General features: G+C 40.7%; 1 protein-coding gene across 1 annotated transcript; it reads right to left on the bottom strand.

The window, feature by feature from the left end:
* Positions 1-18,906: 18,906 nt before the first annotated feature.
* Positions 18,907-44,817, bottom strand: nr2f5 (nuclear receptor subfamily 2, group F, member 5). The gene is made up of 4 exons (XM_087848498.1): positions 43,664-44,817; positions 27,851-28,131; positions 24,879-25,125; positions 18,907-20,367 (listed from the first exon to the last, which is right to left on the bottom strand). The coding sequence occupies exons 1-4, from the start codon at positions 44,028-44,030 to the stop codon at positions 20,048-20,050; spliced, it is 1,215 nt and encodes a 404-aa protein (XP_087704624.1). The 5' UTR covers positions 44,031-44,817; the 3' UTR covers positions 18,907-20,047.
* Positions 44,818-62,717: the final 17,900 nt, after the last annotated feature.

The following is a 62,717-nucleotide window of genomic DNA, read 5'->3' as shown; positions in this document are numbered from 1 at the left end:
CACACTGAAGTCACATGCAAACAAAGCATGTCTATCAATTATTTAAGTTTGATAAAATTATGCAGTTAAATCAAGTATTTGCTGTAAAATGTTCTTCAGAGGGTCGTCTAGTGATTAACATTAAAGGAAAATATATTGCATCCCTACAAAGTCACATTCAACTATTCATAAAACACTTTTTATATATACACATGCACTGACACACGGAGTAAACTTTAGGAATTTCAGTATTTTGCCCGAAGACACATCGACACCAGGACTGAATGAGCTAGAAATAGAACTACCAACCTTCTGACTTGAGGATGACCGCTCTCCCAAGCCATAACTACTCCTACATTCTTGAAATAAAGGAGAATAGAATAAAGTACAAATTGCCAAAATCAGGGCATAGTGTTATGACTTTAGACCCCTAGAACGGCTCAACCTGAAGAAAATGCACTCTACATTTATCATGATTCAGTCTACATCTTCAAATGCTAAAAAAAAAAAAAGGATACAGCGGCATAAAATCCATAAAATTGCCCACTAGTTTCTGTATTGTGCATTTTAAAGTCTTAACATTAGTGTTCTGACTGAAGCTGTATTTGGTTTTTGGAGCTAGATGCGTCAGTCGATTATCAACGATTGGATTAGCAACCTGCACCTAGAGACTGTGCAGGTGCATGGTTATGTAGGTTAAGTATGCCTTCTAATCAGTGCTAGGTAACAGGCTAATCAAATACTTGGGAGGAAGTTAAAGTACCCAGAGAGAACCCACGCCTACTCCACACAGAAAGGCCCTGCCGAGATGATGAAGTCGAACTCAGGACCTTCTTGCTGTGAGGTAACAGTGGTGGTCACCATGCCACTGTGCTGGCCTTAGTCTTACTATTTGTCAAATAATTATATAAAAACACCAAAGAGAGATTGGAGCAGTCCAGTTCAATGACTTCAGCCAGCATCTTGAGTCTGATGTCATTAGTAGTTATCAGTGTTGGGAAGGTTACTTTTAAAATGTATTCCATTACAGATTACAGAATACATGCCCCAAAATGTATTCTGTAACGTATTCTGTTACGTTACTCAATGAGAGTAACGTATTCTGAATACTTTGGATTACTTAATATATTATCATGCTGTTTACAACTACATGAATGTACTATTGCTGTGATTTATTACTTTTACTGAAGGTCCGCGGCTCCGAACCGTAGTAAAGGGACCTCTGGCTAATACGGTGGGTTCTGTGTCGGCTCGTAGCTGAAAACTAGCTTTACTTTGTTGTCTGGGTCAACTTTGCTAGCGAGAGACAGAGAGAGGCGTTGAAAGGCTGCTCCAACGGAACTTATTGTTTTTGGAGGAAAACACGAACACGGTGTACAGTCGAGTCTTAATAGCTTACTTACAACTGGGCTCGTCAGGCTCTCTTCTTGGCTGCAGTGGTTATTATTATATTTACATGCTTCCAGCTCCCGTTTTTGCTCGATGACAGCTCGTACTTTTCCTTTTTCTCCCTCCCTCGCTCACAGACACTTAACGTGTATGGCAGTCCATTCTCCCTGCAGCACGGACTACACTGCCTGTGATGCTACATTCTTTAGAGCTATACCTGTAGCATTCTGCCTATTAGCTTAGCACAACGACAACAACAGGCGCTCTCTCACCCAGGAAACACGCAGAGAGAGAGAGCGGCACCCTGTAACCATGGCAACCGTAACGCTGCCGCCTGGAACAACAGAACGTAGCTGTCAAACAAAACCCAAACAGTCCTGACCCGCCACAATATGAAACAGGGAAGTACCGCCGTGTAATCCATTTATTTCAACAAAGTAACTGTATTCTAAATACCACCTTTTTAAACGGTAACTGTAACGGAATACAGTTACTCATATTTAGCATTTTAAATACGTAACGGCGGTACATGTATTTACTCCCCAACACTGGTAGTTATTAGCATTTTATTAGTATTAGTTGATTAGTAGTAGTTTTTGGGTTCAAATTTCTTTTATTTCTCAAACTTAAACAAAAACTGTGGTATCACTGAGGGTTAAAATGGCTCCAATTCTTTCATCTCTATTAAAATGTGCAGTGTGGCTGCTCTCCCAGCTGTTACAATAAAGTTTAACATCCAGGCATCCATGTAATAGAGAATTTACGAGATTTAACTGACATAAATGAAGACAGAAAAATAAGCAGCGGCAATGTTTGTAGGGTTATTGAAGTTGAACTAGATGCTGAAAATGGACCAAACTTCAGACACTAGAACATCTGAAGTGATTCATCCTTAACATAAGGTTAGTCATTAATATGCTGCTGTGTGGTTTGAATGACTGATCCTACCTGAGCTTAATGGACGCATTGAAATCACACTTAGCTTTTTTGAACTTTTCAAATATTTGGTGGCAACCTGTGAGTGTACAAGCTGCAGTTGCATCATGTGGTTTTAAAAACTGAGCTTAAAGACGTGCTGCACATGAAGTGCTAATAAAAAGCCAGGGAGGGCGACAGTGACCCCTGATTATTTTAGGGACAGCAGCTTTAATGAATGGAGTAACAGCTTGGAGCTGGAACTGGATTAGAAAAGGTACGACCTAGCGGACAGCCAGCGCATACAAGGATAACGGTTACAGTTACCCGTCTCAGCACTGGTGTAAAAAATAAAATGATATAAAAATGTAACTACTGTGCAGTTGTTATGAAGGATGAAACATCCATAAAACTGAAACCATTTTTATACAAGGCTGATTTTAATGCTTTAACTGTCAGGGTCCTGGGTCTCCTGACCCAGCATGTTTAGTTCTTTGTGATTTTTGTATTATTGTACTTGTGTGAGTCATTCTATGGTTTCTAGTTTCGATCCCTTGCCCTTCATGTTTCTCTGTGTCCCCGCTGTTCTGTGTAAGTCTGTGTCTGCATGTTTGAGTTTCCCTCTGTGTCTTTCGGTTCATAGAGTCCTCTGCCTTATGGTTTATGTCTCTGTGTTTCTTAGTTGCTGTCTCCGCCGTGTCAAGTTTGCGTCTCTGTGTGATACTTCCTGTTTTACTTTGAAGGTCCGTGTCTTATGTGAATGCGTCCTGCTTTGCTTGTCTCGTCAGTCCTGATTTCTCCCAGCTGTGCCCTCCTTCTGTGTCTCGTTCCCCTCGTTACTTCCCAGTGTATTTAAACCCTGTGTTTCTCTGAGTCAGTGTCGTGTCGTCCCTCAAGCTGTGTGTTTCCTCGTGTGCCTCTCTGCAAAGTGTGAGTTTATATTTTCCCAGTTTAGTTTGGTATGCTTTTCCCCTGAAAATAAAGATAATAAAATAAAGCAAATAAAGCTGAGTTTTTTGAGTTCATCCCTCGAGTCTGAGTGCCTGCATCTTGGGTCCGACTCCTGCCTGCCACACAGCGATTCATGACAATGGTCGTGTCCAAATTCATGGGCTGCATCCTCCTGAGGACCCAGCCTTCGCGGTCTACGTGGGCCGGGTCCTCAGAAGGCCAGGTAGGCCGGAAGTAAACGTCCGTGAAATTGGACGGTCTAGCCTTCTGATTAGCGTCACCGCTGTCTCGGTGGAGTTTAATAAACTCAGCCGTCTGCTCCTTGCTATCTAAAATATAACAGGACACTGGCGTAAATCCTCGACTGTCTCATACTTCTGTTTAATCAGTTTTCTGTTTGACGTTTAGTCAGCTGTGTAAAAACCAAGGAGGAACTCACCCGGGGGATTAATAAAGTTTTATTTTATCTAATCTAATCAAATAACTTTAATCTCAGCCAAACCGATTTACTCACGAACAAACAAAACACTAACAAAAGCCCAACAACAACATTTTTAGGTTGTCTAAGTGACTTATATATTACGTTTAACCCGAGTAGCGAAAGTCCGCGGTGATCTGAAAATGATGTGCCGGGAGTTGTGCCGTTCTCGGCCGCATCAGTGACCCTCGAGCTCCCGGCGAGCTATCGAGCTGGTGGGTAGCGGACGTCTCCGAAAACGTCGAAGCACTTTTGCAAATATGCGATATCTTGATAAACCGAGCAGTTATTTGATGTTTACACAACTACTTTCTCGCCTGAAAATATGTTAAAAGTTTATTTTGTGACCCAGAAAGATTAGTATGAGTAATTTTAAAACTTAGTAGCGGCCGCCATTGTTGGAAACTGGAGTTTGGCTGGGTCGCACTATGAATTCTGGGATATGGTGGGCCACGAAGGACACACCCGACCCATCCTTCAAATTTGGGGAAAAGGAGGACGCATTTGTCGGCTGCATTCGGAGGAGTCTACGAATTTGGACAGCCTTCGGCGCGTCGCTGTGACGTAATCGGTCTACAAATGCGGCTTCAGGAGGAAGCAGCCCATGAATTTGGACACGACCATTAAATCTAAATTTCCTGCACAGCTAGTCTGGAGCACCCACTATTTTACTGTACATGTACAATGACAATATGAAGCTATTCTATCGTATGTTGGTCTCTGTGACACTTAACTCAGTTTTACACCCAGGCTCAACTGCCCATTAGTACCTTTGCACTGGTTTCTTTTTAAACACTCCATGTGCATAGTAACATGTGTGCTTTAGAAGCACACCACAAGAGAAAAAAGGTAAATTAATCACATAATGCAACACCTTAATTGAATCCCCCTTATGAAAAAACATCTGTAATCCCACAGGGCCTGTCCACGATGTGAACGTTTGCTGGAAGAATAAAATCAAATGAAGTAAAAGTCAAAGTTTGTCAGCAACCCCGACATAGCTTTCTTGGGTTTGTCAGGCTGACGAAGAGGACGCAGTGATTGGCATGGCCCCCTGTCCTGCTTGCAGCTAAACAGCTATGTCCATATTCAGCAATGATATTGGCCTCTAACCCTCGGTCCAGATGCCATTACCATTTAAGAGTCACACCGAGCGTCCGGGCTGGTGCACAACACTATCAATATTAATGTTCTGTGACTGAGGCGGCTTTGGAAGAACTTTCTCCCACATCAATATTGATGGTGTTGCCATACATTGGAGTCGGGGCCCTTTTTAAGGATTTATAAGACGAATGCTGAGTGGGGGGGCTGCTGTCTGCGTGAGAAGGGGAGCGAAGCCGTTTTTGGTCGGCACCTCAATGATGTACATTTTCCTGCCGTTCAGAGCAATTTCCGTGGGAGAGGGGTGACTCCAACCCACGCTTGATGAGATCTGAGTGGAGGGGGTTGTGCTGAGACAGATCCAATTCCCTCGCAATGCTTTGCCGGAGATGATGGTTGTGGGGGGAAAAAAATGAAAGTTTCATTTCAGGGGATCTGGGAATGCTAAATTGGGGTCTGTTGATTCTGGAAATGGGGGTATTGCTTTTGGGACATCTTCGCAAACAGTCCACTGTTGGGCCACACACGTAGACACAGATCCAATTTATTACAATATTAGTTTTGGAGATGCATCGCTCTACACGGTATATCAAGTGTCCGGAGGGTGTGCTCAGTAAAGAGTTTCAGGCCCTTTTCATGCATGCAGATATAAATCACAGAAAGACAGAACAAGTGAGGAAATTAATTAAAGTAAAAATGAACTTTGACTTTGTCTTGTTCTCATAAACCGTTTGCACAGCGTACGCTGGTGGTTGAGATTTTCAGCTGCATTTGTCGAGCTCCGTGAAAATACAGGTTACAAAAGTCAAAGCTTTTTTGTAGCGACATAGCAGCCGAACACGTAAAAATGAACATGTAAATCATGATTAGATACAAGACAGCCCTACTGTATTACCGCCTTATTAGGTCAAGTTATGTATAAAACACTGTTAGCTTTAATTTTGGTTTTTCTTTAACTTTTTTTTTTTTTTTACAATTTTAGTCCAGTATATTTAATTATCATGTAGCTTAAAGTACCTCCTCATGGAAATGTCCAGCTCTTTAGATGCTAACTGCTTTGATCGTCACTTATCCCTCGTGTTGTCATTTAGGTGTTTAGAGCTTTTAGCTACAGATGACTGATGCGACTGAACAAAATGCTATAGTTGGGGAGACATAAAAGCAGACAATAAGAAAGTCATTAAAGGCCTTTTTCTTTTTCCTCTTTCAGCTGGTCCCTTTAGGGAGTCTCTATCACAGCAGCCTTCTGCTTTTGCTGCTTCCCTACATCAATGAAACTTTTCTCTTTTTTCCTCCTGCCTGACAGCTCCAAGTTCCACATCCTTCATCCAATATATCCACTGTCTCTCCTCCGCACAAATCCAAACCATCCCAGCTTCATCTTTCTAACGTTCTCTCCAAAATACTCAACAACTCTTTCGCACATCGTCATGGTACGGCTCATTAACTTTATCCCTGTATAGTTACTACAGCTCTGCACGTCACACTCATTCTTGAAAATCCAGTACGCGTGTTCTCTATTCACGATCCATGATTGTGTTAACCAACCTGGTTAAAACATCCACTGCTCTCACCTAGGCATCCCCATACCTGCACAGTAGGGGTGCAACGATACTCGTATCGATATTGAACCGTTCGATACAGTGCTTTCGGTTCGGTACGCATATGTATTGAACAATACAAAATTTTTAATTTATTTTATCAACTTTCCTTCTGACGATGCTGTCTGTGTTGAGCGCTCAGTGGATCTGCGCTCGACAGTGCAGCCTAGGCGGAGTAGTCGAACGCAGATTCACTGAGCGCAGGGCAAGCTAGCGAGACAGAAGTTAAGCTCGTTGCAACATGGCACATTGAACCTCCCCCACCCTCATTCAGATCTGGCGTTTGGAACTATTTTGGTTTTCATGTGACCTATGACCCTGAAGGTAAGCGCGTCATGGACAAAAGTAAAACAGTATGTCGGATGTGCCAGCAATGCTCAATTACATGGGTGGGAACTAGTGCGTTAGCGCAGTTAGCTCGTTAACGTGTTGGCCGTCCAGCCCCACGCACGGGGCGATCCGCGGTAGCTCGTTAACAGAGATTTGCCGTGTTGTGGCGTTAACGTCATTTCAGATTAACGCTGACAGCACTAGTGGGAACACAACGAATATGACTGCACATTTACTCCGACATCATCCTAGTGCAAAGACAAGTGGAAGCAGACAAAAACAACAAGCATGCATGCTACAAACTTTAGCCGAGTCATTTAGACAGCCGTTAGCACATGATTCTCCTTATGGGGACCTGATATGTTTAATATGCTGCTGAGAATATAGCCCAGAAGAAGAGTATAGTATAGCTTTTATTTTGGAAAGAGACATTTCTCTGTAATAAACTCTCTTTTCCAAAGATGAGGGATTCCTCAATCAGATATTAATTTTTTTTTATTACTTTGTTGTTTCAGCAACATTAAATTTAAAAACTGTACTTTTGAGTTAAAATATATATTTATAATTTTAATAAATGACAAATTAAAAAGGCATGAACATTTTTTTTGTATCGAAAAAATATCGAACCGTGACACCAAAGTATCGAACCGAACCGTGAATTTTGTGTATCGTTGCACCCCTACTGCACAGGTATGTCATAGCTGCTTCAGAGCCGTCCTCGCTTCCTCCTTACTTATCGTCTGCATTTCCTTATTCAGTAAGTGTCCTCCACACGTCCTCCTCGTGCTGTCATTTCTTTTTCATTGATGAGCTCCTCGAGGTATTCCTTCCCCATTCTCAGCACACTCTCCTCACTTGCTCGTACATTTCCATATCTATCCTTAATCACTCTAACATCCTTTCCAACTCCATCTCTCCGTCTGTCTAGCCAATTGATACATAGTAGCCAGTGTCACATATACCACCTTTCTCTTTTTTGCTATATGCCTGGTGTCCCAGTAATCCTGTCTACTTTCTTCTTCTCCCTGAATATACCACTTTTTAAATTTCTTACTTCGAATACCTTCTTGTACTTCTTGTACAAGTCACCTTGTCTTCTTTCCTTTGTCCAGAGGATGCACCAAATACCTTGTGGGCAGGTTCCCTCACCAACACAGGTGTACTCAGTCGTCTGGTAACACTTGCCTAACACCTAAAGCCTGTCTCAATTCCTTCCTGAAATTTGAACAACATTCATCTCTCTTCAACTTCCACCATTTTATCCTTGCTTATTGCTTCATTCGCTTCCTCGTCTTTATTTCAAAAGCCATCCCACAGCCTACCGTGTGATGGTGCATAGCTACACTCTCCCCTGACACCACCTTGCAATCTTTTTCAGATTGCACCTTCTGCATAGTAGGTAGTCCCAGCTGTGATTACCTTTCTTCACTCTTACACGTTACTCTATGTTCCTTCCTCTTCTTGAAATATGTGTTTACCACAGCCATTTCCATTCTTTTAGCAAACTCCACCACTGACTGTTCGTCCACGTTTCCCTCCTTAACACCATACCTGCCCCACGTTCCATTATATTAGTCATCTCTCTCACTATGGCAGTCCTGGTTCCTACATTTTAATTCCCTCCTCTAATCAACGCATTTCTTCCTTTTCTGCTTTCTCACTGCCTCCTCATATCCCTCCCCCTTTTTGGCCAACAGTAGCACAGTTCCCACCAGCATCCTGTTGGCGAACAACACCTGAGGCTGTTGTTGTTAACCTGCAACCCTGACCGATGGTATGAACTTTTGTGGTAATTCATATATTTGCTTTGGCAAACATTTTATGCCAGATACCTTCCCAGATGCTATCTTCCCTTAACCACACCAGAACTACAAGGTACACAAGGATTACTTTCAATGACCACAACTAGGGATGCACCGATACCGATACTGGTAAAATGTGTGTGTACTCATACTCGTAAAAGTTGACCGATACCATGAACCGATACTAACTTATTTCATTAATCAGAGGGTGGATTGTCATTTTTGTTGTAGTTTTTTAGATTGGCCACTAGGGGGACATCCCACGCTAAACAGGCACAGGGTTAGGCGAGTGAGACTGGCGGCTCCAGATAAAAAAAGAGAAACTGGAGGCTGCTGTAGCTAGGCTAAACAACATGTCAGCAGTGTGGAACAGCCAACTTTAACTCAGGTTTTGGAAAAGCGATGAAAAATGTCACGAGAAAATCCACGGGCAGTTAAAATAACAGAGGCTCGACTCATTTTATCGCTCTGGATGACCAGCCAATGCCGGTCGTGGAAAACGTAGGATTCTTCTCAGCATACTCGAGCTGCGATATGAAATTCCCAGCCGCCCACACATCAGGGAGATAATGGTGCCAAAACTTTCTAAAGAGGTAAAGACAAGCAGTGTGTGCGCGATGTCAGTCCTTGGTTTAACGGCACAGTGGACTGATGATCCACGGGCAGATGAGGAGTTCGTTCGTCAATGCCGAATACTTTTGTTATTTTGTTTGTTTGTTTACAATATGGACACTCTGCAACAATTTAAGTTTATTTTATTCTCAAACCTAATTTGTATTTATTTTATTCCAAACAGAAGTGTTTATTTATTATTCCGAAAGCTCGAGACAGTGCCAATAGTTCAGTGATATTTTGTTAAATTACAATGTGGAGACTCTGCAATAATTTAACAGAAGTGCTTATTTTTCACTTGAAATTTTTTTGTGGTCATTTTTATTAAGATTTTATTTTTTATCGGCAGAGAATATAATAAAACCTGTCTTCCAATTCATTGCATTTGTGTGTGTGTGGTAGAAGTATCGGTTTTTGTACTCTGTATCGGCAAGTACTCAGATCCAAGTATCGGTATCGTATCGGTTTGAAAAAATTGGTATCGTTGCATCCCTAACCACAACAATCTGCTAGTAATCAAACAATCACAACAAGTTATTTAGTGCAGCACCCTATTTGCACCCGATTTCACTCACGAATATACAGAAACCTTTGCAACATCTCACCAAAGGTTGTCCGGAGTGTCCCTGACTGGTCTCTAGGCCTGCGCAACTGAGAGTTTACTGATGAATTTGTGGGATCAGTTACCAGTTTAAAGTATTACTGAATATAACACGATTGAGCTAACACAGTGGTTCTTAACCTGGGTTCGATCGAACCCTAGGGGTTCGGTGAGTCGGTCTCAGGGGTTCGGCAGAGCCTCCACCGTGACATGCACGGCTCATTTTGCGCACCAATAAAAAATATATCTATGTCTTGAATTTGAAAAAAATCACATTTTATTTTTCACTAAAGAGGGGTTCAGTGAATGCGGATATGAAACTGATGGGGTTCAGTACCTCCAACAAGGTTAAGAACCACTGAGCACATCCATATGAGTGTGTAGCGTCCTCTGGTTTCTCAGGAAGTGTCACTTCTCTTTCAACATGCCAGGTTTCCAATATTAGCATTCTTTACAAAGGGACCTCAGCATACATTAGTTGGATTCAATGGGTCTATATTCAATTTTCTACACAGTTTAAGATCCAATGGGCAAAGTCTAGTTTTTCTTTTGTCTGATTGCTCGTTTTCTTCTGTTCTTTTCAGCTTTTCTATTTTTTTTTTCTTTTAAAATCACCCTGAATGGCTTTGTTTGTCTGGTAAGAGTTGTAAATAAATCAAGTCGAAGATCATTTCTGCCTCCAAGTGTGTGTCCTCCACCACTCAGCCAGTCCTTACACTGATTTATACTGTCTGGGCAGTCATAAAAACCCATAGCTATTGTAGCAATGAGTAGCAGAAGAAAACAACAAACTTTTAGCATTTTAATTGTAGGCGTCTTAACATAACTAAAACACATTAGAAATGGTTTCAGACAAACAAATGATTGCTCCACTGACTAATCAATAAAGCCCCAGACTGCAGTGCCTCACACCACCAGTCCACCACATTACTCAATCTAAAAATGTGCAAAATAAAAGAGTCAACATTTTAAGGTCGACTATGGTGGCGGGTCTAACTGAGGAACAGCAGTCGCACCGCATCCATCAGGTTATTGATCCCTCAAAGAATAGACTCTCTCCGTGTCAAATGTTCACCTTCCCTCCAGACAACAGAGAATGAACATGTTGCAGCACAAAAAGCCTCACCACGCCGACAAGAGAGGGGTCACAGATACGAGTCGACCACTCCCACCGCCCCCCACACTCTTAACTTAATACCCGCTTTATTTTGCCAGTAAGTGGCACCTCTTTGGGGAGACAAAGAGTGACCTCAATTCAATCTGACATCCCACCTATCGATCTGCACCGCCGTATTCTCCAGAGATGGACGTCTGGCTTGCCCTTGTGCTGCTAACATTCACATTTAGCAACAAGACGAAATGTGCCTTTTTATTAAACAAAATCCCTCCAGATGTCTCACCTCATCTACCAAAGACTAAATTACACACACACACACACTGCCCTATATTCATCGGCCTTTCTCCTCCCACGTAGGGCACCGTTCATCTTCAGTGGGGCCCTTTTGTTAAATTGAAAGTGTGTCATAACAAATGGCGAAGGTGTCTGGCTTAAATGTATGTGACTGGGGCCGATGTCATCTCTGTCAAAGGAGCATCCCTAGTATTTTTAACAAGGTGGAACCGTGACATGGACACAGGACAATTACTGTCAGAGCGCGCAGGGTGATGAATCTGCTGCCTTATTGTGTTTGTCATGTCGACCTCTGGCTGGGACCTGATTGGTGTGGCCACTTACCTACAGACAAGTCAGATGGATACATTGTTTCTGTGTATGTGTGAATGTAAATATAGTGTGGCGCTGACACTGAATTGACTCTCACTTGGTTTTAGGTGAAGTTAAAAGGTTATACAATTAAATAATTGGTTGATATAATAAAGATGTTTTGAAAAGAGAAACCACAGAAAATAAGTGAAACAAATACCAGATTAACGCTGAATAGTCCCCCTAAAAAACTGTTTAAATTAGTCAATTAGTGACTAGCCGTGTCTCAAAATGCATTGTTGCATCCATAGACATGTGTGTGTTATAGACTGCACATGAAAGATGGATGTAAACACGATGAGATGACCCACTGGTTTATGTTTATCTTGCAAATTTAAACCAGTCACATTAAAAATAATGTTTTTACAGGAGTCTTTAGAGCCAGCTTCAGCAGCAATAAGTTGAACTATTTATTTTCTGTATGCACTGCTCCAATGATGTGCCATCACAACATTTCAATCACTTTGGTCTGGACCTTGATTGCATCATAACAACACCTTGATTCTGTTGCTTCTAATATTTGGGTCAACTTTAACTGTTGGACCTATGGCCTAACATTTGAATCCAGAAAACTTTGGTATACAGATGAATTCGTGGTTGACTCAATGGCTGTAAGGTGCCCAGGACTTGTGGCTGCAAAACAAGCCAAAATCACCACCATTCCACCTCCGTGCTTGAAGGTTGTGTGAGGTGTTTGTGCTAGAGGTGCTGATGTGTTGTGATTGATTTTCGCCAACAATGGCACTGTGCATTATGACCAAACATCACCACTTTTGATCCATCTGTCCAAAAGGCATTACTCCACAGGTCTTGTGGTTAATCTGCAAATCTACACCATGCTGCCATGTTCAAGAGAAGAGGCGTTCTCCTGGTCAGCCTTCTTACTTACAAGGAGAATGCTTCTTGTTCCGTCCTTTCCTGATTGTGCAGTCATGAACTTTGACACTTAAGTCTGAGATATAGCTCTTAGGTTTTGGTGGTATTGTGTTAACACCCATGTAAATGCTCCAGACGAGTGCACTCACAAAATTCTATTCTTATAACTTGCTGATGATCAGTTGATCAAATGCTTTGATTGTCAGTGCCTGGCTGCTACTTACCCTCACGTACTTAGTTTTTCACAGGGCTGCAGAAGAGTTCTGTGAAAAACTTTTCACAACAGTCATTTTAAGGTGCTTTAATTCTACACTCAGAAGCTTCATCAATTTTTAATGTCGTTTTTTTTCGTGCTGCCAACCAAGGCTACTGTACATAAAGTGCACTATAAGTACCTGCATGTGCACTCATAGTCAGTGTTGGGGAGTAACGGAATACATGTACCGCCGTTACGTATTTAAAATACAAAATATGAGTAACTGTATTCCGTTACAGTTACCGTTCAAAAAGGTGGTATTTAGAATACAGTTACTTTGTTGAAATAAATGGATTACACGGCGGTACTTCCCTGTTTCATATTGTGGCGGGTCAGGACTGTTTGGGTTTTGTTTGACAGCTACGTTCTGTTGTTCCAGGCGGCAGCGTTACGGTTGCCATGGTTACAGGGTGACGTTCTCTCTCTGCGTGTTTCCTGGGTGAGAGAGCGCCTGTTGTTGTTGTTGTGCTAAGCTAATAGGCAGAATGCTACCGGTATAGCTCTAAAGAATGTAGCATCATGGGCAGTAGTCCGTGCTGCAGGAAGAATGGACTGCCATACCCGTTATGTGTCTGTGAGCGAGGGAGGGAGAAAAAGGAAAAGTACGAGCTGTCATCGAGCAAAAACGGGAGCTGGAAGCATGTAAATATAATAATAACCACTGCAACCAAGAAGAGAGCCTGACGAGCCCAGTTGTAAGTAAGCTATTAAGACTCGACTGTACGCTGTGTTCGTGTTTTCCTCCAAAAACAATAAGTTCCGTTGGAGCAGCCTTTCAACGCCTCTCTCTGTCTCTGCTAGCAAAGTTGACCCAGACAACAAAGTAAAGCTAGTTTTCAGCTACGAGCCGACACAGAACCCGCCGTATTAGCCAGAGGTCCCTTTACTACGGTTCGGAGCCGCGGACCTTCAGTAACAGTAATAAATCACAGCAATAGTACATTCATGTAGTTGTAAACAGCATGATAATATATTAAGTAATCCAAAGTATTCAGAATATGTTACTCTCATTGAGTAACGTAACGGAATACGTTACAGAATACATTTTGGGGCATGTATTCTGTAATCTGTAATGGAATACATTTTAAAAGTAACCTTCCCAACACTGTTCATAGTATAACGTTGTTACCCTCACTGAGTCTGGGCTTTGCAGTGCAAAAGAAGGGACCACTAACCAATTTTAACCTAGTAGAAGTAGGGTATGTCATCAGCACCAGTGATGATGTTAGCTAGAGTTTGGTACTACAAAGGCAAGTTGATAGAAGTTGCAAATGTTCAGCAGCTGCAATCTAACACTGCAACTGTCATATGTGGTAGGATTCAAACTGAGCAACGCTTTCTTTCCAAAAATTCACACATTAGTCACTACTACACGTAGTGCACTACATGAATGTACTGTGCTAAAAGGGACACAAACTGTTTATAGAATATTTTCAGCTGTTCTGTTCAAAGGAAAAACTAAGTCTTTACTTATTTGCCTATAAAGTAGACCAACTGTGGTATTCAGAAATTTCTAATATCCCAAGTAATTTAACTTCAGAGTAAAAAAAAGGACTGTAATTGCTGCAGCTGGCTCTGGAGGTTGTGATATTTACTGGCTCTGATTTGTATCTTGAAGCAACGTATTTTGCTTTTATGGTTTATGCTGGCCTAGTGTTTGCCATAAATGGCAGGTGTGCAAAATTGAAGTGCAAAAGTAATTCAGCTCCTGCCATTCAAAGGAGCTCTGTCAGTTTGATTTACCTGTGCACATAAACATTCACACATACACACACACCTTTTGGCCACATGTGTTTTTTATATTCATATGGTGAGGGAACGAAAAAAAACGTGCAGCTCCAAAATGGAGGTTGAAGGGTCATGGTGTTTGGCCAGGAGTGACAGCTCTGAAATGAAGGCATAAGTCAATCGGCTACTCTCCATACACACACACACAAACGCACACACACGGGTTGGGGCGGGAGGTGAGATGGCGGCGGGTGGTTAGGGTAGAGGGCGGAGATTGAAGGATTGAAGAGGGAGGTGGAGGAGGGGAGGTTGGGTGTAAAGGGCACGAGGTTACCATGTGGGGGAGTGTGTTTTGTGTGAGCCCTTGTGTTTTTGCGGTGGGAAGACGAGAACTTGACATGTTAAAGTTACAAGCCGTTTTTGCTCTGTTTTTCTTTTCTCTCCTCTTTGTCTGATGTGAACACTGAGAGCTGACCAGCAGCTCAAACCTGAGCACATGTGCAGCCACACACGTGCATACACCTGGTGACACACCTTGAACCCAAAGGTCAAAGACCATGTGTGCTCTGGGTCACAGTTTTTGTTTGCTTTCTGTCATGCATCAACCAGGCCTCTATCAACATTTGAGCTGCTTCCTAACGCGAGCACACAAAATCCCCTATTTATTTTAAAATCACTGATTGATCCACAGTATCGATTGGTGTCTCTTTCCCTCCTTGAATCAAAGTATTTTATGTATAATTGACCAGTTAATGGATTTACCCTAAATTCTTTGAGGTGACAGATAATGTTTTATTTGTGTGTGTTCTGATCTTTTGCTATGGTAGGATATAATCCAAAGTCAGCATATGGATGTATTAGAATCAAAAGATTACCATTTGTGTCTGGATTGTACAAGACAACGGCCAAGCATTATAAATAAAATAAAGAACAGAGCTTTTAAAGCATCAGTTCATCTGTTTATGAAAAAAATGAAACCACCTGGAAATTCCAAAACCTGAAGTTGACTCAAATTTCTGCTAGCAGATGGCTTAAAAAGAGGTTCTTTTCATGGACTCCCATGTTGAAAAGCTCATTCTGTCACATCAGAAATAAATTTGCTTTCTAGTGTACATTTCATAACAACTGGTGAATTAAATCTTTGCGTGCTTAAAATGCTTAAAATTGCTTTACCAAAGGTTTGACTGATTTGACTGACAGGTGATTGAAGCTGGTAGCTCTCTGATGGCTTTACCTGTGCTAATTGGTCCTGGACTTCTTAGCTGAGTTTTTAACAAATAATGACTCGCTGCACACTTACCTGTACAGCAACACATCTAATAACCTCGCTCTTCTGCTTTGGTGAAATTCTAGGATTTTATTATTTTGTTCTTAGCACTAATTAGCAGGTAATTATGTCAGGCTTACTAGCATAATTGATTATTTGGTATTCATCTACTTGTTGCTTTTAGCTCCAAAAAATCAGTTAAGTGAGATCAAACATTAACATGGTCAGTTTAGATCATAGGTGTCAAACTCTGGCCCGCAGCCTAATTACATTTGGCCCGCGAAGCCATACCAAATTACTATTAGAGCTGGCCTACTGGTATTATACAGCTAATATATATATTGTTTAATATTAAGCTTGGCTTGTTCCATATTCAGTTTTTCAGCAAAACGTGTTTGAGTCCATAAGAAAATATTAATTCTTATATCTAGAGGAATAAATATATTTCAATAAATATTAACGTTAGCCCGCGATTTTGTTCCAGTTTTGAATTTTGGCCCACTGTGTATTTGAGTTTGACACCCTGATTTAGATACATGAGATGCATAAAACTGACAATTTCCCATCTTTGATATAAAGACAGTCTCTGTCAGCTCAGTTATATGAGGCAGATATATGATGGTCTTACAGCTTTGTAAAACAGGTGAAACTTATTTGATTACATGCAAATAAAAGGCTTTCCCATGTTGCATTGTCTATGCATAGACAATGTGAACATTTAATTCTTTGTTTTTTTTCATAGGAGTGGTAATGTCCTGCTGCTTTGATGAGATATGGATAGATAAAAGCTCTTTTCAGCCTCTATTTGGCAGGGGCATTGGAGAGCAGAGATGGATGCACAAGGCAGAATGACCTGCAGCTTTACAGCTCATGGGTCATCTGCTCAACCAAGTGACTTATTCTACCCTGAAACAATGAAGATGTAAGGTTTGGGCAAGAAATATCCAATCACTAATAAGCTAAGATTGATTTTTTGCAGGTCTCTACCTAAGAGCCACAGTGCCAAGATAATTATGATATATTCTAAAGCTTTTGTCTACTCGCATTAGGATTTCTTTTCATGTGACAACTAGAAAATTACATTGTCTACAAACAAAATGTTCTGAATTATGACAGATTAAATCTGCCTCTGAGTCCATTTTTGCATAGAAATGATATCTGAAGGGTCACCAAAGGACCCAAAGGAATTTAAAAAAATGTTTAAAATATTTTAATATTTACTTCTTTGTAAGATTTCCTGTTAAATTGCATTAGTAGGAGCTAGTGTTCCTCAAACTTAAAGAGCTCAGGGGACAAAAAAAGCTTAATGCAGAATGGCTTGCATTTTTTCTTATGCATTTACTTTAAGATGATAGTAAAAGACATTAGAAGAGTTAGTGTGAACAAAACAATTTTATTTTAATTAACGGATAATCCATATTTCCAAACAAAAGTAGAGGGGATAAAAACAATTCATAGAAACTTTCTGTCAATTTATTCACCAACAAACAGCTTTCTACAGCCCAAGGTGGCTTTTTCAGTATCAACACTGGTGGTTGACAGTAGGGTGCCGTGCTGGACATGCAAGACAAGTTGTCAAACAATAAAAACCAACTTAAAATAGTCCTAAGCTAAGTCACAGTCATAAGTCCATTGGGGATAATATTGTAACATAGACTGAGGTTTTCAGAGGTTAGTGATACATTACTTTATGGTATCGGTACGATAAGCTCGAATGACATGAATTGAGGGGGTTTCCCTACACAACAATATCACCAGGATATCGAAAGAGCTTGCATGAGGTCTAAAAACAGAAAGTGCGAAAGATGTCAAAATGGTTCAGTTGTGCCTTCTCAGAGTAATCTTTGTTCATCTTATATTGGGCCTCAGTGCAGCCGCTCAGGTAATCCTTAGTCTTTTGATTGGCTGATCCTCATAAACAAAGGTTTGAACAACAGGTGTGTAGGACTTGTGTTCTCATAATAGAGATAACCATATTAGAAATATACTGATCACAGAGTGAAGAGGAGGAAAAGACTTTCTGATTTGAACATTTTGAGCTGTCTGAAGCCCGGGCTTTTGGCTCACAGGAAGTACATGTTTATGTATATATATGTGTGTGTGTGTATATATATATATATATATATATATATATATATATATATATACATTAGGGGTGCAACGATACACAAAATTCACGGTTCGGTTTGGTTCGATACTTTGGTGTCACGGTTCGATATTTTTTCGATACAAAAAAAATGTTCATGCCTTTTTAATTTGTCATTTATTAAAATTATAAATATATATTTTAACTCAAAAGTACAGTTTTTAAATTTAATGTTGCTGAAACAACAAAGTATTAAAATAATAAATCTATCTGATTGAGGAATCCCTCATCTTTGGAAAAGAGAGTTTATTACAGAGAAATGTCTCTTTCCAAAATAAAAGCTATTCTATACGCTTCTTCTGGGCTATATTCTCAGCAGCATATTAAACATATCAGGTCCCCATAAGGAGAATCATGTGCTAACGGCTGTCTAAATGACTCGGGTAAAGTTTGTAGCATGCGTGCTTGTTGTTTTTGTCTGCTTCCACTTGTCTTTGCACTAGGATGATGTCGGAGTAAATGTGCAGTCATATTCGTTGTGTTCCCACTAGTGCTGTCAGCGTTAATCTGAAATGACGTTAACGCCACAACACGGCAAATCTCCGTTAACGAGCTACCGCAGATCGCCCCGTGCGTTCATGTTGCAACGAGAGCTTAGCTTCTATCTTGCTAGCTTGACCTGCGCTCAGTGAATCTGCGTTCGACTACTCCGCCTAGGCTGCACTGTCGAGCGCAGATCCACTGAGCGCTCAACACAGACAGCATCGTCAGAAGAAAAGTTGATCAAATAAATTAAAAATTTTGTATTGTTCGATACATATGCGTACCGAACTGAAAGCACTGTATCGAACGGTTCAATATCGATACGAGTATCGTTGCACCCCTAATATATACATATATATAGAAAAAGCAGAAAAGGATTCTGCATTAACTCAATTAAAATATTTGGATTGTGCATGACTCTTCAATGACATGTTGCACATCACATTTTAACTTCATGCAAACTCATTTCCAATCCTGACAGGACATAATACCTGTTATAACAGGTAACGAGAGATTATGGCACAGTCATAAGATAAATGCTCAGTGACAAAATCTTTGTTCTAAGGCAAGTACAGCTAGTTTTGTAAAAGCACATCCCACCCTCCCACCCCCCTGTCTAAAGGGTCCAATACTGACAATCATTATTAAAAAAAAAAAAAAAAGTAATAACAATAAGGAGGATGAGCTTTGCCACCCCGATGTTAACACCATGGGTCTTTTGAGTAAGAAAAAATATACTTCAGTCAAATAGGGTAAGGGTAGAAACAATCTACCAGTGCTGTGATTCTGCAGATTCAAACTGACTACTTTTCAATGCAAGTGCCTACGCTTTTATTTGTATTCATTACAAACTCCTTCTCGCCCCTGAGACCCCACAACAAGTCAAATTATAGACAAACCAAACTTTTCTTTTAATAGCCAACACTATCACAAAAATACTCCAAACCGTATGATTTGTCAGCTTTGGCACAGGCTGCTGATAAGTGTAGAATTTGCAGGGTTTGTCTTTTTTGTTCCGATATTGACATGCCCGTCTGCCCACCCTCTGAACCTGAGCTTCCCCGATTGAACCCTAATATGCCTTAGATGTCTATGAATCGATGATATACTGTACATATGGACACAATCATGAGTTTTCTCTCCATATAAACAGTTCTAATACAAACACACAATAAAACATCCTCTGCAAAAGTTCAAGACATTTTGGCATTTGTCTTCTTTTTAATGGCTTCTGGTTTTCTCTTTTTAAAAATTGGTGTATTTACAACAGGCTTGGTGCTCTTGGCTGTCCCATTGGTAAAGCCCTTGCTCAGTATTCTCCATGCTTGTACGCAGATGCTAGCACACAGTGGGCTTCATTTTCGGCGTATCACCGAAAATGAAGCAAATGCTCGCCGGAATTGTTTGCGTGGTTTTTGAGAATGACATCTGAAGTGAGTCCAACAGACCTGCTGGTGAACTGCGCAATAACCCATTCTACCAACCTGTCCATCTCACGCCACATCTCAAATGTAGACTCGGCTGAGGAGCTGCAACGGGCCACAAAGTCTCTGTATTAGCGATAGTGAAAGATAGCCTGGCTTGTGTAACTGGGATGATGGTGTGTCAATGTCGGTGTTGAAAGCGGAATGGTGAGGGAGATACTTCTTCTTGGGAAGCTGAGAAGTTGAACGCAGACAATGAAGGGAAGGAGAGATGGATGGATGAGCAGTCAGGTCAGCCTTCAACCTTAATTTCCCCCGTAGCTTCTCCTTGGTCTGTCCTTCCACTTCAGGGCCCGTTCTCATTGTAGTGGAGAGAGATCGGTCGCTCTCGCTGTACTGTGGGCATGTAGGGCCAGTTGTAGCTGGAGCCTGAGAGCAGCATGTCACGGAGGAGCGTCTCGATTGGAGTCTTGCCAACGAGGCGCACAAAAAACAGCTGTTCGATGACTGGAGAGGAGACAATGCGCAGGGACGGCAGGCGGAGGAGGAGGCGTCCGAAGCGGTTCGGCTGGCTGGGGTACTGGTTTCTTACATACTCCTCCAGAGCACACTGAGACTTCTCCTGGATGCTCTCCACGTGGGCGACGTCTGACAAGCCCATGGCGTCTAGTAGAAAGGAATACAAAGTGAAGATTTAGAACTGATATAAGCATTTATCCAACTTTAGCACAGACAGTGTTGGGAAGGTTACTTTTAAAATGTATTCCATTACAGAATACAGAATACATGCCCCAAAATGTATTCTGTAACGTATTCCATTACGTTACTCAATGAGAGTAACCTATTCTGAATACTTTGGATTACTTAATATATTATCATGCTGTTTACAACTACATGAATGTACTATTGCTGTGATTTATTACTGTTACTGAAGGTCCGCGGCTCCGAACCATAGTAAAGGGACCTCTGGCTAATACGGTGGGTTCTGTGTCGGCTCGTAGCCGAAAACTAGCTTTACTTTGTTGTCTGGGTCAACTTTGCTAGCGAGAGACAGAAAGAGGCGTTGAAAGGCTGCTCCAACAGAACTTATTGTTTCAGAGGAAAACACGAACACGGTGTACAGTCGAGTCTTAATCGCTTACTTACAACTGGGCTCGTCAGGCTCTCTTCTTGGCTGCAGTGGTTATTATTATATTTACATGCTTCCAGCTCCCGTTTTTGCTCGATGACAGCTCGTACTTTTCCTTTTTCTCCCTCCCTCGCTCACAGACACATAACGTGTATGGCAGTCCATTCTCCCTGCAGCACGGACTACACTGCCTATGATGCTACATTCTTTAGAGCTATACCGGTAGCATTCTGCCTGTTAGCTTAGCACAACAACAACAAAAAGGCCTCTCTCACCCAGGAAACACGCAGAGAGAGAGCGGCACCCTGTAACCATGGCAACCGTAACGCTGCCGCCTGGAACAACAGAACGTAGCTGTCAAACAAAACCCAAACAGGCCTGACCCGCGACAATATGAAACAGGAAAGTACCGCCGTGTAATCCATTTATTTCAACAAAGTAACTGTATTCTAAATACCACCTTTTTAAACGGTAACTGTAACGGAATACAGTTACTCATATTTTGTATTTTAAATACGTAACGGTGGTACATGTATTCCGTTACTCCCCAACACTGAGCACAGAGTAGTCTTTTTGTGAGAATGACTGTATGACATTAAGGTGAGTTTTGTGACTTTCATTTAATTTTAGGCCAATCAGAGTAGTTGTGGGCTGCTTTTCATTTGCAAGGTTAGACTGATGGGTCAGAGGGGTTTGCGGCTACATTATAGCTTACTGTGTAGATTTTCTGTTGAAGGATAAATCAGGTGTTAGCCATGGAATAATAACCAGTGTTCTGGGGGTTCCAGTATGTCATGTGTCAAAACGTAAGTCAGAATTGCAGGACGAGGAATAACTGCATAAGAAAAATGACTTCTCATACCATATTTTGGTTACTAATGTTCTGGATTTATGTTATGTTAGGCTAATACTGTTTGATATAGGATGAAGTTTGTTCTTAGTGAAAGAAGCTTCAATTGTGCAAGATCTTAACAAAACCTTTTAGTATGTGGCAGAGTGGTGTCTTCACATAATACTTATTCATTGCCAGAAAGAACCAGGATGTAACAGGACATTTTCCTTTCAGAGAAATCTGGCTACAACTTGACAAAATCAAGGTAGTCACAGCGGAGATCTACTTCCACCCCTGTGGTCTGTGTTCACTTTCTCCTCAGCTGGGGAGACATTTTCTTCTACCTCTCGCCCCCACCTTAGCAAGAGTCTCGCACAACCAAGAGTGTGTAACGCAGCACGCGGTGCTTTTCACACCCCGTGTGTGGAGCGGAGATCACAGGGGATTTTGCAAAGCAGGTCAGAGATGTGTGAACTCAAAACAAAGACATTCTACTGTACTCTGCCACATACTGTACGAGAAGTGGGAGTGCTCTTTGACCCTGCCCCCTGCGTGAACCCACATATTGAAGGCAGGTATTCGATGAGGGTTATTTATTCTCCAGCTTAGTCTTTCGGTTAAAAGGCGTTGGCCCGTGAGTTTTAACCCGTCATCCTGCATCACAGGTCTCCTTTGTCTTCTCACACTTTGATCTGTCCCCTGTGTAAAACCCTGCCTCAGTTCCACAAAAAAAAAAAATTAATTCACCTCATATTTTAATCAAGCACGTCAATCCCTCCCCACCCGCCCTGCAGCCGCTATTCTCATCATTCCGGGTGAATAATTGTTCCCACTTTGGTTGTATTTCCATCCACTCGGGAGGCAGATGGACTGCGTTTTTGTCAGCCCGACCATTTCGAGAGTCCTTCGTGACAAGGCAGTCACTGCCCGGTCGGGATTAGCGAAGCTGTCTGTGTGACTGAAACCACTTCGTGTGCTGAAGCGACAGCTCTGTGGGTGCCCTTCTACGCCAAGCGCCGTGTTCTTTTGTCTGATCCTCGGGCACTCACCGGGTCATTGGGGGTGAGGGATCAGGGTGGCAGGACTGAGATGCCCGCTCTCTGATGTAGCTTGATCGGACTGGGCTTCACAGGGGGAGTGGTGGGAGACGACTCAGAGGGAGGTGGGAGACAATTGGTGTTTGTCTGAGCTTCCTACCAGGTCTGCAAGGGTCAGATTTATTAACAGGTCTATTTACGGTGTGTGCATGTTTACGTCAAATTCAGGATTTGATCATTAAAGTGTGAATATTTCACAAAGAAATACAATATCCTGTTCAAGGGTCTTGCCAAGATGTGCAGCTTTTTAATGTGTATACATGTGCTTCTGCGCGTATAGGGAGGTCACATGGGATGCTTAGGGCTATAGGGGTTATGTAGGTCATGGCGAATCCTCCTTCTCACTGAAATGCACCATACATAATTCAACTCCTGTGGTGGGGGCAGGGGTCCTGGGGCTTGGGTTGGGCTGGTCTTGGAGTTTAGGGTTTGGGGAGCGTTGGGAGGAGGGGTGGATGACTGGTTTTAATAATAGATGGGATCATGAAGGCGAGATGGCTGATGAAAACAGGCAAAAGAAGGGAGAGGAGGATCCTTGGCTACCTACATACAGAGAGCTTGGTGAAGATGCTCAGTAGGCAGAGAGTGAATCTGACAAGCCATGCAAGATGGGAAAGGGGGGGAAAAGCAGTAAAATAACACAGAGGAGAGACATCTCAGTGTTGGCTTCTTCACCATCCATTTCCCCCTGGGTCACAAAGCATGATCTCTCTCTGAAATATCCCAGATGTGACAGTATTTTGGCTGACGCTGGAGCCCAGTGACTGCTGGGATAAACCTCAACAGGCTTTGTGTATAAGCGGGATCAAAACAATGCAGATGCCAGGGGTTTTGCCAAGAAGTAAAACTATTATATTTTGATTTAATTCTCTCTGTCACTCAGTGGGGAGGACATATTGCCACATAATGTAAGGTTGTGAGGCTCAAGAGGCCTGTTTTTCTAAGCTTTGGATGCAAACCGACAAATCTATTCTAGCATAAAGGCATTTTCTTTGTTGTCGAGTACTGTACTGTGTATAATAAGGGGTTTATAACACTGGATTTTTGGGTCCAAATAGTAGGCATGCAACAATACAATATAATGAATCTGTTGTTTCTTGAACTTTATATAAACAGATTCTTTTTGCTACTGTAAATTGAGAAATAAATTGCTTTTCAAAGAGTCGTTCCCACAAATGCAAAGTTTATAGTGCGTAGTGAAAGCTTATTCTTATGTTCGGCAAAACAAAGAGGTTCAAGTGACGCACGAGCAGCTCACAGGGGTCAAGAGCTGCCTTTTACAGTATGACAAAGTGATCAAATTACAGTCAAATTCATGGAGGGCAGAGACCATGACTGACTAGCAGCAGCATTTACATATGGAGCCAATGAGACACAATCTACTGCAGCATTAGAGGTCACCTCTCAGTCAGGCATAGTACTGGTTTCCATTCAAATGCACCTGAGGTGTGTGTCGTACAGGGGTTTGTGTTAGCAAACCTTTTGTTTCTTTCTTAAAGCTTGTATTTGCAACTTTTAGGATGAATCTGAGCATTTTTTTATATCACCTATGGGTAGCAGGTATAGGTAGCACCTTTGCACAGCATTTTAATGATTTATAGTTCTCATTTAAATGAATCTACACCACTATTATGTTGTCATGACAAAAATATAATCCTTATGTGCCGTTTTATTCTTTTCACTGGTCGTTTTTCTCTCTGCTTAAGAACATCGTGATCAAATGTTTGCCTTGGCTGTGTTTAAATGTGCGTAATAACCCCGCTACTGGCCATCTGATTCAGGTTACGTTGTTAACATGATACTGTAAGCTTACATGTTCAGTAAACACAATGCTATCGTGCCAGTAGAAATCAGATTAGCAGGATGCTAATTCCTCCCTTCCTCCCTGAGCAAAACATACTCACAGGACACAGATGGCATCGGTCTTATAGCCTCTCAGCTGATCTAAAGGACGATCAGAGGTGCTTTCAACGGTGCCAAATTAACAGCACTCTAAAGACAAAGCTCACACAATGATATGAAATAGTGGCAATTTGGTAATCCAGCTGATTTTACATTTCTAGAGAATATATTACTTTACTTAAGTCTACTTATTTCCCATTTTTTCACTTAAACTCACCAGATGTAAAGAGCACAATGGACTTGAGACAAGAATATTCAGCTGTGTCGACCTGCAGGGCCTTCAGCTTCTCCACCTGCTCTTGGAAGACTCGGATGTGGTCCATGAAGGCCACAACGCGCTCTGCTGACATAGGTGATGCGTGCAGGCCGGCCGCTGCCAACAGAGGAGCCACGTGAAGCGGCATGGAGCACTGGGCAGCATTTAGCACAAAGAGTTCGCTCCATGACATCCGCAGCAGAGCCACCTGGAAACAAGCGGTATAGGGTGATTATTACTTTCGTTCAGATTGCCCATGTGGATGACTAATTTGGCTTTGGCCTTTCTGATTTTAGTTGCAAATATAAAATGAATAAAGGCAAAATGTGTCTGAAGCCTAAAACTGTGGCAGCCCTTTTGAGAATTGCTCAGAGTTTGAGCACTTTGAGTGGGCTCCAGTTGGAGTTCAGCAGGCTTCAGACAGCATTTACACCCATCACTGACATGTAACCAGAGAGCAACACATACACATTAATCCTGAGCGAAGAAGGACACAGGGTATATTTAACATTCGGTCATTTAAACCACCACATATCACCTGGAGATGATATGAATTTGGTAACATTATCCAATACTTAATGCAAATTACATACAAGAGCTTCATTCATTCAAACAGGTAGCTATTCACTACAGAATAGGGAAGCGCACAGAAACGGTGGAATGACAGAACATTCCTGACACGCCTACTCGTCAAAAATTAGACAGCTAGTCTGATGAGGTGTTTATTGTTACTTTTAAAAAATTGGAAAGGATACAAGAGGGTGAGAAAGCATGCACTGTGACAGTTAGAAGAGGATTAAACTTTTTTTATGTAACAGAAACATGTTTGGAGATGTGGTTAAACATTAAAAAATAATTAGAATTTATTGAGGTGACCCAACAAGTTGTCATCCTAGGGCATCAAATACTGCTGCTCGATCAGATTTGGCCGGTATAACCGAGATAAGCACAGAGTGTCCTTTAGCATCTGTGCCCTCTGCACCAGCCGCAGTAACACTGAATGGCGAGTGTCAATAGTTCTCCTTGCAAAAGCTACAAAGTCCACATTAGGAGGTTAAAAGAGTGGTGGAGTCACAAGTTTGTCTGCCAGGACAATAGAGTTTGTGTCCCATTTGGGGATTTCTATTTTTACTTCTTTTTTACTGGTTAGGTTTAGACTTGAAGTTCTACTTTGCATGTTTCCCACCACTAACTTTGGATGCTGGAAAAGTTACATATATAGTTTTAAATGTGATCCAAAAGGGTCCTTTACACATGTGGAATTCCTTCTCTCACCCCAACCAATCGCAGCAGATGGCCCCGCCCCTCCCTGAGCCTGGTTCTGCTGGAGGTTTCTTCCTGTTAAAAGGGAGTTTTTCCTTCCCACTGTCGCCAAAGTGCTTGCTCATAGGGGGTCATATGATTGTTGGGTTTTTCTCTGTATCTATGAAGCGCCTTTTGTTGTGATTTGGCGCTATATAAATAAAATTGAATTGAATTGAATTAAACAGTGACAGACGTGCACACACAGATGCCAAAGGGCACCCGCTGTGCATCTCTGAGACAGTGTTTGACACAATATCAGCGCTTTGATATTGAAAAGAGAAAACCTACATGGATTTTGATAACATGTCTAAAAAGAGTGGGGTTTGCAGAAAACAGCTGAGTGCATGCTGACATTACAGGTCAGAAATATTCGACATTAATGATATGTTAATGATTTGGTGCGGATACAGCGGACATATTTGTGATGACTATGTCTGTCAGAGGTGCATGTGAATATTTATAGGTCAGGGGATTACTCTGTGCCAAGACTTTATGGCTGATATAAATCTATATGTGCATGATTGATGTCAGGTCGATCTGAACCGAATGTTGGGAGTTGAAGTTTGTGCCAAAACAGATGTGCTGCGAACGATGGTTAACAAAAGAGGAATAAAAATATTAATGTGTTTTTCAAATATTTATTAGCTTAGTTCTGTTCAAAATGTAAGTGGGGATGACATTTTATGAATTTGTAGCCAGTAGCTTGAAAATAGTGTTTTGAACTATGAGTTATTACTTTACTTTTTTGTTTTCTGGCATTTCTCTGTGCATGATCTATTAAGGAACAATTTACCATTGTAGAACTATATATATATGTATATATGTATATATATATATATATATATATATATATATATATATATATATATATATATATATATATGTGTGTATATATATATATATATATATATAGATATAGATAGATATAGATATAGATATATAGATATAGATATAGATATATAGATAGAGATAGAGATATATAGATAGAGATATATATAGATATAGATATATAGATATAGATATAGATAGAGATATATATATATAGATATAGATAGAGATATATAGATATAGATATATATATATAGATATAGATAGAGATATATAGATATAGATATAGACTTATATAGATAGAGATATATAGACATATAGATAGAGATATATAGACATATAGATAGAGATATATAGATATAGATATAGATATATAGATATAGATATAGATATATAGATAGAGATATATAGATATAGATATAGACATATATAGATATAGATAGAGATATATAGATATAGATATAGATATAGACATATATAGATAGAGATATATAGACAAATAGATATATATATATATATAGATATAGATATAGATATATAGACATATAGATATATAGATAGAGATATATAGATATATATATATAGAGATACAGAGATATAGAGATATCAATATATAGATAGATAGATAGAGATATAAAATTATTTTCTTATTGCGAGTTAGATGAAAAGAAATACAGATACCGCTCTCATGTTTGTGTGACTTAACCCAATATAAAGACTGAAAACAGTAGAAAGCAGTTAGCCTGGCCTGGTCTCATTCTCATTAGGTTTGGTCTACTCTGCTCATTCTTCACACTCACCTGATCCATGAGCTGCAGGTCGGGAAAGAAGGGGATGTTCTTGGCCCACTCCACAGCGCTGAACAGCAGCCTGGCCGCCAGCTCGCAGATGTTCTCGATGCCCATGAGGTTGTTCCCCTGCATGCACTGAGCCCCGTAGCGAGACGTTGGGTATGGCTCGGCGCGAAGCAGCAGAGAGATGAAGCCCGACAGGTAGGGTTGGCCGTTGTACGGGTCGGTGCCATTGGTCAGGTACTGCCCTGGACTGCTCTGGGAGTTTGACGTACGTCCTCGTTGTACTGCTGTTTGAAAACAAAGAGACTTTTTAAGAGTGCTTCAGCATTTTTATTTAATTACACAAGTCATTAAGGACTAAACGGGACTGGAGCACACTAATATAAACTCATATCTGTGCTCCAGTTCAACTGTTTCCTCAGGCCGCTGCATGTTTCTGGAAGACAGGCCAAGAACTGTGTTTTTTGCAATCTTCCATCAGTTTGTTATGAAACTTTTATCATTTAGCAAGCTTGTTATAGTAGTTTACAGAATTACGACATCCAAAGGGGCGCTGCACGGTCAGGGTCCTAAAAACCTGCAGGAGTAACAGAAGGGAGACGCGACGAAGACAGAGAAGAAAGAAGCAAATTGAGCATGTCAAATGTGCCGGGTGATCTGGGGGGCAGGATGGGGGTTAAGGGTTGAAAAGTGTAGCAACACAACATTTCTCGTACCCCTAAAAGTGTCAGCGCTCGTCTTTTCAGCGAAGGGATGGAAAGTGGCCAGGCCGAGGCTATTCTACAGTGCTGTTGTGCCTCAATGAGTAACGACAAGCAGCAGCTGGTAAAAATATAACACTTCTTCACACCTACATATGTTACGCACCCACACATGCATACACACTCATGGATACGTACGGTAACACCCCCGCCCTCAGTCCCTGCACTGGCAAATGGCCCAGCCTGAGGTGAAAGGGGCACGCAGAGGCCAAGCTATTGCACACACACATACACACAAAGCCCTAGCCTCCACCCCCACCCCCCTCTGGTGTGGAGCAATGATGATGCGGCGAGTGCTCAAAGGCCCATTTGGAAAACACCTGTTCAGTCATCCACTGTCTGACTAATAACTCCATCTACAGTTACACAGAGAGAGCGAGAGGAGAGACGCAATGAAAATGCAAAGAGGGGTTGAAAAAATGAGGCAAAAAGGCTGAAATGGTGAGATAAGGAGGAGAAAGAGTGAGTGGAAGGTGATAAGTTGAGGAAAAGGGAGATGGGGGCGATGCGAGGTCTGGGGAAGAGTGGAGAGATGGAAAGAGAGAGAAGGTGCAGAGTTCAATGTGCTTGAATATAGCCCGAGATGGGGCTTCAGATAGAAAGCTGTGGTTTACATAAAGAGACAGGTGGAGGGAGGGGGTGAATGAAAAGGGAGGAGGAAGGGCTTGGAAAATGCTTTTTAACTCTCCATCACCTGTCACCTCACACACAGCAGCTGTGCCAATTGAACGCACCACGGCACGTCTGAAAAACGAGAGGTCAAATCACTCGTAAGTTATAAAAATGCCTTTAATTCTAGCCTGTCCTTTTAACAGAAAAAAATACCTCCGCACAAAAGGTGTTGACCTCAAAGTACTAGTTTTCCTTGTGAACTTGTGTCAACCCGTGCCCGAAAAAAGAATGTGATCTCGTCTGGTAAACAGCGCAGTCTCACTTTGCTGAGCTATGAAGAGGTTTTGCCTGTCTCGAAGACAATGTTGCACAACGGGACATTCCTCGTCGCTCGCACTCCCGCGGCTCCCGTCTCGCTTTGCAAAAGATGGCTGTCAGATTAGCCACATGCATCTGTCTTTGCAGGATTTCACAAACAAGGGGAAATAAAACGGCACTCTGAGCAGCAGGAGTGAAAGTGCCTCGAGAGCAAGTCGTTGCAATTTCCGCAGAGATCACCTGGCCAAATATGTTTTTTTGTCACTCTGAGGTGCTTTAAGTGTGAAGTGAAAGACTTCAAATCGTACGCTGCTGATCCTTTCAGTCAGACAGGCTTGTGAATGATTTTCCAGATTAGAGAAAATGTTGCTTATAACTCCTCCTTAGACAAAGATTTTTTTATTTGCCTTTTTAAAACCATTCAAAACTCCCTTAATGAAAAATATATGTGTATATATGTATGTATATAAATCTGACAGTGAGGTTTTTGCACAGAGACGTCTTAGAGAGACACAGGAAACATTGGGGTTCAGGTTGGAATATGTACTTCTCAAAGATTATGAAACCTTTAACTTTGCGATTGAATCAATAACAACTCTGATGATGGTAAAGGAGAATGGATCTGAGAAATATTTACAGTTTACTGGGAGGCTTTCCTGAACTTGTCTCTTTGCAAACTTTTTCTCTGTGAAAACATCAGCTGACTTCCTAATTTGTTCACCAAGAACTGTGTTAAATTAAGGTGAATAAAGTTGCTTTCTCTAAAGCTAAATACAGCTAAAAAGGCTAAAAAGAAATGCTAAAAACTGCACTTTCTCCGGTGACCACACGGGGTTAAGTGAGTCAACCCCACAGAATCCTATAATGAAGTTGTGGCTAACTTCCTCCTTCATTTGAATGCACAGTAGGTGATTTTTTTAATGTAAGGCTTAAATGTATGCATTAACTGACTGGCAGTTGCCAACACAGGCAGCTACACTGCACTACAGCTAATTCTAAGCACTGAATTTGGATCTATGGATGGTTTTCGTGTCTTTTGCAGCATAAAAAACAGGATAAAATAAAATAAAACACAATGGCCTTTTACAAAACAGCAGGTGACATGCATCCTTTATTTAGCTTACAGTATAAAAATGCTGTAGCAGATCCCAAAAAGGGCACTTTTAAAAAGACTGTCTGGTAACTTCTTTAGGGAGACAGACTCAAAGGGCGCTTTGGTCCATATCTAAGTCAGAGCACTTCTGTGACCTGAATCTGTCACTCTGTCCTGGTTTCATGTAAAAAAAAAATCTTCTACTGCGAACAACCTGGTTTTAACTACTTTTGACTTTCCCCTTTATGCACTGAGTAAATTGTAAAACAGTGCGCCTGAACTCCAAAAGGAATTTATTAAATTCATCACAATTTAAATTGAAGGCAACAGTTTTTTTAGACCCCGCTGCTCCTTATCAGGGGCGGATCTAGAAGGGTGGCATGGGGTGCCACCCTAAAATGATCCCTTGCCACCCCAAGTGCCACCCCAGTTTTGCATATGACAGTGTTGTTTATTAAAATAAGCTAGCATTAACAGTTTGAGCGTAGTTACAGTCAACAGTGAATATAAATGGTAAAACTGAATATGTTGCATAGTGTTCCCCCCCTGCACCATTAACAAATGGTTCAGCCCAAAGCAGGACCGGCTTTTTTTCTTGTTTTCAGTAGCAAGCGATGTTTATGATTGTGCCAGAGCACATTTGGAACAACACCATGGGAATTTAGCTTTTTACACAGGTGGTTGGATGTTAAACTCTGGAAATGGAAGGAAGGTGAGTGTTATTAACCCTCCGTGGTCCACGGACACGCTGCACCTCCAAATCACATGACTGATGTAAGGTGACATAGCAACAAGCTGCAGCCACGCTGAGTCTCTGTTTCAGCCCACATTGAAAGTTTGGACTTTATAGTTTTTTAATTTTAATTACAGGCCAGTAAATCCAGAGTTATAATAATATATGTAAGCCACGCTTTTTTCTAAATGCTGTCATCACGTTTGTGTGTGTTTTAAGCGTTTTCTAAGGACAGCGCGAAAACAGTAAAGAAAGGGGGGGAAAAACACCTCTTTCCTATTGGTGGAAAAATGCACCATGTCGCCCAATTTTTAAAAAAAAAGTCAACACGTGGGATTTGGTTGTTTAGGAAGAGGGAAAAGTTTTGGGGTGACGGTAACGGCAGCGAGACAGAGCAAGTGAGAGAGAGAGAGAGTTTAGATGTGGCAGATTTGTAACTTTTATTGTGGAGTGTTTACTTAGTGCAGCGGTCCCCAACCTTTTTTGTGCCACGGACCGGTTTATGCCTGACAATATTTTCACGGACCGGCCTTTAAGGTGTCACGGATAAATACAACAAAATAAAACTAGTACCGGTACTGAATAAAAGAAGATTTATTCATAACACACGTGAAAAGACCCAGGAAAACCGAGTTAACGATAAAAACGATAACAAAATAACGCTGAAAACCGATAAAAACCCTGAAAACTATACATTTCACACCTGAGCCTCAACTCTCGCGGCCCGGTACCAAACGACTCACGGACCGGTACCGGTCCGAGGCCCGGGGGTTGGGGACCGCTGACTTAGTGTGTTGTGTTGTGTAGTCGTTTTGTTTTGTGTGTCAGTGAGGGCACTAATGAATGTCACAAAGGCACATTTGCAGAGTGATACACCTCCTGTTGTCAGGCCTGCAGGTTTATCCCTGTGCTCTTCTGTCTTTTGGTGGACAAACTTATTTTTTACTGGCACACATCATTTGTGGAGCATCTTATTGCGACACCTGATTGTTCGCTCATTTTAGTTTTAGTAATATTTTTAAATTCTTATACAAAATGAAAAAACAACGGCAGGTGTATTGGCTGCATTTTTAGATAAATAGTTGTATATGTTTACAAAATGTACATTTTATATTTGCATTTCAAGTTATAAAAATTTACTCCACATGTCTGTGTTTTGGGGTTTTTTTGCAGTAAAAAAATACTACTAGGATTTTAAGTTCTTTATGTGATTTCAGGTCAGTAATCCTGATGCAGTATGTCAGTTAAAACAACTAAATTCAGTTGAGCTGAAAAGATACCAAACAAGGCAAGAGAAAAGAATAAAAAATAAACAATTTGAGGGTGAAATACAAACGTAAACTCAAAAGGAGTCAAAAATGTCCGGTTGTATTTCAGACCTCAGTGGGTTAATCCAACAAATCATGAAAAAATTAGGTTTCAGTTTTTGTTTATGACAGTGCAGATTTCTTAATTTAAGCTGTAACAATGTGACTGTTTTCTGACAAAAACAGTGAAACTTAAGTTAGACTTGCGTTTGTAAATGAAGCACCCCATGTTGTGTAGCTTTCTGGATTTTATACTTATCGGGCTCCATATTTATTTATCATACAGGCTGTACAGTACATAGCATCAAAACTCACATGTTTTATGTAACTCAAGTGTTTAATTATGTGGGCTACAGACAATAATTAAGTTATAGACTTTATTTATATGAAAAACGTGTATACTTACTGCATTTGGATTATTTTAACCACATATAACCACCTGCATAAGTGTATGAAAAAAAGGGCTTCGAGTTTGCCACCCTAAGAAAATTTCTCTAGATCCGCCCCTGCTCCTTATGTCCCTTATTTGTGAATTAACAGCTATTGATATGTTCTCATATTGATTAGCGGTTAATCCCGCAGATGTCGGTGAATCTACTTGATCCACTTGACTTTTCAAAAGCCTCATTGTGGGGGTCACTCGTGCCTGAGAGGCAGAGCACTTGAGTACGCCTGACTAAAACACATCGCTCTCTGTTTCTACTCGCCTACAGCTGCTGTACAAGACTCAAGATAAAAAGGAAAGGGCAGAAGGGTGATTGGAGCAAGGACCAAAGAAATGGAGAGGTAGAAAGGCCAGTGCAGAGACAAAGAGATGTGATATATTTACACGGAGATGGGCAAAAGGAGAGCAAAAGAGACAGAAATGACATTAGATAGAAACAGATGGGGACAAAAAAAGGAAACAGAGACAGAGAATTAAAAGGGGGGTGGGAGTATAAGGTCAGATTTGAGTTGGTGTCATAATCCGTTTCCGGCTTTTTAATCGGTGGACTGTGCTTGACCTTAATGCAATTGACTGAGCTCATCAGATAGTAACTTTAAAAAGATACACAGTTTTTGTTTTTTTCTCTTAAATAAAATTAATCTGAATCCAAATTGAGGGCAGAGAAAGCAGTTAAAAAAGGCAAATGCATCCCTAAAACCCCAAACAAAACAGCGTCCTGTGTAGGTAGGCCATGAAATGAGGGCAAAAGAATGAGGGAGAGGAGGAAAGTGCATGCAAACAGGGGTACCATGGGACGTTTCAGCTGCGACTTTCAAAATGCCACTTCAGCAAATGGCAGCTGGCAGAGAGCACAGTTCGCTGCCTGGCTGCCCTGGATTAGCCTCTGGGTCAGACTGTTAGTGGAATTACAGCAGCTAAATACAATTAAGGCCTATCAACATTTGGACTAAAAGGTCACAGTGCCGGGGCAACACAGACGCATTATAGATTTGTCTCAGTCTAATAGCTGCATTTAATAAGTAGCTTTTCCATTTCTAAAACTTTCACTCCCATATGGAAAAGAAATAGTAAAAACTTATGATTTACTCATGAAAGTGGCCACTTTCTCATTACTTTCATATATTGTTTTAGGAAGTATCCAAAACATACAAGTTTCATTATATAAGTTTTCAAGGGATCTTATATCTGTTTTCACTCTTGTATGCTTTTCATACAAGTTTCACACAAGACAGATACAAACTTTTATAAGATTTATATATATATTTTCCATATGGGCTGGCGAGCAAACAATAAACACATTTCCCAAAATGAAACTGCGTCCCTGAGTCATGTCACAGAGAGAGGTCACGTGTGTGCTTGACGGATGATGTGATATCGTCGTGTTGGTGTTGTTCCCAGATCATCATGAAAATGTTGTTCCAGGTTCAACATTGCAAGTGACCAATCACATTATTGTGACGTTATTCTTTTGCGCACCAACCCATTCGTGCATTTATGAAATTCCAATGTTGCAAGGACAATATCAATTCTGCTTAGCGTTTATTAAAGGGTTAGGGTCCATTGATCGGCGGACAAAGGCGGTTTCTCGCAGCTTAAGTACAGTTTTTTGTTTTACGCCGGTTTTTCCCAAAGTCGCAAAAGTATGACATCACACCATTCTGATTGGTCACTTGCAATGTTGATCCTGGAACAACATTTTCATGATGATCTGGGAACAACACCAACACGAGGATATCAGATCGTGCGTGTTTGTGTCCTGCAATTAAAGCAAAGTTAAAAATAATAATAATAATTAAATGTTTAGCTGTGACACCAAATCTCATCTGATAGAAATGCATCTGGGCAGTTTAAAAAATAAGGATTTTATATGCTTCGGCACATGGACATGTGTGACCGAGCAGAAAAAGGAATGTGTTTTATTTTTTTCGCCCAAATTTGACCTGAGGTCAGTGAAGCGAAGACGGGGTTTTTTTCAACTTTCATTGGGAATTCATTCTCAGTTCTCAGTCTTGGAGCTCGTAAGCACTGCTATTAATCTTTTGGCTTTTTTTTTTCATTCATATTTTTTAAGAAAAACTTGAGTCAGCTGATTCTATAATGATTACACTGTAGCTCTGGTTTTGTGCTAATTCTTCCACAGAATGACCTTTATATGTGGTATCTACAAATATTGTGCTGTGTGTGGTTCGCTCACCTAGCCCATGGAGTGGTATTGTTCAATAGCAGGCTCTTATTTTTTTATTCCTTCTGTTTATCTTACAGAAATATTTTAGCTACCACAAACACCATGAAGCACTTTATGCAGCACTTCAGGAAATCACAAAACAGTTCTTTATTAAAATGACCGTGACACAAAATTTTAGAACAACTCCGATGAGCTGTGTGACTTTTACGGTCGTTGTTTTAATGTGTCAGCCCACAGCTTTAGAATAGAATAGAATAGAATAGAATAATCCTTTAATTGTCCCACAAGGGGAAATTTGGTTGTAACAGCAGCCAAAAAGACAAATATACAAACAAACAGTACACAGGACACGGAACAGAAACATACACAATTTTTCTTACATATTTACATTAAGGACAATGGTTACTATAAACAGAGAGAACTGTACAGTTATTAAATTAAATAAAAATAATTACAGGTAAGAGGCAAACCAGGTTGGTTAATTAACTATCTTATTGCAGTTACAGCATTGATGTAAACATCTATGTTTGTTGGGAGCAGTTCAGATTGTACAGTCTGACAGCTGCAGGGAGGAAGGACCTGCGGAAACGCTCCTTCATGCATCGAGGATGCAGCAGTCTGTCACTGAAGCAGCTCTGCAGTTCAGCAACATCTACATGCATGGGGTGGGAGACTCTGCTTGTACTCCTCTATCTTTCATTTTGTATACATAATGATGTTAACCTTTGATAACAGTGCACGCGCCCTGTCAGGCATGAAAAAGTTAGCAGACAGCAAGGAAACACAGTGGAGCATTTGGTAGTTAAAGACACAGATTTTACTCTCAGGAGCTGGTGAAGGGCGGAGTTAAAAGGAGAGACTTTTATTCATAAGAACCAAACATGAATGCTAATGTTGCTAAATTCCCTAAGCTGGAAGTAACTTTATCTAAAGTTCAGGAGCAGGAGCACACCTCGAACACAAGCCTTCCTGCCATGCGTCTATAAATGCCCATCTGTTGTACACACCTTTTTTTTTTTTCATTTCCGTGCCCATCCCTCCCTCTCTCACGGGGACGAGGCTTCCAAAATCGTATTGTTGATCTTCGAAGAAACTGCAGCACGCATGTCACTGATCCTCAATATTCACTATCAAACTGCACGTGTTAGGAGGCCTGTTCCTTCCTCGTGAAATCGATATGTTAGTCTGGTGATTGCAACACGCTTAAGCTGGCCCGGGTTGTAAAAATATCAGTTACTAATTGCCAGGGTAGTATGCAAACTAAATGCAGGTGTCTGTACCCTGCAGTGCAGTCATGGCTGACTGCAACACTTGAACGCGATCTTAAGCTTCCTGCACTTCACTGTTTGCTTTTACAAAGCTGTATGTAAATGAATGCAACACTTCAGAGAGAAATAAAATGTAGACAAGTGAAAAGTTGGTCGATAATAGTATTTCTTCACTCAACTTCACCCTACCCTTTTTTTGGTTCCATCTTAAGAGAAATTTTTTGAGAACAAACCACCTGCACGCTGTAGGAGGACTGGCTGTGTCCCCAGTTGTCTGTCAAACATCGTGAAGGAGCTGAGGTATGCAGCGAACGTGAGAGACGCAACCGAGAAAAACCGGAGGCAGTGCAGGAGCGGCAGAGAAGTGAGGCGACACAGACCGAGAGAGACAAGAGACGTGGAGCTTTGTGTGAGGACGTTTGGTAGCTTTGCTGCATCGCCGAGGTTGCCTCATTCTTTCTCCCAGACTTTGATGAGGCCGTTCCTAAATTAATTAGCAAAGTGAATTCAGCCCAGTGGGTCTGATTCATGTATTTACACTTCCACACTTTATTTACCACACAGCGAGCCACAGCAGGACTAACATGTCCCTCTTGAATTATTATCATGTAAAGGTGCATTTGTTTATGGCGCATTAGAGCTTCATCTCCAACTTTTACTGCTACGGCTATAAATACTTCTACTACACTTCTACCCAGCGGGCATGAATAAGATCATCGGCTAAGCCCCTAAAATATAAATGTTCATGGCTTCCCAGTAGTGCTATGTTAGGGAACACATGTGCGGCAGATTAAAGGAGAAGGCTGTTGGGGTGTTCGCATCGCACAGACTGACATATTTAATGACTCTTTCTCGACTGTGCATTAGTACAAGTGACCTGAGTGACACGTGAAAACAGGTTGAGCTACTTCAGTTGCAAGCAAAACAGTTCAGAGTCAGTTTGCTGGAGTGACTGAGTGAATGGACCAGAAAGGTCACATTATGTTTGCTGTTGTTGCATTGGTGATTCTGTGGGATGAGCAAGAAATGGCATACCCTTTCCATCAGTAGTACACAGCAATACAACACCTTAGCACTGGAGATAACACTATAGGCACAATTGTAACACCTTATAATATATTTTGCTCATAAACTGCCTATAAAAGATGAATGTAGCCACCGTGCATCACCCATTGGTTTATGAAGCTAACTTTTGAAGCCTTGACACTCAGATTTTGGTCAGGACCACATTAGATTTTAAAGAAAATCCTAGAATCCGTGCTCCACTCACCAAAAGTGGAACACGGATTTATCCTTAAGCTTTTAATATAATTACCACACAGCAGGTCATATGAGTTCATTGCATTAAAAATGCTTCAAAAGGCACCAAATAGAGAGGTGACTCACACACAGTAGAGAGGCGACTCAAATTAGCAGTCGAACCATGACAGGCATCTGCATATGTCGTCACTCCCCCATCAGTCAAATCAGACGCACTCCTAATATTCAAACTTAACTGGAGTTTAAAAGGGTGAGCTATTAAAAATGATCCCCTTTACAATATTTCTGAGAGGGGAAATTAGCTATAGTGCCAAAAAACAGCTGTAAACATCCTTTTCTGCTTTGAAGTTGGACTTTATAACCTTCTACATCAGCGGTCTCCAACCTTTTTTGCGCCATGGACCGGTTTATGCCCGACAATATTTTCACGGACCGGCCTTTAAGGTGTCGCGGATAAATACAACAAAATAAAACTAGTACCGGTACCGAAAATAAGAAGATTTATTCATAACACACGTGAAAAGACCCAGGAAAACCGAGTAAATGATAAAAACGATAACAAAATAACGCTGAAAACCGATAAAAACTCTGAAAACGATACATTTCACACCTGAGCCTCAACTCTCGCGGCCCGGTACCAAACGACTCACGGACCGGTCCAGTCCGGGGCCCGGGGTTGGGGACCGCTGTTCTATGCCATGGTGTTGCCCTCAGGCAGCAAACCAATTTTTTGGTGATTACACTATCCCCGTGTATTTATTTATTTTGTGACACAAAACACTTCAGTGTTCAGTAAAATGATGAGTAGCAGACGGTTTGACCTTTGACATTGGGGTGGAGCAATTATTTCAGGAGTCAAATGTGCATGTGACAGAATGCTAGCGACTGCTAAGAACAAAATCTTTTTTTTTCTATGTTTAACTTGAGCTAAGCATATTTTAAAAAACACATGCAAGTTCAAGAACATGTGAAGAAGTATTTTTAGTTAGTTAGGACAGTTTTCTTTGGGCAATAATAGTAAAGCAGTGGTTCTATATTTTGGTCCTCGGGACAGCTTGTTTTAGGTTTTTAGGTGTTTCAGTACTCCAAAACACCGCATTCAGACAGCTGTAGCACATAATACCCAGTTGGTTATTTGAATCAGGTGTGTTGGAGCAGGGATTGGGACGTGATGGGATGTGTAAGCGATCAAATCATGCACTAATGTAAAAAGTTGCAGGAAATGAGGGCAAGAACAGGAAAGAATTTGATTGGACAGTTAGGGTCACTCCCTCTGTGAGGACAGGAAACTGGATGAGAGTGACAGCAGGTACGAGAGGATCCAGAATCAGGTCTGAGGAACAGTTAGGAGATCGTGGGTCAGTTAAAGGCTATAATAATAATAATAATACATTTTATTTGAGGCCGCCTTTCAGAAACCCAAGGTCACCTTACAAAAAACACAATTAATAAAAGGAACAGTAGTCAAAAAATACATAAAATAAGTTAAAATTACAAAACAGAGCGTGACAACAGATAAAATCAGCATTAAAGCCACACACATCTATAAATATCTGATGTGTGTGGGTAAGAAATAGTGTGTGTATGTAAATGATGGTGTGTCTACGTGTGTGTGCGTGTGTGTCGGTAGCTTGGAGAAGATTTTATGAAGGGAGATGTAAGGTACCAGGATGTAACGGTACTCCAAATGTCAAATGACAGAAACGTGACATCCACCTCTGTTTCATGGAGTTCCAAACATTTTTTTAAACATATATAAACAAGGAGCACCGAGTTCCCCAAAAGGGTGACGTGGTTTTTTTTTCTGTAAAACTAAAATTCATGGCGTAGAACAGGAATCTATGGGAAATTCCTTTCTTTTTGTCACCGGTCTCAACTGGCTAACTGAGGAACTGCAGCATTTGGCACTTTTGCATTCGCTTCATTTTTCAACCCTGGAGAAAACTGTGTTGTTTTACCATTTGACTGGTAGTCATTTTCCTCTGAGAGCTCTCTGGTAACGACTTAGCTCATGAGGCTAGTTACAGGGGTTAAGTGTTTAAATTTGTCGATAGCCAAACGACTGGGATACGTAAAGATTTTTAGTGCCAAAATTAGGCCAAACTGCAGTGTTTTGGTGTTAAATTGCCTGCTCGCTGTGGAGGATGGATTAGTCAATACCGTGTTCGACTTTAGCACTCCAGCAGGGTATTTATTCACCGTAGAGGCCCCTGACGGTTCACACTTTTGGACTTTGACTTCAGCCTGTGTGTTATTAATGTTTTAGATTTGGTTGACCTATATTTTTCACTGCTGTTGGCATTTTGTGGGTCAGAGGAGGCAGCAGTCTCCCCACTGAGCATGTTCAGTTTGGGTATTACAGATTCTTGTGCTACAAATGGATGTTGAGACTATTTACTATCACTAGACTCCAAAAGCTGTGCGTGTGTCCACGAGTGTTGCGCGCATACAGCTGATTCAAGACACATACGAGAGACAAGATGACCTTATCACTGTGTATGAATGAATTAATCAGAGCGGTAAACTCCCACGTGTCTTTTCCGTCCTCACTAAAGTCAGTGGCTCGTCCTTGCAGCGTGTTTCAAAATTAAAACATTCGCTCTGGTTCAAAGGAACTGTCAGGCTGATTCCTTTTGCCTCTCTGCTTCCTAGTCATCCTAGAAACTGCACTGACAGAGGAACAAGTGGAGGTTCTGTGTAGCCGCCTGGTGAGACAATGACACTAACGCTGCCAAGGTTTTAGGGGCTTGACTCCTACTGAAGCCAGCAGTGAAATGTTTGCTGTCATGCTGCTGAAAGGTGCCCTGGTTAAGAGTCTCCAACAAATGATATTATGTTCAACACAGCAGTCTACAGAAAGAGGTCAAATGTCCCCTTTGGGAAACAAATACCACTCACTTGAAAGCAAAGAATTTCAGAATCTGCCGCAATCCACTCATAAAACTTTTAGCATGACTCCTCAGGCAGATCAATATTTATTTATTGTAGCAGAAAAATCATGAAGCGCTGTCATCGATACAAAGAGCTCCTTCATTTTTAGCACTTGAAGCTTCTAAATGAGGCGGAATGACGAGAAGATGCAAACTGGGTTAATCACCAACTCTCCTCTGCTATCCAAAAACATAATCTTCCCTATCCTAATACTCCATCTGTGGATGAAACCGGTGAACCATGTTATATAATAATTGCATAACATGTCCTAGCCGACTGCACCCACATATGACCTACATGCTATCACCGAGCACATTTGAAGGGAAGTGAAAAGGCTTCTAAATAATTAACAGAATGACAAATCAGCTCAACAAACTACATCTTCATGCACATCTGCTGCTTTATTTTAAAAGTATCGTCAAACTTTGGAGTTTAGCAGATGTCTTGTGTAAATCAAAAATGTGCATCTTTTTGAAAACTTTAGCCTGTTGAAAAAATTATGAAGAAAACAATATTTATATATGCTCTCTACGGTGAGAGAGAACATATGATTTAAAAGTCGTTAAACTTTTTCTTTAACACCCATCATCTTTAACTTCTAGGCTGGTTAAATAAATAATAAATAATAAAGTTAGACGTCAGGATTTTTTTTTTTTTTTTAATATGTGTTTAGCAGTTTATTAACTGTTCCCGCAGCAACAGTTTAGCTGTTTTTAACGCCCCTGAAACGTCTAATTCACTTCTATTTCCTTCTGTATTTGGAAATCGTCCTGCCATTAAAATCACAGTAAAAAAAATTCCCCGACAATGAATATGCTTTAGCAAATATGGTCCTAACTAGACAAATGATCGCTGATAAACAGAAGTCTGTCGACAAAGAGGATTTAAAGACAGCGATTAATCCAACTGACCCCAAATGGACCAACAGATGAGCTCATCCAGTGTAAGTTGACCTACTCCACATTTAAGCCTTTTGCACACAACTAAAAACCAACACTGCAGAAATGGTCAATATAAACAAGTAAATGAGCGACTGCCTTCAAAATGAGACTTTTCGTGATTTTTTTCACAATCGTTCTTCAGTCGACTGATATTTTCAGCTTTTATTTAATTTTTTTTAACTTTTGGTTTTTGTCCGACTGAATTAGAAAAATCTATTTGTGCCAAAAGACAAAAAAAAACTGTGATTTCTACAGATGATGAGAAAATGCTTCATTTTCATGTCTCAGCATCGCCACAAGAAATATTCTTAAAAAATGGCTGTAAAACAGTTCATTTTCCCATAAACGCCTTCTAAGATTTTACGCTTAAATTGTTAATATTTTGCGTTCTTGTGACGTATTTATTTCACTATATTTTCGTGCAAACTGTGACCAAAACTCCCTTTCACTGATGTCTTTTTAGCTCTTTAACATTTCCCTTCTTACAGACTGAATCAGAAGGACTGGCTATTCTCCACGCCGCGGCGCGTCAGGAGATTTCCTCGCGTTCATTCAGTCGGAATGGAGCATGACTGAGTTGGTGTGGCTTGCGGGTACTTAACATGAGGTAATACTGTGTGTACAGTGAACACACACATACACTGCCAGAGGCACAGACTTCAATCACACTAACCCTTGAGGGATCATCTCCTCTCGGCTCGTCTCTAAGGAGAGCGGGTTATTTCCAACGTCTTTGTCTGCTATTTACATTTTGGCTGTGGCAAAAGGCGGCGGGGTCTGTCCTTCAACTTCCACTGCCTAGTGCCCTTGGAGGACTGCTCACGGTGACGCAGCTGCTGACCTTATTCTGTCCTCTGAGAGGGAAAATAAAAAACGGCGAAGTGTGACATCTTCATTAAAGTCTCTTGAGGACCGCTGAAGTCACGCCACTTTCTCACTCAGTATAATTAAAACCTAACTGCTCATATCTCACCTGTTCGCATATGGCTTATGTGCACAGTTTGTGTAACATCGTGCGTAATAGTAATATGACATTTCCATTAAAGTGATCGGTCAAATTAAAAGCGCTCCGTTCTTCTTTATTTTCTTTCCAAAATGCAGAAACTACTTTAATGAATCTATAACTCAAACAGAAGAGACGCTGGTTCTTATTTTAAATATGCACAATCTCATGCCTCCTGATTCGATGCAGCGCTACTGAATGACAATACATAAAGGAAAGCTCTTCTCCAGCACGTTTGCTCCGCTCCTCTTTGGCACTAACTGACCCGTTGTTAATCCAACACAATGCAACAAATGTAGCGGCATCCTCTTATAGCGGCTCGGGGTGTCGGTGTGCAAACAGCATAATTAAAACTGCGAGACAAAGGGAGGATTTCACGGAACAGAGAGCGCTGGGATGAATGGTTCGGATTCAGTTAAAAAAAAGTGAAGTGTGAGAAGGTCTAAGCATGCTGATTATAATAATAACTAAAAAGTGAAGACGCGTAAACCAGTCAGGGTGCGTGCAAAACAAAAGATGGCACGAGGTTTTCTTTTACACACATATCTTTTTGTGTGAGCGTCACATGGATTTAGGTTTGAATGCATTGTTTTCTTGCAGTCAGAGCAAATCTGTCAAAGTGAAGACTGCCTTCGGTTTGTCTATTGATTTCTTTTGATGGGGGTTCGTCTGCACTCGTGTTTTCTAGTTTCAAACGTGTTTTTAAGAAGTAATGAAACAAGTGAAACCAGAGAAACATTTAAATCTTTTACGACTGAATTCCAGACTTAACGGCACTCTTGTTTTAAGAACTGAGAATACTGCGCACAACTTTACGCACATAAATACGTTTTGTAAATAAATGTCTCCAGTGTTACAAATACAGTCTGACATCCGTCACACACACACAGAGAGAGAGAGAGAGGGAGAGAGAGAGAGAGAGAGGGAGAGAGAGAGAGAGAGAGAGCAGCCAACCTTACCTTCTCTCCTCATGCCGACTTTGAGGCACTTCTTCAGCCGGCAGTACTGACACTGGTTCCGGTGGTGCTGGTCGATGGGGCAGTCTCGGTTCCCCCGGCAGGTGTAAGTGAGGTTCCGCCTCACAGAACGCTTAAAGAAGCTTTTGCATCCCTCGCAGGTGAACTGACCGTAATGCTTCCCACTGGACTTGTCCCCACACACCATGCAGTCCACGTTGGGGATCTTGTCCCCGGAAAGTGCGTCGTTCCCCGGGGTAGAACCGTTTGGTGTTCCAGGTGCCCCGCCGGGCTCCTGGCCGCATATCTGGAGTTGAGACCCCGGATCTGCAGAAATGTTCTCTGGCCATTGATTTACTACCATTGCCATGCTATCCCAAAACACTTGGTCTTTGTTTAAACCACAGAAGCAGAGTCAGATTGCGTGATAGAGATCCGTCCTGACGTCTCGGGAGAAAAAAAACGAGGGAGGGCGAAAAAGCGCTTCCCACTTTCCCCAGAGGTCAGTCTGAGCGTATCAGAACTGCGATTTCTTATTGTCGCCGAAATCTTCCTGTAAACATCTATCAAAGTTTACAGTAAAAGCAAGGTATCAACATGATCGACTCAGAAGTGCACAGCCTACAACTCCCGATGTTCCTTGCTGCGCAGATATCCATAAACACGTTGTTCTTCAGAGCGTAACCTCTCGGGAAAGTCAGTCCAGTAAGTCAGTCTCTGCTGTCAAAATTAAAAGCCGTCTGATTATTTTCTTGCCTCTAGAATTTAAATTTGAGCAAATTAAACTGAATAGAAGAAAAGGTGTTGCCTCATGCGCCTTTCTTCAGCCACAAGCTCAATACTACGTCTAAATTAAATGCAAAGCAGAATTAACACTGACTACATGCTCATATCAGTCGATGTATTTAGTCCCAGCAAGCTTCTGGATAACGCAGCCCATGGAGCGCAAGTCCCGGGGAGCACGCAATCCTTGTTCCTCTTTTTCTTGCGCGCCGAGGTGACGATTTGGAAAGAAAAAGGCGAAATATCTCCAGCGTCTTCTGGATGATCGTCAGTGTGGAAGAGTCTAAACAGAAACACCTCGCTGAACAAGCTTTGCCGCTCGACTGTACTATCGCTTTACCCTTCGACTGTCTGAGAGTCAAAGCTACAATTTCGGCAAAGTGTCACTGGCAAGGCTGCCTCCTACGGCTGCCCTCCACTGGCGGCGCTCCATATAAGGTCATAAATCCCAAATATGGTCGTATCCCCTCCCCTCAGCTGGAGAAGTGAGAGCTTGAGGGCCCGGCGCGATAGGCCCCAAAAGTGTGGTTAAAAAAAGAAAAAAGAAAAAAGGGCAACCTGATTGGACAGCGTATGACTGGATGGGTTTGACTGACAGGGGCGCTTGTTGCGATACAAGTACTTTTAAGTGGGCTCCATCAATGTCCAATAGAAATTATAAGCTTACTGTGCATTTTGTGCATTATAACCAATGACCAATAAGCAATTTTAAGAAGTTGATAAAATAGAAGCTGCTGAACACGTGTGATTTCTGTAGATTTCTGTAATAATTTCAAATAGTTTTGTTCTTTAAAAGGATTTTACGTCTTTTAAAGGTTAAACCTTAATGATGAGAGAGACATTTTAAGTGGCTTACCCGCATAAAAGCGCATTAGTTGTCATTATTTAGATCCTTGAAGGCGAGAGGGCAGTTTTCACATTCCACTCCGGCAGCGCACAAAGCCCCGTGTTCAACTTAACTCCCAGTTTAAGAAGTGCACAAATGAGCAGACGTCTATGGCATTGCATCTACTTTGGAAACTAATCTTAATGCGTATGAGAGTTACAAAGGTTTGACTCCCACAGCGCAAATGCACAACGATGTGGTTTGCGGAGGCGGAAGAAATATCGCCTACTAAACTTTTGGAATGAACAATATTTCAGTCTTTACAGTTGCCTACAACTTAAAACTAAAGTGAAGTTTCGATTTTTTTTATTAAAATGAAACTTTTGGATTTAAAAAACTATTAGACTCGTTAAAGCTTTTTGCCATATTAGAGGAGCATCTTTAAGAATCAGGAAATTGTGTGTTTCTTGAAATCATAAGTTATTTCTTATCATAAGTTAGAACATATTTCTGGTATTTTTCTGGAAATGTTTTTCCCACTAATGAAAGACTAGAGGTCATGGTTTGCCAACTGTTTTATCTATACGCCACAGCCTTCTGACCAATCTCAGACTAACTGTCGGCGTGGACTAAACACTCCAGATGGGTCCTGATAAACTGGTCATCACTGAAATCGTGCAGTTTCCTATCCACCAATTAAATACTGTAAAAACAGCGAACTTGCAGAATAATAACTGAATATCTTAAATGCTGGCGGTGTTGGCAAACAGCCCCCGTGTCCTCCACAAAGTCAACAAGAGCAAAAGGTGCCAAAGGTCTCACCAAGCTAAGTCGGCCAGCAATGGAGAAAGTGTTGATTTTTCGGGTTTGTTGTGTTGTAGTTGTAGTCTCTGCCTGCGAACAAAAGCCCATTTCGGTAATTAACAGTGACAGTGTTGTTCTCTAATGGGAGTTTTCACGCAGCGGGCACCCGATTATTTTCCCAGATATGGTCTTGATTTGTCATGTGTAGGTAATTCCAGCAACACCGCTGCCAGGGGGTCGAGTGTCCCACCGCCCCGTGCTGCATGAGACCGAGGTCTGAAAAGTGATAATGCGTTTAGACACGCTCTCGCACTTCCCCTCTGGACGACACGCAGGCTGTTTTTTGGTTTGGGCTTTTGTTTTTTCTTTCAATAACTAGAGTCTCTGGTTTTCTTACTGTCAGTTTACACGATAGTTGTCTCTGATTTCTGGGAAAATAACTGTTTATCTAATGGAAACGATGAAATTGAATAAACCAGGTTTCTTGTTACATATAAGTCTTTAAATAAACGTCGTAACATGTGTGCGTTAAATAAAAATTATATATATATATATATATATATATATATATATATATATATATATATATATATATATATATATATATATATATATATATATATTAAAATGGAAAAGTGAACTAAAAACAAAGTAAAACGCAAACGTTTTAGCAATTTATATGCCCAGAGTAGCTGAAAACGATATGGGATTTAGGCTCTCTATAATCTGATCTCTGCTATAGACTAAAGGGGGAAACTTCTCAGCTTTGCTTCTGCCAAAAAAGAAAAAAGCGCTAAAAAGACAAAAACAGCACTCAGGGATCGCGAGTGCTGCGCCGGGATCGCCGGAGGCCACACAGTTGGCCCTTTGCTCGGCTTAATTGCTGTCACATGTAACCTTACCTGTGTCCCAATTAGCCCCGCGACTCTCCATTAGGAGATCCCATGAGCTGTAGAGCCAGTGACCAAGGGCACCTCGGGGTTTGGGGCCTAATAATTAGAGTGTAACTCGACTCGACTCGGCTTACGATCAATTTGACCAGGATTTCACGAAAAGAGTCTAATTAAACGAGGATCAGCATATGGTTTGGTAATGTACGTAATATCCATTCATTAATCCCTCAATTAAGACCACATCAGTGCAGAGACTCTTCTTTCAGTCTTTCATTAAGACGAGAAAAGGCAATTGTTACATGCCGTCTTTGAGTAATAACATTGTATCAAATGAAAACAAAGATGTGTTTTGTGAACGTTGGTTTAATTCTTATGTTGACCAAAGGTGTCAAACATAGGGCCAAGGGGCCAGAACTGGCCCGCTGTGACGTCATTAATTACTTAGGTGATTTTCAGTTCAATGTGCTACAATTTCGAGTGTAGTGAAAATATGTGTATACAAGTATTTTAAGACTGATGTGAAACAAAAGACACAAACTACTCTACATGTCTATTTAAAAAAAAAAAAAAAAAATCTTAGGATCTTTTCTTAAACTGATGGTTCATAAACTGTGAAAATGTCCCAGTTTACCAAATGTACATTTACTTTTTTATATGTTTTTTGTTTTTTCCACACAGGTTATTATAATCAGGTTGTGATCCATGAACTATAACAAGTTGGACACTCCTGATTTAGACCTTCGCAAACAGATTAATGTCTATAGGGAAAGTTTAAAAATCAAGAAAATGAGATAAAATTATTACTTGTAATTATATTTGCACATTTTATATCTGGGCTGTAATATCAAAGGATTATAGACCAGAGGATGTATACATCTGTCTAAACTGTTTTTAGCACAAGTTGCCCAGTTTGTTGGATATAAGACGTAGAGATCGCTAACTTTTATTGATAAACTGATATAACTGATATTATATTATATCTCGGTGCTCAAAGCTCCAAAAGAATATATTAGAGAAGAACTCGTGATCAGTTTATTCAAAATACAGTAAATAAGTCAATTCAATAATTTTTGAATCAGTTTAATTTAGGACCTATTTTTTCAACCTTCTGTTGGTCCTAACCAAATGAACTTGGAGCTAGCTAACACTGCAGCTCAGCTGAGCAGAGTGTTGTTGATCTTTACATCCTGTGATGCTTTCACAAGCAGAAGCCGGTCATCACGGGTGGTTGCTGTAAATTCATGGGCGTAGGTTTTGTTTCTGCATTGGGCTCGGGCATTAATTGAAAGTAGTTCCTTCCCCAGGAAATCTTAAACTTCATTTCCTGCACTCTGATTAATGTTTCTGGGTCAGTACGTAGCTTTTCTGCATCCATTTATGGCAGAACTATCTGGAATATAATAGCGCAGCTGATGACTGAGATCACAGTTCTGTGTGTGTATGTGCATGCTTTTGTCAAAGATAATTATAATTTACTCCCAAAGATTTAGTGGTGGTATGAACTCTGTAAGTTAAAGAAAAGGCCCATTGTTGATGAATAAAGTCCCGTCCCTGTCAGAGTTATTGTGCTGAGCCCTGAGTAATGTTTTTTTCTCAGTGATTTCTCAGTTTGGAGGAGACAAATACGCGTGTCCTGCTTTTCACAAAGCAGATGTTGTATTTGAGTATTCAAACTTATATGATAAAAGCATATCCATCTGGGTGATCCAGAAAGGTGAAAATTCGATATAAGAGGGTGGATGTTAACCAAATCCTACCCCTAACATTAATCCTAAGTGTGTCACCAGTTATATATTGGATGTAAAGAGGTGACAAACATATCTGAAGAAACAAGGACATAGCAAAAATTTAAAAGCACTGTTTCCATCTTGCAAAATTTCCCAGGTTAGTCATTTGGGTCATAGCATCATCTTTGTGCTGAAATGACAGTAAAGGTGTCACAGGTCAAAAATTAATAATAACAACATCAAGATTTTGGCTTTCTGAGCTACCACACAGACTTGATCTGAACATACTTTTAAAGATTCATAATTTTGTCTCCATTCAGTTGAAGTAGATTAGAGAAAAATGTCTCTTTCTTACGCGCTTGTACAAAAGAAACCATGTGTGATCAAACTGTCTTAGTGATTGGCTTGAAAATGTTTGTTTTCATCCTGTTACATGTCTTTGATGCATCCTGTTTCAGAACTGTAGAAGAAGCTACTTTCAGCTCTTCTCTTATTCACAATGGGTCATTTTTGCATGTTTGATTTGGCACATTTTTACACTGGATGCCCTTCATGACCAGTGTTGGTCAAGTTACTTGAAAAAAGTAATCAGTAACTAATTACTGATTACTTCCCCAAAAAAGTAATCCAGTTACTTTACTGATTACTTATTTTCAAAAGTAATTAATTACTTAGTTACTTAGTTACTTTTTAAAAACACGATTTACAACCTGAATAGGTGATAAAGTGATAGATCTTTCAGCCCAATTCTACTTTTTCTACATAATCCATCATACAAAATGTAATCAAATGGAAAAGTCTCTTTTTAAAACTTGTTTTATTCGTTTTAATCTTTTAACTTTATGCATCAAGCAAAAATTTAATTATATGCAACATTCTCTGACTGGAAGAAATTAGTTTAATATTTAAACCTATTTTCTGCACATTCCAGCACATAAAATAAAATATTTTGTGTGTTTACACTCAGTCTTTCAAATAGATGCAAGTAAAACACAGCAGAAAATAAATAAAGTCAAAGACTAGCGGTCCTGTTGCTCTATTTTCACCTGTAAAGCAGGAGTGGGGTAGGCGGAGGGTTACCCTGGTGCAGGTGTGCAGCGGTCAGTGGAAGAATCCGCGAGTTTCTCTGTGAATTTCCCATTACGTCGTAGCTACTCGGTGCTTGTTTGGAAGTTTAGGGGTTTTTTTCGCTGTAAAAAGAAGTTTTCTTCCCACGCACAGCGGACACTAATGTTTTTGTCACTTTTTATGGAATCAAACTGAAAGTAAGGTCAGTACTTCCACGCTTTAAACGCTGCACGCTCATACTCTCTCTGCACTCGATATATGATCCATTGTTGATCTGCACACAGCTGTTGTCACGAACGTCGCACTCGCTTACGTCACTGTCATGAGACATTCTCGCAAAAAAAATCACGGTTTTAGTAACGCAGTAACGCAGCGTTCCTACGGGAAAGTAACGGTAATCTAATTACCGTTTTTGCAATAGTAATCCCTTACTTTACCCGTTACTTGAAAAAAGTAATCGAATTACAGTAACGCGTTACGCGTTACTGCCCATCTCTGTTCATGACACAACTCCATAACCGGAGATCTCTCACTTGTTAGGTGAATGAGTAAAGCACACCACAACAGAGCCACTAGTTGAAAGTTTGTAGTGGTGCAAAAGGCCATATAGCAGGGTCATGGTGTTCAAACACCATAAAAAAGTAGCATTTAATAAAATAAGTATCAGGATATCTGCCCTCATCAGGGTAACCTTTCCCCTTTCATACCCAGATATAGCTCAAAACCAGCACATATGACAGTTTGCCTCTTCTGTTTGATGCTCACGAAGGTCTGCTGGACCAACTGGTTCAGGAGGCTCTGACACATGAGGGTGTCAGGCTGAGGGCAAGGGGTGGTAAACATGACCGCGCCGCATGGCCTAGGAAATGCAAGGGCCACTGGTTTAGTTGTTAATTTATGGACAACCTGACAACACCCGTGCCAACAATGCAACTGCACTTCAGCTGATGCTAAATGTGTCCCGTTGAGGAAAGAAGCCATCAAGCGAGCAGGTATGCAACCTGAGCACACGACTGAAATAGAAATTCAAAGGAAAGAATGACATGTTTGTTATGACGTCTCGTGCCTTGCATGACCCTCGAAAAGATCGTATCTGAGTGTTTTGTGCTCAGAGGCACAATTTATTAATTGCTTGTGTGCTGCTTCAGAAAAGAGTAGTGACAGACGGACAAGGAAGACGTGAAATTTAGATTCACTGGGAAATGAGTGCGTTTGCCTGAACGTGTATTTCTGTGCATGAAAAAATGATCACGTGATGAAAAACGTGAGCTGAATTTGTGGTTGACTAAAAAGGTATGTGCAATCGAAATTTCCTTCAGATGCTGGAAATGAACTTCCTCTTTTCTGCAGCTCTTTATGATTAAATTGTCATCAAACTGAAGCGAACGATTCCTTATTTCTATACATTTATTAGGCAGCACAAATACACAAGTGTGTTTACTCACTGCAAAGACACTGGGCTGAGTTTTTGAAAGTCGCTGCTGTTTCCTTTGGGCGATTGGGGTTGATTAAGAGGTTAACTGTGGAGAGTCATGGCGTCTTTAAGGGAGATTTATCTGTTCCTGCTCTGACCCCTCGGGGGTAGCTTCCCTCACCCCCAGTGTCCCCAGGATTTATTTAGTTATTTGTTTATCTGTTGGAAGGGGTCACCCTTTTCTGCACTACATCTCTGCCCTGTTTGTGCATCTCAAACCCATTTTTCATCTTGTTTCTTGTGGGATTCAACATCGGTTCCATTTGCTGACTAAGCGAAGAGGACACGAGTGAAGGCCCCACCGAGTCTCGTGACCTTTAACATTTGGCAGCGATACGCTCCCAAAATTGGTTATTTTCATTTAACACATTTTGCTATCTGTTAAACTTTGGCCCCATTTAGAGGAATTATGGTGTTTTCCTAATTGCTTCCTGACAGTTCTAATTCAGCCGGGCTTTAATTTATTACCCTTTATTTCCTATTTTTGTATTATTTCATTAAAGTGCTTGCGTCTTTTCACAGACATGGTGAAAGAGAGTTTAAAATTCTGGCAGATGAAGCATTAGCTTATCGTTTCAGGAAAGGATTTGTTTTAAGCACATTTATTCACATCGCCAATTTGTTTTGTGACATGACATCTTGTGTTTGTTTACTTTGGTTTTTACATTTATCATATTATCGGGGGCAAACACAGTAGGTCAGATCTAAAGTAGAATTTCCCTGCTTCGTTAATACATTTTTTACTGACTTGCCTAACTAGACAGCTGTTTGTCTTGAAACGCGTCATATTTGAAAGCTTAAAAGGTTATCGCACGACATCCCAAACTCATCTTCACCAATGTAAAATCCACAAGTGATCCCATGTACTCACTATCTGTAGCACTCGGCATCTCTCAAAACGTCACGCGTGCACTTACTCAGTCAAACATAGTGTCACAGCTCTTGTGTAAGCGTGTTAGTCGGTGTTAAGAGGCATCAGGCCTTTTTTGCTGAGGTGAAGGGAAGGCAGGGTGGTGTGGTGGGCTGGTGTGTGGGGGGGGACTATACAGGGAATGCTATGTGGCTTGCATGACCTGGCATGTCTCTGAAGCTGGAGGGGGTCTTGACCTCTGACCCAGGGCTCCAAAACTAGGAAGATGAAAAAGGGGGTTAGGGTGGGAGGGATTCGCCTCTAAACAAGGGCTTCTGTTTCGATCACTCCAGGAATGTCATGTCCATAAAAAGATGCCCACAGAGAGAAAGAGGGAAAGAAAGAAAAGGAAGAGAGAAAAAAAAGGAGAGATCTATCTATCTATCTATCTATGTATCTGTCTATCTATGTATCTATGTATCTATCTATGTATGTATGTATCTATCTATCTATGTATCTATCTATGTATGTATGTATCTATCTATGTATCTATGTATCTATATGTATCTATGTATCTATCTATGTATGTATGTATCTATCTATCTATGTATCTATCTATGTATCTATGTATCTATCTATGTATCTATGTATCTATATGTATCTATGTATCTATCTATGTATCTATCTATGTATCTATCTATGTATCTGTCTATCTATGTATCTATGTATCTATCTATGTATCTATCTATGTATGTATCTATCTATGTATGTATGTATCTATCTATCTATGTATCTATCTATGTATGTATGTATCTATCTATCTATGTATCTATCTATGTATGTATGTATCTATCTATCTATGTATCTATCTATGTATGTATGTATCTATCTATCTATGTATCTATCTATGTATCTATGTATCTATCTATGTATCTATGTATCTATATGTATCTATGTATCTATCTATGTATCTATTCATCCCACCTTCCTCATGCAGTGTTTGTGGCCATTTTGGCTCTCAAACAGTGGTCTTGCAGTCAGGCCATAAATTAATCTCTGGACCCTGGCTGAAGCCCTTGTGACTCCCCGGTCGAGGTGAGCTGCAACAGAACAGTGTTGACACTGCAGAGGTTGAGTCAGGAGACAACCTCCTTCCTGATCATGCACTAGAGCCAGGACGCAGGCCCAACTAGACCATGGAGAAAGCATCTAATCTGCCCCCTCGACAGAAAGAGGCTCACTGAGGTCTTTGGACAGATGTCATATTTGTGTTCAGCTCAGGAGGTGATAGGGGGAGCAGTAAAAATTAGGCAATATGTCTGCTCACAGCAAAGAGGCTGGAGATAGTGAGGGCAGTTTGGAGTCATCTTGTGGCTCCTAGAGTGGAGAAATCTGTCTGCAGGAACCAAAAAAGTGCTTTGATCACAAAAAAAGTGATTTTCTTTTTGTAGATAGAATTATAAATACCAATTTATTTTAATGACTGAATATTTGTCTGTGTTGAGCAAAAAAGCCACGTTGGTTTAACCTTTCCACTATTTTTATCCTAAATCAAAGATCAACTTCAGACGTGTTTAGAAGAATACAATGTCATGACTTAACTGGACTCACCACTCTACAAATAAAGATAAAAACATATTGCCTTACACCATTCAGAGGTTTTTGGAGAGCCAGTATGAATTTAGAGGCAAGGACAAGGTATAATAAGATGATGTATAACAGGTTTAACTGTTTATAGGGCACTTACTGAGTGAATGGAAATTCAACATTTCAAGTATTATTGAATTATATCACAGCACTTTTTTTTATTTGATTGATTTTTTTCAACATTTTTTATTTTTCTGTTGCAAATCAAGGTCAGTGAGGTGAGCAAACATGGTTCCTCACCCAAGAAAGGGTTAACCTAGTGGAGTATAAATGTGCAGGTTACAATTTAACTTGCTAACATAAGAAGTTGTTAAACAAATAGAAAACTGAGATATAGTTGTCACTGAGATCCTGTTCAAATAAACATTTTAAGGCCAGAAACACCTTTCAATGGAAGAAGAGCTATAATATAGCATAGAGAAGACCGCGTTACTGTAATCTGATTACTTTTTTCAAGTAACGAGTAAAGTAAGGGATTACTATTGCAAAAACGGTAATTAGATTACCGTTACTTTCCCGTAGGAACGCTGCGTTACTGCGTTACTAAAACCGTGATTTTTTTGCGAGAATGTCTCATGACAGTGACGTAAGCGAGTGCGACGTTTGTGACAACAGCTGTGTGCAGATCAACAATGGATCATATATCGAGTGCAGAGAGAGTATGAGCGTGCAGCGTTTAAAGCGTGGAAGTACTGACCTTACTTTGAGTTTGATTCCATAAAAAGTGACAAAAACATTAGTGTCCGTTGTGCGTGGGAAGAAAACTTCTTTTTACAGCGAAAAAACCCCTAAACTTCCAAGCAAGCACCGAGTGCGCTACCACGTAATGGGAAATTCACAAACTGCCATATCCTTCCACTGACCGCGTCAGTCTTTGATGTTATTTATTTTCTGCTGTGTTTTACTTGCATCTATTTGAAAGACTGAGTGTAAACACAAAAAATATTTTTATTTTATGTGCTGGAATGTGCAGAAAATAGGTTTAAATGTTAAACTAATTTCTTCCAGTCAGAGAATGTTGCATATAATTAAATTTTTGCTTGATGCATAAAGTTAAAAGATTAAAACTAATAAAATAAGTTTTAAAAAGAGACTTTTCCATTTGATTACATTTTGTATGATGGATTATGCAGAAAAAGTAGAATTGGGCTGAAAGATCTATCGCTTTATCACCTATTCAGGTTGTAAATCGTGTTTTTAAAAAGTAACTAAGTAATTAATTACTTTTGAAAATAAGTAATCAGTAAAGTAACGGGATTACTTTTGGGGGGAAGTTATCAGTAATTAGTTACTGATACAAAGATGTAAGTGATCATGTGAGCAGAGGTAGTTCTGACAGAATATCTCAACATTTTGACCACCATTCTTTATGCAATGTCAAGACTTGTGACAGCAGACTGTCTACAAACAGGCCTTAAGTGTTTCCATACTGTACAGTAAATGGCTCACAACATAAGCTGTCCAGTTACTAAAAGTATAAAGTGTGATGGCATCAGCCACACAGGGGTAAATCAGTCCATTTTTTACTTTATTAGTTTGCTTTGCAGTTTTCTTCATTAATCATTTGGTTAAACCTAACACTGATACTATGAGGCGCGCACATAGTAACATTGTGTGGTTTTTCTAAAATGTTTTGTTATATTAATTATGTTTCTCTTTCTTTGAGTTACCTGGGTTTGGGCGGTGGCTGTTTCCTGTGTGGGCAAAAGGCGTGGCTGAGGACTCTGTGAACAAAATGCCTGCTCAGCAGGACCAACCATGGGCTTACCAGGAGCAGGGTGTTTTAGGTTAGTTAGGCTATTCTGTGCTTAGTTAATATTAGTGTGTTTTTGTTTTCCCCCCTATTGTGTTCAAATGGTTTGGCCAAATCATTATAAAAGCTATCCTCATGTGTCTTTGTAATTAGGTCAGTTTGTGAGTTAAGTTGTGTCTCACTTTGTTTTGTTTAAGTTTCTGGAAATTCTTTTTTGTAGAGTTATATTTAGTTGACCTCTTTTATGGCCTGCTAAGTATGCTTTTGGATTTTGTTAATTTTGGACTTTTTGAGGGTTAAAATAGAGAAAACCCTTTTTGAAGACACTTTTTTGCCTGTGTCCTCTTTGCTTTGGCTGCTTGGTCCCTCACATAAAGTAAAAGTATACCCATTCTGGAAGGTTAAAATTCTACATTTGTACACATTATTCTGAAAATGGTGCCAGTCAAACAAGTAATACTACAATCAAAAAAAATATTCCTGAGCAGAGGGGAGATTGTGTTTTGTTTCTTTGGGAAATGAAGTAACTTGGTCACCTTGAAATCTATGAAATGTTCAGATAAAATCATTTGCTTCTAAGTTACAAGTTTAAGAGTTCAAAATGTATTTTTGCTTATAAACGGCAGCAGCTGGTTAGAAAACAGGTAAGACAAACAGCAAGTTAGCAACTTGATGGAACTTTTGTGAAAGGTCAGAGGAGCTAACTTGTTCCTACAGCTTCTATTTGTGGATCATCACTCCCTGTTGACTCTGCCAGTAACTAATCAGGGGCTCATTTAGGGTTTTCTGTCTCAGCTCGGACTGATCGTAACTTTTGATTGGATACGTTTAAATCCTCCAGTATGATGTCTCTTTGATGGAATTTCCACCGGCCTACTAGACCCTTTATAATTAACCCAGGAGATCTTGGATAATCACATCCTCTGTGCTGGTCCTGAAGTTTTCTGTCTGGCTGCTGTACAGGACCAGTCAAGATGCAGGATATCCCAAAAGTTGAAAGCTGAAAGTGACCCAGCAGTGTCCAGGGGTGCACCCAACTTCTGCATACTTAACCATTAGGCCACTTGCACACAGATCTACTGAGAGGCCATCATCTAACAGTAAACGTGTGTAGGGGTGGAAAAAGGCCAAATTCCCCTCCCTGTTGTTAAAATCTCAGACGGTGGTCTTTAACACATTCTCCCACTCCCTCCCTCTTGCAATCCCAATAAAAACCTCTGACCAACAGTTGACCTTTTCCATAGGCCCATCTTGCTGTTCCCCGTCTATCTCTCCACTCCCTTCTTTCCTTCCATCTCTCCTTCTCTTCTTCCCACTGCCACGGCAGTCTATGGCAGTCCAATGGGATCCAGCAGCTGCAATCGGAGGGGGTGGGGTTTGGGGTGTACACGGGGTGGGGGGGCAGGGTCAAGGGGGGTCACAGTAGTGGTAAAGTCATCGCCATGCCTGCGATGCAGGGGCATCGCTTCTGCCTTCAAAGGCTGCGCAGTGACGTCCATACACCCCTTGCACCCCTTCTCCTCTTCCACCCCCTGCCTCTTACTCCCTTGTGGCCCCCTTTGGCCCTGCAGTTTCTTGGCTCATAGGGGTCAAGACAGCCAAGGGTTAATAAAGTGATACCAGGTGTTGGCCAGAGAGAAACGTTTCCCCCTTCTTCTCTCTGAACTCCCACCAGCAACAAACTTTGGGCCCCCCATTTCACACCACGAAATCCTGCTGGGACATCAAGCCTGAGAGTGAGCCCGTTAGAAGGGGTGGCCGTGCATGTCAAAGTAAAAACACCCCTCAGGTAGAGTTTAGGACATGCCCTCTGTGTGTGTGTGTGCATGTGAGAGGGTCACCCATATCCTGAGTGTATGTAGATGTGTTTGCACATGCATATGATGCACAACGGTCCACTACTAGCAACCTCAATGGCTCCAAAGGGCCTCTGGAACAATAAAGGGTTAACTGACCAAACAAAGTGGTCATTTATGTGTCAGTAGCAGGACATTGGAAGCAGAGAAGATTCCAAATCCAACCACTGTCTTTCTCTTGGATCACTGGGCACACAAACATACAGAAGGGGGAGGGGACATGGTAAGATGTTAGGCTGTGCAAAGAGTAGAGATGAAATGGTGGAGTCTTATCTTGACCACTAGAAAAGAGGAGGTTGAATAGCTGTGAAGATCAAACCCAGTAAAAGGGAGTCATTGTGCCGAAAGCAAATGGCCTCTGACAACTAGGAAAGAACAAACAGAAGAAAGCCGTCAGTGTACAAGTGCTAGCGCTGACGGGATGCTGAAATTAACAAGAAGGGGTGCAAGTGTGAAAATGTGTGTACGAGGATTTGACCATACGTGCAAAGGACATTTGCAAAAACACCAAAAGTTTGCCCTGGACTTTCAGTCCCACCTGCTAAATGAAGAGAGTCCTAATTAACACTAATTAACATCAACGACAAGTTGGGGCCATTAGTCCAGCTAATCCCCAGTTTACATTTTCCCCTCTCTCTGGAACCCTGCTGGAGAGTTCTAACTCAGTGAAAGAAAGGATGCATTGTTAACCAGCTCCGCATCAAAGATACAAGCCCTCTTGAAATGAGCTGCCTCCATTAGCCGGCCCTGATCCGAACACTCTGCTCACACAGCCCGGGGAGTGGAAAAAGAGAGGGGCAGGGAGATCAACCCCACATTTAGACTGCTCTATCCAATTCATCATTGACTCATTTGCACTCTTTCATGAACCCCAGCCGTGTCAAAAAGGAAAAATAAACCACAGCAAAGCTTGAAAACAGGCGAAATATCTGTAAAAGATACAAAAAGTGTAGCTACTAAATCTGCATCCGGGGCAGCAGGAAACCAGCTTTTTGTTTGTTTGTTTTTTGTTTGTTTTTTTACAAAATCTTACAAAATTACAGCCTCAGATGAACAACAAAACAAATCTGTGTAATTTTTATTTAACACAAGCTCAGCCAAAAGGCAGAAGCAATGTGTGAAAGATTAAATGCAGCAGTATATGAAAGATTACTGTTTCCATGGGGGGTAAATAACATTCAGAGGTTACTAATCAAATGTACCTGATAACTTAGTCACCAACAATTATGAGTAACTCTATGAAAGTGCAAATTTTGGCAGGTCCATCTCTGAAGCAAACTGCCAAAACTCAACTGTGCCTTAACGCTGTCTCAAAGGGGAAAGATATTAACACTGCCCATCAACCTAGGAAGGGTTATAAGGTCAATTTAAAGTCCATTATTCAACTATGAGAAAGAATCTTCACATCGAAGACAGATGCAAATCTTTCCAGGAGTGGACGTCCCAGCAAATTCACCCCGAGGTTAAACTAACTGCTTACAGAAACCAGTAGCTTCATCTAGGACTCTGCTGGCCTCAGTTAGCATGCTTAATATTAAATGTTGTGATAGTACATTTAAAAGAGATTAAACAGGTTTGTTTGCAAGGGTTGCAAGGGGATACCATCAGAGTATGTGGCAGCACAGCTTAGATTTGCAGAGGTCCATCTGAAGAAATCAGCAGACGTCTGGAACAATGTTCTTTGGAGAGGGGCGACCAAATAGAAATGTTTGGCCGATATGCACAGTGCCAGGTTTGACAAAAAAACAAATGTAGCACAAACTCTCATACCAACTCAAATTCAAGTATAGCGGTGGAGGGGATGATGATTTAACTTTAATGACTTGAGCACTTTGTAGTCACTATGAACTCCTCTGAATACCAAAGTATTCTAGTGTCAAATATGAGACCATCCATCTGACAGCTAAAGCTTGTCTGAAACATCACGGTCAACTCGTGGTCATCAAATGAAATGGTTTAAGCAGGAGCTTAAAGGAGTTGTGCACAAACAAATGCTAGCAAACCTCAATGAACTGAAGTAATACTGTAAAGAAGAGCAGGCTAAAACTTCTCCACAACTGTGTGAGAGACTGATAAAGAAAAATGATGACTTTAGGTTAATGCATGTGGACTTAGACAATGAAGATCAGTGTTAGCTATAAGCTAAAATCCAGGCCTGGAACTGGATTGGAAATAGGAATAAGCAGCTAGCGAGTCCTTGTTCAGCTAAATCTACCTACTCACTCATTATTATATATTAAATGGAAGAATAATAATAAAATAATGTTTTAATATATTATTTTCCAAACTTTTTTAATTTCTCATCATCTGTTAAAATAAAAATTTGAATTATTTAAAATCACCTGACTGGGTTGTGGTGAGTAATAAAAGAAGATTCATTATTAATCATTGTTCAGTAATTTAATGATAATTTTTTATCATTAAATTACCATCACCATTAGTATTCCTTGGCTGTTACATTCAAACAAATATAAACTCTTTGGAAAGTTTAACAGAAATTTTAAGTAATGTTTTCCATTTCCGGAGTAAAACCGCAAAGAATTGTAGGTACGAGTGGCGGTACTAGTGCACGCAGGCTTTCACATGAAAACAGTCACACAGCAATAAAAAGAAACACAAAGAATGGCAAGAAGCTGTTTTATTATTAACTGCAATAGCCGGTCGCATGACAGCCACAGGAAGCCGACAGGTAAAGAGATCGGTTTTTATCGGATTCCGTCGTGGAAGAGAAATTGTTTAAGCCGTGTTTCCAAAGTAACAAAGAGCCGACGGATGGCCTGGATTGCAGCCATTCGAAGACCAAATGTAACGTCCCAGAACACTCCAGCTCACAGGTTAGTCTGCTCCAAGCATTTCCACAAAGGTAAGTCTTCTGTTGTAGTTATTACGTAATTTATCGTAACATAATAGTTGATGTAGGTTACAAATAAGTCTTATATTGATTTGAATTGAATTCGTTGCTATGCTGCTTTGTTCACTGTGGCTAATGTTTGTTGTGTTTTGTAGGAAAACCAGCCTACAAAATGCTGGAATGCGATCCAGACTGAGCCCCTCTATCAACCTGGTCAGACCGAGTTTAAAGCTGCTACCACAGCCAGATTTGATTGGTTAAGAGAAAGAGCGAGATCAAAACAGCCACATATACGTGCCCAAGTGTTGTACTGAAGCAAGCAAGTGATGAATAACTGTTTCCCAGTATGTTGTTCTGAAATGGGTTTTTTTGTTTTTTTGCATTGTTGATTATTTTTTCACCAAAGCAGCTAATAAAGCACAATAGAATACAATTTTGCCTCTATCTTGTAAGACTATAATAGAATGAAACAATAATGCCAGTTATAAATAAAGACAATAAATTGAGTGAATTATGAAACACTTATTTTATTTCTATTAGATCTGAAAATGTTGTGTAACACTACAACCTGAAACAACAAATAGATGTGTTTGCCTGTACAGGAGATAAAGGAAAAATATTAACAACAGCTGTGAAATGGAATAGTCCAAATCACCAAAGTAAACTGGAGCTGAGCTTGTTGCAGGGATCTGAAGTTAATAAACATTTTGTGAGTGTATGAACTCACACTTAGGACCATATAATAATAAATATGTGCGTGATGAAAGTTGGGCAGCACGCTAACGTCCTTACTCCACTCTGTATGCTCGTATGGGTCTGACCCTTTCACTCCTTTGATTTTTTCCTCGTACTTTTTGCCTTTTTGTCACGTCTGTCTTCGTGCAGAGCTGCCGTGTTCGCCGTCTTTTGTACATAACTGTTTTGGGGCAAATAAAATGCAAGTTGGGATTAAAACCGCAGAATTAATGATTACCTGTCCTGGAAATGCAGTGTTTTGATTTTGTTGCCACTCGTACCCACAATGCAATGCGCGAAAGTCACGTGGTCTGTCAATCTCTATAAACCGGTGTCCAAACCAGCGAGGGGTTAAACGAATTTGCATACAGTGCTATCGTACAATATCTGTTTTTTGTGACGGAGCTGATCCTTTGGCCCCGGTGTCTTGCGTGGAAACCACAGAGAGAGGCCCTTTTGTTCAGAATTCACTTCCTGTGTCCACCACAACAACAGCCAAGAGCCAAAGGCACAGCTCTGCAAATGTATTGAAGCAAAATCGAATATAAAGTAAAATAAGTGTGCTGCAATATGGTCTTAAAATTTATATTGCATCATCCATCCATCCATTCGCTTCCGCTTATCCTTTTCAGGGTCGCGGGGGGCGCTGGAGCCTATCCCAGCTGTCATAGAGCGAGAGGCGGGGTACACCCTGGACGGGTCGCCAGTCTGTCGCAGGGCCAACACACAGGGATAGACAACCATTCGCACTCACTTTCACTCGCACATTCACACCTAGTGACAATTTGGATTATCCAATTAACCTATCCCCACAAGTTGCATGTCTATATTGCATCATAACAATGAATAACTGATAGAAGATGGAGCTCCACATCTTTTGCTTCCCAACTTAGATACCAGTATCCAGGTTCTTTTTAAAATACTTCCAAGTCTTGAGTCTTATGCAAGACCTCATTTTCTTATCTTTCTTTCTTAATTTCTTTATATTTTTGCAAGGAAATTTGGAAATAGGTGCAGTAGTTTTTTGAGGTGTGTAAAAACAGACATGGAAATACAGAATATAAGACAAAAACAGAGTTTGTACAATTTTAACGAGCATTAATGTCAACATTTGGTATGACGACCTTTATTCTTTAACATAGCTTTAACTCTCTTAGGCAAGCTCACTTGTAATTTCTTAGGTAGTCTTCAGGAATAGTTCTCCAGGCTTCATGAATGACATCCAAAGTCCTTTGGATGCTTTTTGCTTTTTGTTCTGTTTTCTGTCGAGATGATCTGCACTCCTTGAGGTCTTGGATCCAATCCAGCTATGCTTTTACTGCACTGACAGTGTGTTTGGGATCCATGTAATGCTGTAAAATATAGCTGGTGTGAGCCAGATGCTGGCAGTGGTTTCATTTTGGGATACTTTTGTTCATTCATATTTGTATCAGTTGTGATAAGATCCCCAAGACCACTGACTGAAATCATGACAGAGCCTCCACTCTGCTTTACAGATCACTATAGATCTTCTGACCTCCTCTATATATATTAATGATGGTTTGAATCAAATACTTTTCATTTGCTCACTTATCTAGTGTCCTCAAATATTTTATGGGCACAGTGCAAACCCTGCAAAAATATGCCTAGTTTTTGGCAAATAGCTATTTGAGTTTCCTTGGAAACAACAAAACTGGCACAGTATATTGTTTTAATTTTCCCTCTTTTTTCTCTTTTTATGTCATTAGCTACACAGTTTGTGATTTTAACCTTGTTTGGCATATTTTGATGTTTTCTAAAAAGTTAGACAG

This window comes from Neolamprologus brichardi, chromosome 11 (assembly GCF_056152115.1).
Source record: "Neolamprologus brichardi isolate AB-2024 chromosome 11, ASM5615211v1, whole genome shotgun sequence".
NCBI classification, from domain to species: domain Eukaryota; kingdom Metazoa; phylum Chordata; class Actinopteri; order Cichliformes; family Cichlidae; genus Neolamprologus; species Neolamprologus brichardi.
The sequence above is the reverse complement of the archived record's forward strand: the minus strand, read 5'-3'. Positions and strand labels throughout refer to the sequence as shown.

Bases quoted from the DNA above. Each gene is read 5' to 3' on its own strand.
- nr2f5 (XM_087848498.1), bottom strand. From the start codon at position 44,030: ATGGCAATGGTAGTAAATCAATGGCCAGAGAACATTTCTGCAGATCCG. The intron at 25,126-27,850 runs GTGAGTGTGAAG...GCTTGTTTCCAG, and splicing joins ACCTGCAGCTCATGGATCAG to GTGGCTCTGCTGCGGATGTC. The intron at 20,368-24,878 runs GTGAGTTTAAGT...CCTTTCTACTAG, and splicing joins CATTGTGCTCTTTACATCTG to ACGCCATGGGCTTGTCAGAC.